The sequence below is a fragment of the Ochotona princeps genome, chromosome 32 (assembly GCF_030435755.1).
Source record: "Ochotona princeps isolate mOchPri1 chromosome 32, mOchPri1.hap1, whole genome shotgun sequence".
Lineage (NCBI taxonomy): Eukaryota > Metazoa > Chordata > Mammalia > Lagomorpha > Ochotonidae > Ochotona > Ochotona princeps.
Window position 1 is genome coordinate 4147337 of NC_080863.1, and position 60948 is coordinate 4208284.

Genomic DNA, 60948 nt, shown 5'->3' on the forward strand with positions numbered 1-60948 from the left:
TTACAGTCAAGTCAAAGGTTTCACGGTTCTACCAAGTTGAGTTTCACAAATTAAAAAAAAAAAAAAAAGAAAAGAAAAACTGATCCGAGCACAGCAGGAAAACAGGAACGGGCTAGAGAAAGCAAAACTTAAAAGAAGCTGAGCTTCACTCACGCAGTTTAAAATTGTCAACCAATCATTAAACTGTAAGAGTATAGCATTCCTATCACTTTGACAAAACAAAAGACGCTAACGTGAAATAATTCAACCCCGCCTCCCAGGGCCAGCGCTGTGGTCTGGTGTTGGAAGGGGCACTGTTCCACTAGGCTACCCTATGGGAGTTCTCATTGAGATCTCGCTGGTCCATTTTCCATCCAGCCTGGGAAGGAGAAGACCATGGGCCCCTGGCACCCGTATGGCAGCTCCAAACGGCCATCCATACCCGGGGCAATAGACTGGCTCAGCCTGACCACCACGGAGAGTTGAGGGGTGAATCGGCAGATGGAAGATGATCACTTTTTCTGTCTCTTTCTGTCACTCTTTAAAGTAAGTAAATAAATGTATCTTTTAAAAATTTTTATTGTCCAACATTGTAATATTTTTGCTGATGTGTTTCATATGTTCTCAGTTATTGAATAAATATTATATCTATAATATGAAAAATATTGCCCTAACGAGAGTGAAATAGTAGTTTATCAGTTATAGATAACCTCATACATCTAAGGTAAGAATTGTGAATATAAGACATGAATTTTTTTTTACAGAATTGGGTTAATTGGATATTTTGATTAATTGAGAATAAAGATAATACTTAGTAGTTACATTATCAAACTTAAAAGGATGTGAATATAATTAGATAGATTGACACCAAGATCCTACTGAACATAATTTAATAAGAATGAAACTTAAAATCATAGAGCTGTCCAGGATAGTAGCAATGAGTATTAATTATCTTTCATTAGTTTTGTACATGCATGAAATTACATGAAAATGAGCTCTGTATTTACAGCACATTTAGCATATTGATCCTTCAAAGATTCACAAGTATTTTCAGTGTTTGAATTTCTCTTTTCTAGGTTACTACAAATATGTAGAATATGACCCTTAAATTAAAAAAATCATTTTAAAACTGTATTTTAAAATTTCGCTCATTTGAAAGGCAAAGAGAGAGGAAGGAGACAGAGAGAGACAACGAGGGAAGATCTGTGTTCTGTTGACTCAACCTCTAAGTTCCTGAAATATCCAGGGCTGGGTGAGCCCAAAACCAGAAGCCAAAACTTCACCCAGGTCTTAGAAGGTGATGGGACCACGTGCTTTGCTGATGTATGTATAATAAGAGGCCAAATATTTAAAAAAACAACAACTGGGACTCAAATACAGGCACTCCAATATGGAATGCAGAAGTACGTAACAATTCTTAGCCACTGCGTCAAACATCTGCCTCCTGCCAATGAATGTTTAAATTTAAAAAAAAAAATCGTTACAATCATGAGGTTATGACTGTTCTTTATGTTTTAGACATGGGGAAACGGAGGCACATAGATGTTAAATAATTGCCCAGGATTCACCAAATGAGCTAATTCTTTCCAATTCCCTGCTTTCAACTGCCATGAAGGAAAGACTAGCACGCCGCCATTGATGGTTCTTAGCTCGCGTCTGTTCCTTTTGAGACACGGGATGAGAGGAGGATTCTTTGACAAGGTTTGGAGGATTGTGACGGACTGGGACAAGAACTCGGGTGTCACAGTCTGTGGTCATTGTCCTGCTTTCTTATGGAAACATAATCATGGCTTTTGTTTCTGTTTACATCTTTGGTTTACTTGCAAAGACAGTGTATGCTCACTGTCTGCACACATACTCTTGATTTCGACTTTTAAATTAATTCGTCTAAAAATGTGAGAGCATCTAACGATGTCTGTGCACTGATTGGAAACCAGTGATTTTGAATGAAAGAGCTTTTGAGCATGCTGCTGAATGAACCAGAGAAGTGCAGCTGTGTTGTAGAAAGAAGCTTTAGAATAGTTCAGGGTAGAATTTATTAGGTTCCATATAATATTCTCTCAGTTAATAAGTTCAAGGTCATCTTTGTAGTTGTCAAGTCTGCAGATCCTGACGGTCCCGGGCCGAGGGCTGGGGTTTGTTCCTGAAGCGAGCATCTGCTGTTGCTGCCACAGTCAGTGTGGGGCTTTAGTCCTTAAGGACAGGAGTCAGTTACTTATCACTGTTAAATGCCATTTTCCTCCCGTTACATTTGCAACTCTTTAACACTCAAAAGCACATTTCCTGGGAATATATGGTAAACTGAACTTGTCAAAAGTGAAAATCATTTGTGTGTGGATCTTGTTTACTGCACCCCCAAAAGGGGTTTCTGTTATGTGTCATCATTGGGAAGCGGAAAACAATATTGATTGACCAATAAAAGCTCTGTTTCATGAGATAATTGGTGAGCAGTTCCTGCTAAGTCATACCCGCCTCTCTGTCAAGGATATTAACTGAGCCTCAATTGCCTCAGGCTGCAGAATCTTTTTTTTTTAATTGGGAATTGTTTTAGGTTATAGGATTAATATCAAATGTGGGTTTTGGTTAAGAAACAAACATTAGACAAAATGTGTTACATCACCAACTAAGGAAATCCTGCTTTCCTGTTCATTAGTTCCTCCACCATGTTAACAAGCAATAAAATTCAAAGTGCATTTAAAACATTTTTTAATTGCAATGCTTCTGTTACCACTCATTTTTTCTTGTTTTAGTAAATGTCCACCTTCAAAAATCTATGGATTTTATCATCCTAGTATAAAATGGACTTTATTTCACCATCTTAAGGCAATTTCTAACTTATTCTTCCTAACGAGTCTTTTTTTTCTGTTGAAGAAGTGGCTTTGTTCTCTCTGATGCTGTTCGATCACACACAGTATTATTTTTTTTTACACTGAGTGCCTTGGATATTTAGCGTTTCTTCCTTTCTCACGCTATCACTTGCAGGTGGAGGCTGTGTTTCATTCATCTTTCCACTTTGTCTTTAATACACAGATTTAGCATATCTAAATATTCAATCAGCAATAATTTACAATTTCTTGTTTATAGGCTACTCTGAGAGGGTTTAGAAAGAACTGTGTGGGTATAATGTGTGAGATTCAAGAAATGTGAAAACATGTCGGGGTGTAAACTAGCATGAAGGTTTTGAGGTAAAGAAAATTGAACTCCTCAAATGAATTTTCTCAATGTTCTTGATGCCTAAGGAAATAATATACGTGGTCGTATATATATAGAGAAAATGCAAAATATACAAAGGAATAAAAGATCAGGGCTATGAATATACACAAATAAACGTTAAAAGGATGGCCAGACTTGAAGTCTGCTATGAATATCTCATGAAAGTCTTACAAAGTATTCTTCCCCCAGTCGTATGGTTGGTGCTTTGAAATGACTTTAACCTTGTAAAGTTTAAGAATAAATTATTGATAAATTGAATAAATAGATGCTGTTAATTTGAAGTCTATCTTGAACATGCCTATTAATCATAAAGTAAGGTAGCAATATTGTCTTAAGAAAACATTGATTAAAGGTTATAAAATTTTCTCATTTTTGGTTGGGTGCTTTAAGATTTCGCACCCAACTATTTAGATTAATTTAATTTTTTCAGGAATACTTGTCAAATCAGTTGCTTTGGTTATAAATCAATGTGGCTACTGCACAAGGAAGAATAGTTTATTTTCATTATTCAGTCATTAAATAGCACTTTGAATTATATATAAATCATGCATGAATATATATGTATTAATTAAGAGTATTGGAGGGCATTTAACAATAGTTAAATAATGAAGTACAAATAATAAAGGTAAGTTAACTCTAAAAGGAAAACGATGGTTTAAATTTAATACTGCAAAATGTGATATAAGTGGTCAAAGTCATAAAATAGCAGAGTATTACATGAGAAATGGATAAACAATTTTAGAGATAAATTTATATGGAAGCAGATTGTTTTATTTAGCAAACTGGGAAACACAAAGCCCTGAATATATCTGAACAGAATGCAGTGATCACGGATCTCTGTTCAAGTTGTGACTGACAAAACCTGATTCTGCATTGGGTCCTGAATAACCAGTACAAAAACAAAATCAATAAAATCCAGTGAAACAACTGTCCAATGTGAGTTAGGCTTCCAAATAACAGCGCTCTCTCCATGTTATTTGCTGATATTAATGCATATTGCTACTATTGTTAGGAAAAGAAATGTCCTTCTTTAAGGTTTTGTTGTTGTTATTGTGGTTATCATTTAAAAGTCAGGATGCCAAACAGCCAGCTAGACAAAGACGCAGAAAATGTGGTCTTCTGGTTCATTCTTTCTGCCCAGGCTTGAGCTGGGCTGAGCTGAAATCAGAGGTCAGTAAGTACCTGGGTCTCCCACATGTGCGGCTGGATGCCAATCATTGGATGAACCCCCTACTGCCTTCTTGGGTCTGTGCTGAAGCTGGGGCACACTGATAGGGGACAAAAACATCCCAGACACTGACTATACTTTTTAAATTATACACCTGCCCTAGAAACAGCTCTATGAGAGAAACAGAACCTGCATAGGTTAAAGGACATTGCATTTGTAACGTTAAAAAACTTCAGGGAGGCAGCACAGTGGTGTCGCACGTTAATCCTCCACTTGTGGTACCCAGCATCCCATACGAGCTCTGTTTTGTATCTGTGGCTTGCTACTCCCTGCTAACAGTCTGGGAAAGCAGTGGAGGATGGCCCGAGGCATTGGGCCCTGAACTCTCATGAGTGAATCAGAGGATTAAAGTCATCTCATTCTGACTCTCCCTCTCTTTGTAACGCCAACTTTCAAGTAAAACAAATAAATCTTAAAACATTTTTTTCCCAAAGAAAATGTCTCATGCACAGATAGTAAACGGGGAATAAGAGACAATACTGACATGTCAGGAATTTGGATTTAGTTTATCAAAAAATTCTTGGTAATATTTTTTTTCCAACTTTATTCAAAGTCTGAGACACTATCCAAAAAAAGCATTTGCTAAAAAAAGAAATGTGTCCACATCACAGAACAGAGGCAGAAAGGACTGGTATGAAGGCTTGGACTGTAACAATGAAATTTGTCATTACCAGCTATTGAAGGGAAATGTTGAAGAACCAACTAAAACTTGAAGTTTCAATCTTTACAAACTCCTTTTATGGTATCTTCCTCAAGGACCTTTGTGGGTGTTTCAAAATGTCCCTACAAAATGAAATTATCCATTTAGTGCAAACACGATGTTATTTATGCATACAACATGCTTTCAGAAGTTCATGAAGATGTGCATATTTTTCCACAAAAACACATTTTAAAATTATTTTTTGGAAGTTTTGATTTATTTGAAACACTGGGTGAAAAACACAGAGAGAAAGAGAGTGTGTGGCGGGGGAGATCTTTCATCTTCTGGATCATTTCCAATGCCCACCAGAGCCAGGCCTTAACCAGGCTGCAGTCAGAAGCCAGCAAGTCCATCCAGATCTCTCACCAAAGTTGGCAGGAGCCCAAGTCCTTGAGCCAACATCTGCTACTTTCCAGACACATTAAGACACAGAATCAAAAATACAGGTGGACTTGATCTCAACACCCTCTGATATGGAATTAGGAGCATCCCAACCGGTAGCTTAATTCACTCGACCACAATGGCCACCTCTAAGGACTGGCTTAAATTTGTATGCATTTTTGAGGTATTCTCTTACACACAAATGCGCCCAAAGGTATTTATTGAAATATAGCTTTGTGTTAGGAAAATAGCAACTTAAATTTCCACTTAAATTAAGAAGTTACATTAAGAAATTACAGTAGAAAGCAGAGAACAGGTGTTAGGTACATGAATATCTAACATCAAGAAAGAATTTCCCAAACATATTACATGAAAGACAAAAAGAAACTGTAACACTATACATGAAATAAAATCTATTTTGTGCTCGATTCCATTATGTTAATTTATCTTTTATGTTTAAAATTATATAGAATTTGGAAATTTGTGTAATAACCTCTGGATAGGCACAAAATATTAGGGACCTCTGGAGATGACAAATAGTTGCATAAAGAAGTCTACAGCTACTTTAAATCTGTATGCCTTAAGTGTGCCCTAAATGCGTCATCATAATCAATGTGCAATTAAAAATGAAACTTACATTACCAATTAAAAATTACATAGAATTCTATTGGGTTGAGATTGTAAACTGCCGAAGTATTCTATGTAGATAGCACTAGTTGAGGTGGGCAGGAGACAGCAGGTGTGGGAGTGAGACTCTGCAGTTCTGGGTGTTTCAAAGAAGATAGTGTGAGAAAGGAATGTCTCCTATGGGTAAGTGGATTAATGATGGCATTAGAGAAATAGAAAAAAGAAACCCTGCTGAATTGTGAGCATTTTTATTTTGAAGAAACTGAATTTGAGGTATTAGCAATTCAGCCAGGTGGAGACAACACAGATTGTCCTAGACACATACAGTTTAAAGTACACAGATCAGAGTTACCTTGAAGTCGAGGGAATACACTTTTAAGAATAGAATTACAAAGCATCGGTTGACATCAGTTGTACTTCTTTCTTACAATGATTGCCTCGTGTTCCATTTGATGCTAAGTATAGTACTTAATTCTTATGTGGTTTTCATGTTGCCCTGGGTACCAAAACGACCTTGAGCCTATGCTATCTGATAGACTTCTATATGATGAGACTTGTTTACAACATGGTATGGTTTCCATTAAATGTATATCTAGATAAAACTGCTTAATCTGGATGAAATTTTCAAAAAGAAAGAAATGACGTGAGAAATGTAAGAAACCTATTTTCAAGGATTTAAATTTGACTTCAAGACAATTATTAGAGTTTGAAGTGTGTCAACAGGGTTACACAGGTAGTATTTCAAAATCAGGCACATGGTCATGCTTTTGCAACTAGAGGGAGCTGAAGAACCACAGAGGACTGCACTGTAACCCGTTTAAAAATGTGATTAGGAAGAATCTTAAAAATTAAAGTCTCCAATAGCCTGAACAGCACTGAACTATTGCATGGAAATTTGCATTAAAATGTTACAGTTTATGATTTAATTGCACATACAAACTCTTAGCTATCACAAAACTCTTTGAATAATGTAGGTATATTCCTTTGGCTTTATGTTTACGTCAAGACCATGATGATGGTTCTAACGTCAGCTGCGGCTGGAATTAAAACAAGAGTGCCTTGAATGTGATATAATTAGAAAATGGGGATCTCGTAAAATGAAATTCAATGTTTTCAGTTTTGGGCAAGATAAACTCTCAGTTGACTAGTGCTTTAAGAAGAACGAAAATGCAAATGAAAATGAAGGCTAACACATGCAGTTATTATTGACTTCGCTGCTAAATAACCCAAAGATATTCAAATAAATAAAAGGTAATCAATTAATTCAGGCAACATTTTTAATTATACTGAAGTAGGTAAGTTTTTTTTTTAACAAAATAAAGAAGCTAATATCATTTCATGATTATTTGCCATTTCAAATTACAATTAAGAATAAGGGATTTCCAACAAATCCTTTTCCAATTCAAGTTACATCTATTAACAAGATATTTCATTTTGATTTGTGAAAAAGGAGATCAAATCATATGTCTATTACTGAATTTAATTTGAAATATATATATAACTCTTTAAGGCACAATACTTTGTTTACTTTGTATCAACAAACGATATCCATGAAAATATATTTATGTTTTTATTGTGGATTAAATAAATTTCTCTTTTCCTAAGCAGTTAATGTCTCTATCCTTTATTTATCTTTAATTTATCAGAATCCAGAGTTCAGTGCATTTATGCAACCCTTTGTTCCAAAAATTCTTATTTTTAATTATCTGGCATTTTAACAACACAGGCACACTTTAGAATGAGCCAATTTTCAAAAAAATAATTCATAATTTTTTGAACTTCATTTCTTCACAGAGCCTGCATAATGATAACTGATATATTTCTACTTATGAAGTTTAAATGAAAAGTGACACACCTTTGCTTAATTGGGGACATGAACTCCTAACATTATACAAGAAGACAGCTGTCTTTGAACATGACAAGGGGAAAGACATCTGAAAGACTACATACACTAGGATGGTGGCCACAGCAGGATTGGGCGTGCACGTCATTTCATTACTGGAATTATTTAGAGTATGGCAGTTTACACTAACTGACAAGGACTGCTTGGACTTATAGGACATAGAATGCTAATCCTCCTTTTACTCCTAAAGCAACATATTTGCTGTACATTGATGCACTGCTATTGGAGAACAAACGTAACAGGATCATGCTGCCATCCCATTAAGATGCCACATGTTTATTACAATCAAATGGCATCCAAAATGCAATAGATTGCTATGGAAACGCAAGTGTTTTCATAGGCTGGCATTTATGACAGGAGCTGGTCACAAGGAAGCGGGATTTCATTTCACACAAGTGACAGTATTCATCATAAATATATAGACCAATAGATAACATTGAAGAACAAGAAGCAGAAAGGAAACAAGGCTCTCGCATACAGATCGATTCGCTTTGCTGCTGTGGGAATGACAGGCTTGGCTGGAGGAGGCTTCTTGTTGTTCTTGGCCTGAGATTTTCCCAGTCCGTTGTTGACTTCAATGGGTTTTCCATAGCAGTCATAATTGGATAGTTCAAAATCTCTTGGTAAGCTTCCAACAATGCTGAAGTCATTAGATCGCAGATCAGACTTTGAAGTACAAACCTTTTTGCATCTGGTCTCACCAACCTGAGGATAAAAAATAAAATTAAATGGAATTCAGCATACAACTCAAGGATGTTTTAAAAACAGCTTCAACATGAAGTTATTTGCAAACATTATGAAATACCAACAGAAACAACACCTGTTTATTATCAGACCGCCTAAATTTTTATGGATCTAAATTATTGCTTAATTAACAATGTCTTTATCATGAAGAAGTTGTTGGTTGATGATTTTATGCCAAGGAATCAGACTTTCAGGCTGATCAAAAGTTTGCTAGTGACAGGTGTTCCCAACTTCTTGATTAATGCTGAATTAACCAATCACACTCAGAGAATACAAACACATTATCTATACTTCAGCAAGTCTGCATCCTACATAGATGGTTCAGTTAATTTCTGAATTACTAAATTCGAGTCAATTCCTTTTCCTAGACAAAATAATTAGTTCACGTTGAATTATTGTGAGCAACGTGCCAAGCTCTTACAAAGATTATATTGTAGGCTAACTCCCAGGGTACTGGTGTAGTGCTAATATTATGGAAGGTGTCAAAGAAGTGAATTCTTGAACACATTGTCTAAGTCCTCCATGGTTTTTAACACTGTATTACGATCCACCTCTGGAATCTTCACATCTAAGTGAGCTTTAACTGTGAAGGGAAGCCTCTTTATTGTATATCGCCATTCCAGTTCCTTTTTTGCTTTTTTAGTATAATGTATGCACTGAGTAGCTCTGCCGATTGCTAATATTGACTAGGTTATTGCTAAGTTACATATGCACGTGTGTCTGCAGACTATAATGAATGACATTCCTCAGGAGTATTTTTCTTCTGTTTGAACAATGTTGGCTATTTCTTGGGCAGGAGTTGGAGGGAATGTTCACAGACGCAGAGCAAAAATACCTAAGACACACTGAACGGAACACCCATTTAAAGTGCAAATGCAAAAAATAAATAAATAAAAATAAATAAAACAAAAAAGAAGAAAATGCAATTGCATACCTTTCTGCAATTACACACTTAGCTTACTTCTATTTATCCCTAAATATGTACACATATTGGTATTATATTTCTAATGCTAGCACACAACTATTGGTTTTATAATTGCATGTTTTTTTCAATTTAATTGCATGATTTTTTTAATGTGCAGTTACATTTCACCAAATGTGAGAGCTCAGCTGAGCCTAAAAACTTATACCATCATATGGATGGCATGAACGTAAGTTTCAGATTCTAGTCTGTATCAATTTGTACAATGTGTCTAGCAAAATGTCTAGCAAATAAAATCACAAGCACACACACAGGGACTGTTCTGTATAGTGAGAGAGAGAACCAAAGTAGAAACTAAAAACTAAATTCTTTAAATCTGGTGTCAGAAAACACACACACACACACACACACACACACACACACACACACACACACACATATCCTTCCTCCATGATGCCCAATAGCAAATGGTTCTAAAAGGTGGAATTTCTTAGGACTGTTCACTGAACAATGTGTCAGTGAAGTTTTGTAAACTGTAACTGATTTGATTGCAGAAATTAAAACACACACACACACACACCCCAATATCACAGACTTCTGGAACATTACAGAAATCCTAGAAATAAATCACACGTGTATATTCAATAGATCTTTAGCAAAGTTACAAAGAACATGAACTGAAAAAACTTTTTTTTCAACACATGAGGTTGGGAAATCTGTTATGTACATGCAGAAGAATAAAGCTTGATTATACTTCTTCATCTCCCAGTTCAAAAGAAAATCAACACAAAATAGATTAAAGATTGAAGTGCTTATTCCTGAGACTGAGACTATCCCAGGAAAATGTATGGGAAACACATTAGGAACGGGCAAAGCTACTGGATCAGACTCCAAAAGCACAGCAATAACAAGCAAAACTCGAGAAACGTGGGTTCATCCAACTGCAAAAGCTTCTGTTTTTCTGCAAAGTAATGGTCAACCGTGATTATAAGATGCTGCCTGTGTTACTATCAGCCATTGCCCTCCTACTCTAAGGTGAAAACAGACTTTTTGCCAGTCCTTAGGTTGTGGGAGGCTTCCCCACTTTTCATAGACCAATACTCTGCATCAACTGTAAGGATACGGTTTTCCCTAACACGGAGTTACCACGATTTCAACAAAGTCAATGGTGTAAATCTATCTCTTACCAACCCATCAGTCTTAGCTCAATGGACAGTCTTCTGATTGACTGCTCCTCCCTGCCAGGGGACACCAGTCAGAGACTCTCGGGAGCAAGTGAACAGCCAAGCTTGACCCACGACTGGAAGCCTTGCTCACTGTTACATTAATGGTCCTGTTTGAAGATGAAGGCCTGAACTCTCCAGCTAGAAGTACTCAATACATTTTAATATGGCATTTTTTCCTTAAGTAACATTAGATCCGGGCATTTTAAATGTTACCGCTTAAAAATGTTCTGTGCTGGGTTTATTTTCATCTGTGACATGAAAAACAGCTGAATGCAATTCTAAGGATGCTTCAGACAGTAAATTATCTCTCTCAGTGGTGCCAAGATGGGGGAAGCCACTCCTTGGATAACTCCACTCTCACCTGCAACGTGCTGATATGAACGGGAGTCCCAGTGCCATTCACAGTGTTCTTTTTAGCAGCATTTCCACCTTTCCCATCTGCTTGCTCAGCCTTAGCAATCCTTGCTTTTTCTGCTTCCACTCTTTTGGGGTTATTCAGCATCACCTGGACGACAGCATACTCCACCAGGGAAGCGAACCCGAACAGGAGACACGCGATGAGCCAAACATCAAGAGCTTTCACATAGGACACTTTGGGGAGCTCAGCGGCAAGGGTTGTGCACTCAGAGGCCAAACTGAGCACTGAGAAGATACCTACAGGGACAGAAAGAGGAATTCAAGACATTCTACCGTCCTTACTCTTCAACTAAATTCCTCCCCTGTAACTTTCAATGGACCACGAACAATTCACACACAATGCTAAAAGACAAGAAAAAATAACAGATACACTCGGTTTATGTGAGGGCTAGTGATTATTTCCTGGCTTGTTTTAGACAGCCTTCACTTACATGTTGAATGTAAACCCAGGAACAACGATATAACATGGAAAAAACTATGAAACACAATCCACAATAGCAAAGACATGGCAACAACCCAGATGCCCATCAAAAGAATGGAAAAAGAAACTGGGACATCTACTCCATGGGATACTACTCAACCATTAAAAAGAATGAAATTCTCAATTTTCCTCAGTACTAGTTATTTTCCTGTCAAAATAAACACATCATAATTTGCCCTACAAACAAAACCAAATACCTTCTCAAGCACTATTCCCGTCCTATTTTCCAATGCTTTCTCTTTTAACAACTGATCATAGGCAGTGAGAGGCTCATGATGCTGTAGTATGTTAGCCTTTTCTTCTCTCTTGAAACCATTCCAAAAAATTGTTCCCCTTTTTTTTCACTTCAAAGAAACTGCCCTTGTTGAGCACATAATGCCTCTTGTGGCTTGCTTAATCCAACGGCAATCATTACTCCTGAACTCCCATCCTGACTTTTACAAAGCCACATCATTCCGGGGGTTACTCATTACCCCAGATTCGCCCAGAAGTGTATTTATTCTCCACATACAATGATTCCCCTGTGATTTCTCTCTCTTTCCCTATCTTCACAGCCATCTACTTTCTGGAAAATGTTAAACTTTTACTCCTATTCTGAGAGTTTAAAACCAGCTATCCCATTTCTGCACCTAACAGACATCTCAAAATTCAATGATCTACAACAAAGTTCCTGGTTCCCCCACATTCTCATATATACCTCAACTGCAGCCTTGCCTCTCCCACTTAATGTCAATTTCATCTTCAGAGTTCGAACAAAAGAAAAACAAATTACAAATACCTTTCGTCTCTACTTTCACTACCAACTGCCACCTCATGTTTACCGGCCCCTATACAATTACCCCTCGTTCATACCACGATTAGTTGCCTAAGTTATTGCAATAACCTCATAACTGCTCTCCTCGCATCCATTCTGCCTCGTGTCTGTCTCTTCCTTTATCAAGTTGGCAGTAAAATCTGTTGCAAAATAGAGTCAGATCATGTTCCAAAGCTTTCGGTATCTTCATGTTACATTCTAAACAAAAGCCAAATCATCAGCTCCCCTGGGAGGTGTCACAAGATTCAACCCTTATGACTGCTATCTTTCTGATACACCTTATACTATTCTTTCAACTAGATGTCCTCCAGCCATCCTGCCCTCCTGCTATCCTGTGGGTAGCAGTCTTTCTTAAGATCCAGCTCTTGAAGATCACTATCCAGGGCCTCACTCTTTAGAGCCCTAAGACTCTTCACTCTATCATTTCATTACCCAATATCACCTGTCTTTGAGATCTTACCTAACAAGCAAGGTGCCTCCCCAACTATGTTATCCCTGTGTCAGGATCTTAATGTTACATAGTATCTTCACTCAAGGGCTGTTAGATACATTGTTCCTGCTTACTAGAGGGTAAGTCCCTAAGTTCACAAAATGCTATCAGGCTCTCATTGTGGCCCCATGCTGATTTAAGCCACCGGTCTCAGAAGTCCCTGGTTGCATCAGCAGTGACCACTCCAGCACTGGACCATTGGGAGATGTTTCATGGGAACCACAAGCCTGGATCAAACAGCAACACCCATCCTACCCACCAAAGCCAGAAAGAACAGAGCAGCCGTGCCATCAAGGCAACTGTGCCGGACCAATCACAAAGGAACCACGAGCACTTTGAACTACCCATAGATCTGCACAGGAGCTGTTACACACTGCTCTGTCCGGCTCTAATGTTACCTCCCTTCATTCCCCAGGGAGTTTGGGAATTGAGCAATAGCTCCCCGCCTCCCTGTGCTGGGCACTGCAACATGAATACCTTGTTTCTTCCACCACTTTGATGTCACTGAGTGGCTGGCTCTGGGTTGAGCAAGAAATAGGTTTTGGAATTCCACAACACCTTAAGGAAATGTCAGAGTAAGAAGTGCCTGAAATACCCTTGGAAACAATGTGCAAGCTTAATTATCATACTTTAAATAAACAAAAAATGAACTTAGGTCTAGTTACACTTCTTAGTTCAATGCACAGCTAATTTTCATTTCCTAAAGAAATCAGTGTGTCATTTTATGTTTTTTTAACATACATACACCATTATTATGGAATTTTTCACATTTTTTGTTATAGATTTTGTCTTTGTAATTTTTGTTAGCTATAAAACAGCAAATTCTGTACTCAGATAATCAATTTCATTCCTTCCTTGCTGGTTTTCTGTTTAAAATCTGTATTTTATTTAATTCCTTCCATAACTTAAGATGGGGACTTGTGTACAAGACCTGTTTAGTAGAAGGAAAAAAAAAAACTGCATGTAGCAATCCATCACTCTGCAAGAAGTTAGTAAAAGCACAGACTTGCCTGCGTGAATCCCAGGTCATTTGCAGAAAACACACACAGAGATTAACGTTCTTCTAATATCAAAGGAAGTAGTCTTGCTTACTTCTTGAACAAAGAATTTCTAATTCTTACTCAGATAGAGTTTTTAAAGACTGGCTTCCGGGCCCAGCATAGTAGCCTAGCGGCTAAAACTCCTCACCTTGCACGCACTGGGATCTCATATGGGTGACAGTTCTAATCCCGGCAGCACCACTTCCCATCCAGCTCCCTGCTTGTGGCCTGGGAAAGTAGTTGAGGACGACCCAAAACCTTGGGACGCTGCACCTATGTGGGAGACCCAGAAGAGGCTCCTGGCTTTGATTGGCGCAGTTCAGGCTGTCTCGGCCGCTTGGGGAATGATTTAATGAGCCTAAGATCTTCCTCTCTGTCTCTCCTCCTCTCTATACATCTGACTTTCCAATAAAAATAAAATAAATCTTCAAATCAACCCGCCCAAAGAGAGGGAGAGAGAGAGAGAAAGAGAGAGAGAGAGAGAGAAAGAGAGAGAGAGAGAGAGACTGCCTGTGTTTTGTATCTTGGAGTGTTAACGACACGTGATCAGAGGACTTGAGCACCAAGGGGAAGGCAGCTGGACCTCTCTCCTCTGAGGACAGCAGAAGGCACAGCACACAATGATTTGTGCTTAGGAAAACGATGAAAGGGCATTTTCATTGCTCACATTTTTAAAATTTTCTTCTAAAAAGATTATTAGTTGGAAGGCAGAGTTATAGGGAGGTAGGGAAAGCCTGAGGGAGAGAGAAAAAAGATCCTTTATGCCCTGGTTCACCCACCACAAAGATGCACTGGTTGAGGCAGGGTCAAGTCAGGAGCTTCTCCCAGGAACCCCAGGCGAGTGGTGGGGAGCCTAGCATCCAGGCCATCTGCTGCTGCTTTTCTCAGGCCGTTCACAGGGAGCTGGGTGGTCCATGGAGCAGCTGAGACATGAACCATCTGCCATATAGGATGCCAGCATGGCAGGCAGCAGCTTGACTCACTATACCACAACACAGGTGCCACGATTTTTTTTTTAATTCATTTGATCACTGCTCCATACAATATGGGACAGTACACAATGTTGTTCAGAAAGATGTCCACTGAAATAGCTATTTGTTTTAAACTTTGGAACTTCAAGAATATGATTTTAGCTATCTGTGAATATCACTTCTTGATCATTACATTAAAATAGAAAAAGAATCAATTAAAATATCCCAAAAACGCAGAAGGGAAAACCCAGTTTGATTATAGAACACATACACATTAAAAAAAAAAACTAGTTTGGTAGCAAGTTTTGAAGAAAACCTAAAAATGAAATAAAATTGATTACAAAACTTTCGTTTCAAAGACATTGACTCTGTGGTTAGTGATAGGAACATTTAACGAGTCCCTGACATAAGAGAGAAGCAAGGAACACCTTACCCAGGGGAACCCTGGCAGCACTTGCGTCTGGGTTGATCCAGAAAGACAGCCAGGAGAGAACCACAATCAGCAAGGTTGGGGCGTAGACCCCCATCATGTAGAAGCCGACCTGTCTCCGCAGGGTGAAGATCACCTCCACACATGTGTAGTAGCCTTTCAGAAAGAAACCCACACAACACATGAGGTTCTTAACTCTCACACAAACACCAAGACCACCCCTCACCCCACACAGGGAAAGTCCCTTCCATCTGACGTAGCTTCACGCAGAAAACCGCATCAAAAAAAAAGTTTTCCTTTTAGCTATAAGTAGTTTATGTGATCTGAAAAAGTGACGTTCGAAAACCTATTTTACTCGACCTTTCTCAACTGCACTGTGACATTGAGAAATCTATCCCACATGCTCCTCCACTATGCAATGTCTGGGCTTTGAAGTCTCTCTGCACAGAATTTTCAATGGAGTCTAACTTTTGCATACCTACAGATGCAGTCGGAAAAGAGAGAGAGAAAAGATCTGAAGGGATCCCAGAAGGCACAGCAAATCAAGGTAGGACAGACCTATAAAGAAACACTGCTGAACGTTGGCAAGGTGGTTTTCCACCACACACACACACACACACACACACACACACCACTTCTTACAGAAAAGAGGCAGCCTTCCTGCATAGAGTTAAACCTTAAAAAGCTAAGAATTGGATGTTAATATGAGCACAAATAATGAATCCCTATTTTTGGCATATATACATATGTGTATGTATGTATATTTTTTTCTGAACACATATGTATATATATATATATATGTGTGTATATATATATAACACATTTAATGATTCTCTCAACTTTCTTAACCCCTACAGTCAAGACCTCGAAATGTTCTCCACTTAAGGCGAAGGACTTCCATGTTCCCATTCTGAGGAGCACACAGACACTGCTTCAACATAATTCTAGGACTGCCCTGACGTCACTCACAGCCCTCCAATCAGCACAAATCACAGAGAGAGTTCAAAACAGCCCGTGTTGCCTTGAGACAGAAAATGAGCGGTGGAAAAGCCCTCAGCACACCGCACTCAAGCGGAAGAGACATTCGCATATGTGGAAATCATTTTTAAACATTTTAGCCCTTTCAAATATGAAATTAAATATAACAGTTGATCCACATTAGACTACTTTACAGTAGAATGTCATTTATCATTTGCCACAAGAGGATGAATGAATATCAAAGATACTTGTTTTCAGTTTAAACTGAACATAATTATTTTGAAAATTAGTTTTACACATTTGGGTCATTAATATATGCTGAACTTAAAATTGGCTGTTTACATCCTATTAACAAATAGTTTACATTGGAAAGCTATTCTTCACGATGTGAATTATAATCGCTACTGCCTCTGAGAGATTGGAAAAGTGGCAGATCCATAGGTAACAAAATAACTATTAATTAATAAACTGTTTATTTGATTAGTAAAATTGAAGTAAATTCTAATTATTCCAGATGCCTTCACATTACCTCAAGAAATATAGAACATTTTTTAAAGTTTCTCAGAAACCAGGAAATAATTAAAATGTTCACAGTTTAAAAAAATCTAAGAGATAAAGCTACAAAACATTTCTTCCCATTTTCTGTTCATTACCACTCATCTTAACTTCCTACCTATGCTTTTAACTCAAAATTACATTCAATATTTAAAACTGCAAGTTTTACTGCAATCAGGAAGGTTTATGATTTTTCCTAAAAGTGATTCTGAAGTGCATTGCGTTGTGAGAGCCTCTCAGAGTAGGTTTCTCTGCATCCAGGCGATAGGAAATGAAGAACGACAAGTGTACCAATTCCCCAGAGTGCACTTTAAAGGGGAAATTTGCATTCCTCCCCACCGTGCCTAAATGGCATCCTAAATGCATATGTCCTGCAAGTTGAAGCCAGTCCCTGCTCTGCTCCTTTTAAGAGCAGTCTCCTAGGGAAGGGAGGAGAGATGTGGCTGCACTTGGTGGTAAAATGCGTGCCTGGGTATGACTGTGATTGACTCCATCAGCTTTTATGAGAAACATTTCTTGATCTTTTTTCATCTTTTCTTAGTACTGCTACATTTATGAGGGACAGGTGGGCAGTTAATTGATATAAATGTTCACTGAACAAATTCAATTTACTTTCTATTTCCTGTGAGGTTTTATTTCATTATTCACACAAACTTCCAATTTTATATACTTTTTTCTCAACATATTTCTTGAATTTTCATATTTCTACCAAAATTGAAAGGCATATTTTTTTAAGTTAAGCCTCAGTCATTATTTTTGGACAAACTCAAGACCATTCATTGCTATATATGACTCTCTTATGGCTTCCCACAATTCTACACTCAAGTATTCTATATATTTTGAATGTACTGTTCTCCTGAATGGTTTCTTGGTCACCCAACACAAAGTATGTTTTATTTATGTTACTATGATGTTTCAGGTAAATGTTAACAAAGCAAGTACCAAAAAGTACGTCAGTTATAAAGATTTGCTGTTTCTGTTTTTTTTTTGGTTTTTTGGTTTTTTTGGGGGGGGGGGTTGTAGCTACTGAGATTTCATGACTTACCTATATTAACTGAAAAAAAAATTATAAAAATGTATTTATCTCTTGTCTAAATTCTCATACTCTGTACCCTTTTAGGTAATGCTGAGTCTCCAAATGTCAATTTAAAGGTTAAAAAAAAAAAGGATTTCCCACAGTGTTACATAATTACTTTTAAGGTTTATTTGTTTGAAAACCAGAGTTACAAAGAAACAGAGAAAGAACTTCAGTCCACTAACTCACATCTCAGATGGCTACAGACAATGGTAAGGGTCCAAAGACTCGGGTCATTTTCCACTACTTTGTCCAGATAGGTTAGCAGGGAGCCAGATCACAGGCAGGGCAGCAGGGACACACACCAACAGCCACATGGGGTGCTTCTCTGTCAGCTCTGCTACAAAGCTGGGCCAGAATGTTGTAGCATAGCTTTGTGGAATGCTTAAAATCATGAAAAAGTGTTCATTATAGTTCCATCTCTGAATGAAGTTTAAACTTGTAAAAGTTTCTCTCAAATTTTATAAAACTAAGTAGACACTATCTATTTCAAATGCCAGGCATAAGCTCTGTATATGGTAATTTCAAAGAATAATAGGTCTCTCTGGGTAATTTAGCAATTTCAGATCCATTATTCGTGTGCGCCATTTAGTAAGTAGATACCCTTGTGGAAAATGTCATTGTCTTATTACCTGAGAGTATAAATTGGAGAAACTATAGTACTTAACATACAGGATGGTATGAAGATGAAATTACATGATTTTTTGCAGGATCTTAAAACAGATTAGTAGAGCAAAAACTCAGAGATATCTGCCAAGTATATGTTTCTATAGAACAGTCACAGAAAGGCTTTCCTTGGATTTCAAGATTTTTTTCATTCCTCCTCGAGACAGAAAAATACCCCTAAAACGGTAGTTCTCTCTTAATTTGAAGTACAAATAGAAGAAGGAATCCTATATTTGTCCCATGGCTGACATTTATTTGCATAGGGACATGCACTAAATCCTTCAGCCATCCTCCATGTCATTTATTTTATGTGGTAAACATAGAAACTGGTTTCATAATCATCAGTAAGATACCTTTATCATTTGTCTTGTTTCTTTGCCAATTGCTCATCAAAGCAATCACCAGGTCAAATTTTAAGAATTCTCCACACTGATGTCTATTTGTCAATGTATCTGATGATCTTCTCTCTGCCCCGAAGTACAACCCCTTTGTCCCAAAGGCTCTATGCGAGCCAGGACTACTGAGATACAAAAGTTACAGAGCTGCCAATGGATTTGAAATCAAATAACATTCCATGCAAATTTATCCTCCAGATTTCTATAGTTATATTTTTATAGTGTTGAAAATGCGCAACTGTTCGTTTCCCTCTTCTCTTGATGCCAACAATGGTTTCAATTGTATTTTGATTTTCATGAGGTCATGATGATAGCACCTGGCTTAGATAACTGTTCTCTCTAAATTACTATTTTTTTGAAAGATTTATTTTTTTTATTGGAAAGCCAGATATACACAGAGAGGAGGAGAGACAGAAAGGAAGATCTTCCATCCATCAATTTCACTCCCCAGTGGCCGCAACAGATGGAGCTGTGCCGATGTGAAGCCAGGAGCCAGGCGTCTTTTCCAGGTCTCCCACACAGATGCAGGGTCCCAAGGCTTTGGGCTGTCCTTGACTGCTTTCCCAGGCCATAAGCAGGGAGCTCGATGGGAGGCAGGGCTACTGGGATTAGAACCAGCACCTAAATGGGATCCTGGCGCATCAAGGCAAGGATTTTAGCCATTAGGCTACCGCGTTGGGCCCTTTCTCTAGATTCTATTCAACTGCACTCCACACATGTTCATTATTATACATCAACACAAATGTGGGGAATGGATTTAAATTTTAATTGTATCTATTCCTGAATATCTTTTGTAATGATTTATATCTCCAGAGGTAATTAGAATTGGACCATAAATTTTCAGCTCAACTAATTTCTACTACTAATGTAATAATCAAAATTCAATGATCTTTTTTTATATTGCTAAATGAAATAACATTAAGTTCATTATTTCAAATCCTCAATAACTTGTTTTGACACAAAGGGTCAATATTAATTAGATTCTGATACTATTGAATGATAAGCACTGTATTTTTTCCTAAAGGCTTGTTGTCACTTAATGAAAGAGGTTGGTTTGCTATGCTGCTCACAGTAACTATTCCAAGGTCCAGGCTAGAACACTATTGGTGAATGGTTTCAGACAACCAATTGTTCGAAACTCATCATGACTTGCTACACAGACGGAAGATAAGTGCCTTTTACACCTCACAACACGAGCCCGCCACCATCAAAAACAAAACAAAACAAAAACCGCAGCATGGCAATGGATGTGAATATACATGGACTCCACTGTTGATGCCCAGCATGTTCAGCATCAAACTGCATCTTGTCCACTGGGACTGTCCTGACAGCGCTCAAGGGAACTATCCTCAGGCTGAGGGCTCCCACCGTTAAAAAGCGGGGTGGGGGGAACGTTTTAGTTCCAGAATTCTATAAAGAGAAGCATTTCTATGTAGGAGTAAATAGGTTAAAAATAAAACCTTGGGCCCAGCGTCATGGCTAAAGTCCTCGCCTTGAAAGCCCCGGGATCCCATATGGGTGCCGGTTCTAGTCCCGGCAGCTCCACTTCCCATCCAGCTCCCTGCTTGTGGCCTGGGAAAGCAGTCGAGGATGGCCCAATGCATTGGGACACTGCACCCGCATGGGAGACCTGGAGGAAACTCTTGGCTCCTGGCTTCGGATCGGTTCAGCTCTGGCCATTGTGGCCACTTGCAGAGTGAATCATTGCACGGATGATCTTCCTCTCTGTCTCTCCTCCTCTCTGTATATTGGTTTTGCAATAAAAATTAAATAAATCTTTAAAAAAATGAAAAAAAACCTTGGTGAATGTAATTGAGCAAAAGGTTTTAACATGCAAATGCTAAGACGAACTTCTTATATTGAACTTATTTTCTTCATCTAGCTCCCTGTAATGTCCACCAACACTGAAATGAATCTTTCAAATGGAACTTAGTTTCAATTTTTAAAAACAATCTGACTTACCAGTGCCTTTATAGTACTTTGTACAGTTTCCATATTCAATATCCTCCTTTTTAATGTCAAATTGAGGCAAGGCAATTTTTTCTAATTGAACAGGATCCCCTGATTGCCAGATGAATCGTAAATCATCAGTTGTGTAACCAACTATAAGGAAAAATAAGCAAATAAAAACATTTGTTTGAAATACAGTTCACTACCTATGCTCTCCTGATATTTCTAAATATTAAACATAGCTAAAATAAAAAGATAGGACCTTCTTATTGCAGTTAACAATGTAAAGAGATAATATTTAGGTCCATTAATAAAAAAAATGACAAATACACTTCTTAAGGTTAAAATCACCATGTCAGAATTAGTTCAACATGGCATCATGGACAGTGACTCACACATTTGTGCCAGAACTCGTAGCTCATCCAAAAAGTGCACAAGTGATTCAAACACTCAATGAGTAAGGCAACTAAGTGTCTGAAGCAATCGCTGTTGTATCATGACTAGATGCCACTCAACAGCTCTGAAACAGGTATCAATACAGCTTCACTTGAAACCCTAAAGAACAGGTGCTTGGCTTAGGCAGCATGGCTCTAGTCTAAGCAGGCAGTGGGCTGGCCCTGATTCCACACTGCACATTTTAAAGCAGTGTGTTCATGCACCCGTGGAAGAATTGAAATGCAAACACACAGATGGAATTTTGAATAAGTACAGGAGTCTTCAAAAATTCATGGAGAACATATTACAGAAAACAGGATGCATTTCAAAGATATGTTGCAGAAATTTGTAACTTCCCTATTCAAACAACTTTTTAAAAATCCCCATGTGTACACAGATATGCAACATATGCCCACCGATATATGTGTAAAATCTAATTTTAGAGTTAAAAATCTGTATTTTTCAAATTTAGGTTCCATGTTAGCACAATTTTATTGCAACAAGTAATAATTCATTATTATTTGTTAGGGAGGCTGGGTGTGGCTGCGCCCATTGTCTTTCCCCTTCCTCCCTCCAGATATAGGAAGGGAAAAGAGACTACGTGGAAACTGTGATCTCTCCCAAACGCCTCTGCACCTTGGGATGGAGGGCAGCCACCCGACACCTCACCTGGGTCCCCGGCGTGGGGCATGCTCTGAGGGTCCTGACCCTAACCACCCTAATCAACTGTGTAAAAATCATCAAACATACAAATAATTAATCATTTTTAAAAAGAGAGATGATGCATTGCATCTAATTTTCATGTTTTCAGTCTCTTTTAACAAAGAAGTGACCACACAGACAGACACACATGCAGAACTGCACTGAAATCAGATTTGTATGAGAGGGGTTTATCTTTCTTAATAGTAAAGGAATAACTCTATGCTTCTTAAACAAAGTCCTCAGAGAATGCATAATCAAAAGCATTAGCCTGGCCACTCTTAGGGAAGACACGACGTTTTAAACATGTTATTTCCGTAGTCACTGCTAATTCTCTTTACATACAGCTCTCCAGTTGCATCTTGCAACGCTGGGTATCCATGGGAAACAATGTCAAGTCCAAGGGGCAGGAGAGAGTAATAGATAACCTGGAAGCAAAAAAAAAAAAAAAAATGATCTTAGAAAGAATTCAAACATTTCTAGGTTACCGAGTGGTGTGTACCAAGGAAAATAAAATGTTGAAATATTCGATATAGATATACCTCATGCTAACAAGAACGTCTCCATCCCGAAAAATGAAAAGGAGGATGTTTTCTTGGGTTACATCATGAAAATTGGCACTTTTTTCATTTGCAAAAAACAAATCAGGTTTCCACAAACATTTGTACATCGTGGGATCCACGGTCAGTGCATCCGAGCCCCTGAAGTCGCTGGGCAGCTTCAGCCTGGGGTCATTCCATTTCTGTCTCAGGAAGATGTTAACTCTATAGTCCTGGAAAACAACACATCGTGCAGGTGTGTATGAGCTGCTGCTTTTCAGACCATGTCCAGCAGCAGCACAAAGATCCAGCGATTCGCCACACAAACATGTTGCTCTACCAACATCAATTAGGAACACAACAGCAAATGAAGGTACCATCGGTAGTATTAGACAACAACAGCAACAGCAACAACAAAACCTCTTGTGTCTTTTTAGTGACTCTCTAGAGATATTTCACAGCATTTGATGGGCCAAACATCCGAATACAACTTCATTAGTGGTAGCTACTCATGTATACAATTGCTCATTAATGCATTTGCTTAAATAACAGTACAGAGGCATGCTGGTAGACATTTGATACTACTGTTACTCTTATCCCAAAATTAAAACTACATTTAGTTAAGAAGAAATAAGAAGCAAAAAGAAACCATTCTGATTTGCCCGATGCTAAACACAAAGCTATAAATATCCCTTAGTGATATTCCATCTGCCTTGCAGAATATGCATAATAAAGCATATTACCCATTATTATCAACATTTTAAATTTCTTTAACAACATAAAGTATGTATCCTAACAAGAACCCCCTGTTCTGTGGCCCTAACCTCTCCACAGAAGCTATACTTCACACGTGTTTTCATTTAGCCCTGAAGAAGTTGTCTGTATGGGTATTGTGCTTTTATCCCAATCCTATCCATAAGGACTGTTCCCTGCTTGCTCCTTAGTTTTATGTAATGCTACTTTTAAAATAAAATCTGCTTGACAGGCACAATCTCAGGCTTTCTCTCATGGACATTAGCAGGTACACCCACACAGGCACACACACACACACACAGAGTGAGCGAGAGAGAGAGCCAGAGACATACATAGTTTGATCTTCCACCAGTAGTTCAGTTCTCCAATGCTTGACACATCCATGGCTCGAATAGGTTGAAGCCAGGAGTTCAGAACTCTGTCTGAGCCTCTCACACGGACAGCAGTGGCTCAAGCCCTTGAGCCATCACCAGCTTCCTCCAGCATGAGTTAGCAGAAACCTGAATAGAGAGTGGAGCACCTGGACATGCACTGATGCTCCAGCTGAGATGCAACAGCCTAAGTGGTGGCTTGACCCACAGTGCCACAATGTAACCAAGGCTGTCCTGCTTTTCATATGCCTCCTTATCAAAAATGCTTTTTTTCTGATTTTTTTTCAGGGGGCTTTCTCATTTGTTTTAAGTGTTCTGTTTCATTTTGCTGGCTCTGTGAGTCTCGCGGCTGATGATCCAAAGATTTGCGAAATGGTATTTTGGTGAAATAGTATTTTCAAGAACATTTTCATTTATCTTGGATATTTAGCACACTCTTTTAATAGTTACCTTCCTCAGCTTTTAGAAAAATTTGAATATATACAAAGTGAACAGATGTATACAAAGTGAAGCAAATCTATGACTCTTTTAGGAGCATAGCAATACTTTTCACTTCACCCTCCCTCCTGCCCACCTCCCTCACCATCCCTCCTCCTAGAGTTCTCTCTGATTTTTCTAAGTTTTACCATGAAATATTTTCATTTCACTTGGCAACCACAGGCATTACGTTACATTACAATATCAGAGCTATCAACCCAGAAAACAGGAAAACTGCTCCTTAGGAGTGTGTGCAATGGCCATAAACAAGGCAATCCTACGTTGTCAATCTCATTTATACAGGCTATATTCTTTGGACTCTATGAGTGAGTTATGACAGATCAGTGAAATCATGGTGTGTGGTGCTTGTCTCGGGGACTGGCTTACTCCAGTAAACATGATGGTCTCCTGTTCTATCGGTTTTGTGTTGGCTGCCACAGGGGGTTGGAGGAGGGCTGAGTTTGCTTCCAACCAAACCCAGAACAGGTGGCGGAATTAGCCACAGGTGCAGCCGTTCTGAGGCTGCTTACCCCTTCCTCTAACTTCCTCCTTTAAAAAGGCCCTTCCCAGCTTCTTCCGCGCCATTCTTCCTCTGCAGCCCGTTGCTTCACGTCTGTCTGCCTGCTGCACGCAGAAGGTAAGCCCCTGACGGGCTAACTTTTTTTCCCATATTCGGCTGAGTTATTTTTTCCCTGGTGGTTGGCGAATGTAACATTTTGTTTGAGAAGTTGATTTTATTCTTTTTATGGCTGAGAAGTATATCATAGTATACGTATATACACCATATTTTCTTTATTGGGTCATCCGGTGTGTTGCTTCTGGGTGGATTCCGTCGCTGGGTGAATCGAGTTGCTACAGGCATGGTGATTTCACTTCCTTTAGATAAATTCCCAGGAGTGGGATGTCTGAGTCATTGGCGGATCTGTTTTCAAATTTGTGAGTTACCTGCATGCTGTCTTACAACGACTGCGCTGGTTTACGTTCCCGCCGACAGTGGATACTTTGCGCCGTGTCTTCCTCGCCAGCGCTTACCGTGTTTTAATTTCTGTATGATCGCCGTTCTAACCGGGGTGAAGTGAAATCCGTCAGTTTCATTTGCATTTCTCTGACGGCTATGTTGAAACAGCACTTCTTTTTTTTCAAATGTATGTTGGATATTCTAAATTCTTCCTTTGAAAAATGCCTGTTCTTTGTTGCTTTACTGGATGTTTTGTTGTGTTTGTGCTTTCTGAGCTCCTTACACATCTGGGTATTCAACTTCTAGCAGTTGCAGAGTTTGAACATACTTTTTCCCATTCCCTACTTTTGTTGACAATTTTCTTGGTGGTTCAGACTTATTGAAGCTCAATACAATCCCATCTGTCTGTTTTTGCTTGAATTACCTCTGCTTTGGGGATATTTTCCAAGAAGTCTTTACTCGCAGTGTTGTCTCCTGTTTGTTTCATGATATCACGTCGTAGATTTAAATCTCTGATTCCTTCGGAGTCGACTTTCATAGAAAATGTAAGGTAGGGCGTCTTAAGTAGATGCAATTTTCCCAACACCGTGTGCTGAAGAGATGGTCCTTGCTCCAGGAAGGTATCTCGGTGGACTTGTCAAAAAATAGTTAGCTATGGATGCGTGGGTTCCTTCCTTGGATTGCTATTCTGCTTCCCTCTATCTTGATTACAGTCACCCTGCAGTGGGTATTGAAATCCGGCGTTGTGGTGCCTCCAGCTTTGTTTTGCTTATTTAAAACTGTTTCAGTTAATCTGAGTCTCTGTGTTTCCTTATACATTTTAGCAACTTTTTCTAGATCTGAGAGGAATATCGCAGGTATTACAGTTGAGGTCCCATTGAATCTTCAGCTTGTTAACATAGTATATCACATTTATTGATTTGCTTCAGTTGAACTTCTATGCCAGGCATAATACCACCTGATAGGGCTGAATGAACTTTCTGATGTGTTCTTGGTCCATATTTCTCTTTATTTGCTTTATCATTTTCTGGTTTGGGAAGTAAGGGATTTTTGGTCCCATAGCTGGGTTTCGAACTCTGCCAGAATTACCTTACAAGGATTCCCCCACAAAACTGGAAATTGTCTCATTCAACGCATGATCCTTGGATTTTCTTGCTCACTGTTTTTAGGGCTTCAAAGACGCCTTTGTGTTAGGCATACAGCTATGTACCTGGGATTCAAGGCAAGCTGTAATAAACTCATACATACTTAAATATGCCTTCACATTTTACAATCTAAATGAATAACCGGTGTTAAGCATTCATTAAAGGATACAATCTCATTAGCTAGCATGCTTTGGTTAATAATTTATGACAGGTTCCAAATAATTGTCTAATTACTGGCTTTTAAAATGTTCTATATTACAACAACTACCTTGAAAGCCTATTTTTCACTTTTAATTATTCAATCTCAGTAATTATAGTTTTACCAATTATTTGGAAATGAACAAGTTTCCATCAGAAATAGACTTCTTTTGCTAGTGGTGCACTACTTAATTGCTTTGAAAGTACTTGGTGACAAAAATACTAGTCGTTGTACATTACAAACAGCACATGTTCCCCCAAAATTTCAGAATAAAGTAATACCAAAATTAAACCATTTCTAGCCAATAAGACATTTCCCAACAAAATATTATAACCAGTTAAGTTTCACTAATTATATTTTAATAACAACTGTTCTTTCTCTGTTTTATAACATTGTTATAACTCTTGTTGCCACTTTTTTAAAAATGTCACATATACAATATTTAACCCATTTGTTTCTTCACATTGTGATAAAATTTTACAGCAGACCAATTCTCACAGCATCAGGCAGCGCTACACTCAAGAATCTGTAACAGGGGCCTGGTGCAGTAGCCTAGAGGCTAAATCCCTCACATTGCACATACTGGAAACCCAGATGGGCACTGGTTCTAATCCCGGCAGCCCTGCTTCCCAGCCAGCTCCCTGCTTGTGGCCTGGGAAAGAAACTGAAGATGGCCCAAAGCCTTGGGACCCTGCACAGGCATGGGAGACCCGGAAGAGACTCTTGGCTCCTGGCTTTGTATCCGTGCAGCTCTGGCCATTGTGGTCTCTTGGGGAGTGAATCAATGGGTAAGTTAATGTATAATATAAAAATGAGTATGTATCCAATGCACATCTTATGATTTGATTGTTGCTTTTAGTTCTTGTTCATTCTCCCATGGCACTGCAGTCTTTCTATCTTGTTGAATTTTAGGGTTAGTAGTACTTCAAGCCTGTGATTATCAAGTGAACAGAAATTATGTTTTTGCAAAAATTTAAAAAAAAAGAGAGGAAGGAAGGGGGTATTGAGGAAAAAGAGAAGGGACAGGGAGTCTGGTTATCTTCTTGAAACAGCGTCTATGAAAAACATGACACCTGGGTTCGGCAGCATGGCCTAGTGGCTAAGGTCCTCGCCTTGATCCCATATGGCTGCTAGTTCTAATCCCGGCAGCGCCACTTCCTCTCTGTCTCTCCTCCTCTCTGTATATCTGACTTTGTAATAAAAATAAAAATAAATCTTTAAAAAAAAAAGAAAAACATGACACCTGCTATATTACAGAAATTTTAAAGTTTATGAAAAAGAACTGTCTTAAATGTGACTTAAAAGTTAATCTTTGAGAAGTTTTGAGTGAAGAGTTTTAAATTAACAAAAGGGCCACGGAAAGTAATTAAATTATACTTTAATTATTTTCAAAATGCCTCCTTGTTAGAAAAAAAAGGTTTTAAATTAAGGCTAAAATATGGAAAGCTACATTAAAACAGCAAAGGTCATGAGTATTTCCATTTTTCTGCTCCAGTGGGAAGGATCTTTTTTTTTTTTTTCTAAACAAAGAGGGCCTGCTTAGATTGTAAACCCCAAGAGCTGTCACCACCGAGTGTAACTGAGTCACAGGAACTTTAAGGACACAGTTCTGGGGGCTGAATTCCAGGACCAGAATATTCAACTTCTGAGAGATACCTCTGAAAGAGTGTCCTCAGTGTGAAGTGCTCACACTGCCCAAGGCGGCTTCCGTAGGGACATTGGTCACCACCTGCTCATTCCAACAGGCCGCATCTTTGAATACAGCACTATCGCGATGATTGGATTTCCACAAAGGAATTCTGGTTGGACAACTGACACTCAGACAGTAACAAGGACCAATCTGCTACTCCTGGGTGTGTGTAGCATGACCGCACATACACCTATGCTAAATACAGGTTGGTACATTTGTCCGTCACTTTTCACGCCATTGATTAAATGTTTGCTATATCAATTGATATAAATGACCAAATCACTAGAAAACGAACTCCAAACTTGGGCACTTCAAATCCTACTCTCCTGGCTAAAATAATACGTTTACTTGTGAAATTTAATCACCACATTCTTTTGAATAGCATAGACTGCAGAAAGAGATAAAGAATGTCCATAGTGACACAGAGATGGAAAAACAGCAAATTTTAAATGCTAAAAACATAGATTTTCTTTAAACCTCATATGCATGGTAATCAGTGTGAGTTTTTAGTAATTAATGATAAACAAGTGTGTTTTGTGGCATTCCCTATGTGGAAAAATTCTGACATAATGAGATACCTCTGCGGAAGAACGTGGGAGCACAAAAATTATTCACAAATGTTTAACACCAAGTGTATCAGTGTCCTGTTGCTGTAAAAATCACACAATCCTAATTCAACACCAGAAGCAGGAAGGCATTGCAATGCAGAGGGGAAGACATGTGTTGGGACACTCAGATGCCAATTCAGGCTCCTCTGCTTCCAGTCCACTTCCCTACTGGAGAGACTGGGAGCAGTGGATGAGGGCCCAAGCACTTGAGCCCCTAGCACTCACAGGACAGACCTGGACGGAGTGTCAGGCTCCTGGCTTCAGGTTGGCCAACCCCAGCTGTGATGGCCATTGGTGGCCAGTAGATCGTCCACTATTAGGAAGCTCTCAATCCCTTCTCTTCTTTCTCTCTTTCCCTGTCTCTTCCCTCTGCCTCTGTCTGTCACTCTGCCTTTCACATAAACAAATCTTTAAAATAAAACTTAAAAGTGAAAAACCCCTAGAAATCTCTAATCTTGCAACTAGTGATTCAGAAGATTAAAGTCAATCTCACTGGACTTGAAATGTCTCTACTACAGAGACCCTGTGATTATAACAAATCCACCTGGATAAAATGGGGTAATACTCCCAGCACAGGGTGGTTCATTTAATCACTCCTGTCTGTCATTTGGAACATGCCCGTAGATTCTGCAGACTAGAACAGAGAAAAGCTCTAGAGGCATGTCTACCATAGGATGCAAAGCCTGACGATGAATAACATTAAAACATTGAATACAAAATCATTTTACATCTAAGATGTATAACGACATTGTCTAAGATTGTAAAGTAGAAACAACTGGGACAGGTATGTATTACATTACACCATATTAAATGAAACTTGTACCACAACATTCATTTCCAAAGCAACAAATTATCAGCAACAAACTAAGCAACATTAAGGAAAGGATTTGAAATCTATTTACAGAAGAAAACATAAATCTGTTTTGAAACAACAAAGGGCAATTGTCAAGGACTGGAATTAAGGTCTTTTAGCTGATTCAAAATATATTTTCCTTTTCTTCTTGACAGGCACAGCTGTGTTGCCCAAAAGGAGACGAAGTCTATTATTAAAACAAACAAAACATCATGCAGCAGAAAGTCAGAGAAAGTCTGACAGGATCATGAATCGTAGTACAATAATAACCCAAGATAATTACAAAGCATGCCTAAACTAAAGAGAGAAAACGGATTGTACAATCAGGCTTTTATGTACATGAAAGAACTCTTATGTATTTCTAGAGACCAAGTGCCTGTATATGGATTATTTCTATAAACCATAATACCCAATGTTCCTGTATGAGTACAATGGTTCCCGTTTTCAATTATGAAAACCCTACTGATTAAGCCTAAGGTAGAAATTGAATGCGGAAAGAAAAAACAAATCCTGTAGGCCAGACTGTAGAGCAGATGTTACCTAGCCTCTACCAAATAGTCCTCACCATTTCGATTATCCGCTTTTCAGCTGTCCCTAACAATTGCATATAAGCTGATAAAAATCAGAAGTGACTTTTCTAGCAAGTTCAAATGCAACAGTAACATTTCTTTGCCAGTGTTAGGCATGCTACTATTAATGTTGGTGACTGTTCCTTACAGTAGCTTTAATGATATTTTACAAAGGTGGAAGTATATGAATGCGTGCACCAAGAGGAAAAAAATGGGAATTCAGAGGCTGCAGTATCGCACGACCACAGGATGTGGGAGAACTTAAGGAATATTAATATGGCCATATTCTCTCCTACTACCCAACTGAGCATTGTCAGTTATGCGAGATTACTTTTAGTGTAGCCAGTACTATTTAGCATTCAAAGGAAAAAACAGAAGTAAACGAGGAAGATTTTTTTCTCAGATATAATTGGGTAACAACCTTGCATGTTTTCTATGTCTGATAAACAACTTTTGGTGCTAGAGGAATGGGTTAACCCATGTAGAAATTGCCCCATGTCTGTCTGCCCCCAGACTTGGCACTGTTACTGCTGTATCCACTCCTATGTCTCTGTTCTGCATTGCATTTCCTTGAATAAGTAACTGCCAGTGGAAGTGGGAGGGTCCAGACTGGCAGGAAACGCTTTCAGACTGTCAGGCCTTTATTAGCAGAACCCTGCTGAGCCTGCTAGTTGGCTCTTAATGATCAAACAGATACATTGTGGGACTAACTATATATGTATTTAATATTTCAGTGCTTCAGCATTTTCTTTACGATGAAAGTCTAGTGTAGACTTACACATGAGTTGACAAATGCATGACCTCTAAAGAACGCCCTCCCCGTTACTGAGTAGACACTATGTCAGGCAAAATCTGGTGGTTTTAAATTTGTGCTTTTTCTCCACTCGTCAGGATGTAGCAGAGCTAGCACAGGAGAAGGTCAGAAGACTGTCTGATGACATTTCTGCCATTGCCTACCTACCGTCAGACAAAACTGGTGGCGCTGCTTCCCCAACGCCTTATTTAGATAGTTTTTCCAGGAAGTGTTGTCGCTTGTTTTTAAGAAGCAGGCTTTTAAAATTCCTGTTCATAGAGTCCCTTTTGTGTTATTGTCCTGAGACACTCCAATCATTTCTCACTTAGGTTTCCAACTAGTAATAAAGAATGTGTTTGGGGCAGATCCAAAGTTCTGCTGTCGGCCCAGAAAAACAGCTGGGTACGGCCCAAAACCTTGGACCCTGTACCTGCGTGGGAAACCGGGAGGAAGATCCAGGCTCCTGGCTTCAGACCAGCTCAACTCCAGCCATTGCCGCTGTTTGGTGAGTGAACCAGCAGATGAAAGATCTTTCTGTTTCTCCTCTCTGTAAGTATGCCTTTCAATACAACTAACTAAATCTTAAAAAAAAAAAAGAAGTGCACTCACAAATCTAAAGTAAGGGCACCTCACAAAGCTCATGAAAAATGCTTAATATGAAAAACTGTTCATAGACTGCAAACTTTTGGGAATAAAAATGAACTTCACGATTCCATCCCATGTATCTATGAATGTGCTCTTCTGTTTTGTTGAAGTGGCTCGTAGTCTAAAAGCTTGAAAAGCAAATAGATTTACTGAACGTCTTCAAAGTAGATCAGGCAGTAGGTAGACTGTACACCACTCTGGAAATGTACATTTGCATGTCTTTGTCACTAAAACTTGACTCGTCACAGGCAGCAGGAAGTCCTGGTCGCTTTCCTGTTTGCTTTCCTTTCGACGTGAGTTTGCCTCCTTCCCAGGCTTAGCCTGTCTCTTCTGCCCTTCCTGACTGGACACTGTCTTTTGAGGGACCTCTATTGCAAACATGGGTTTCTCCGTTTGCTCTGTACAACTCCCTGCTCCACACAGAACAAAATAAGCAGGACAGAGAGCATAAAGACTGTCCCAAGTAAACAAGAGAAGCGGAAGACTGTGAACGCATGAACGTTTCTCAATGGTCACGCATTTAAGTACACTAGACCACCACCAACAGCAACAACTGTGCCGTGAGAGTTTACGTTATGTAAATCTTTTCCTAGAGTGGCATCTAAGCCGTTTTTCATGAAGAATATATAATTCTTCTGAACGCTTTACATTAAGGGTAGTTTTCATTTTTATTTGAGAGGCAGAGAGAGAAAGAGAAGGGATAGATAAACAAGCATAGCTCTCAGCGATCATTCTTCCCAGTGCAGGCAATGGCAACCAGTTGGAGCAAGCACAAACACAATGACAGGAGCTAAATCACTGACTCCATAAATCTCAGGAAACCGGGCATTTCGTATTATAGCAGAGCATGCATTCTTCCTAATTCCCCTTATGTTTTCAGTTTCAATGCTAATTTCACTATCCTAAGTGAAACTTTTGACCATTGAAAATATCAAGTGAATGCTAATCTTACCATTGTTGTCTCTTGAATAGATCCAAAACTGTTGATAAAAATGTTGACCACGACATCAACAGGAATGCCTACAAATTAAAATTAATGATAAATGTAATGCTTGCAAAAAATGTGATCAGATTCTTCATATTTCACAGTTTAAGTATTTGCTTATTTTATTTTAGGTTTTCCAGCTGAGATTGGATGATTTGAAGGTGGTATGGTGGTAGACTACTTCATGTTTTCTAATCCAATAGTGAGACAAAATCTATAGTCTCAGTAGTCTTAAAGTAAGTAAACTTGAGTTTAGCCATATCTGTGCTTTTTATTTAGAAATACTTATCTCTTAAGTTGAAGACACTCTGCAAAATGTTTACCTTCGGGTCATGTATAAATTGACCAAGCACAGTTACTTAAGCTGTACAGTAAGAAAATCATCTTAAAGTAGGATTTAATCCTTCTTTTTGCATTTTGTTCTAATCTCTTCAAATTCTTAAACTGGCCAAATGGTGCTCAATCAATTTTACTTTCATTGACTCCATTTTAAATTTAAATTTATAAAAATGCAAAGAAAAATATGAAATTAGAAGTTTTTGTGTTAGCCATTATAAGAATTTTAGCCTGACCTCTTGGAAAATAATTTGAAAGTTCATGGAGTGGGAACTAAAAGTATAAAGTTGCAAATTTCTTTCTTTCTTTTTGAGTTTACTGTGGCTGCTGGTTGGGTCATCAAAGCGAAAATATGACTTCAGCCTTTTAGCCACATAACCACTGACTGATGAAAACCAGGTGCTGAACCAATACACAGTAGGCATATGACAGACCATGGCTCTTGCTGAAAGTAACTGAATAGGTTCTAGTAATGAGCAAAACTCCTGTTTTTACAACATAGCTGTACAACTCCAGTTGACTAGAAGCAGCTGCGGATCTTTTATTTACTGTAAGAGAGGAGAAAAAAAAAATCTCAAACCTGATCATGTTAATCTGATCTACTTTAATACCTTCCCCTATCCGAAAGGATTGTAGTGTTCCAGAGATCTTTTCATATAGCCTTTACTCATTCATCAAGAAAACAAAACAAAAAATTCATACAGCTGTGTAATTTGCTGGACTTTTTATTTAATAAAACTTCAGCTCTTCAAAGCTGTAAAAACATGGAAATATTTGTCAGAATAAAAGTAACCTGCTTTGTGGAACAGTCACTTTGTTTTTCACTAAGCTGTTTTATTTTCTAATACATACAGTCAGCATCTTTTGGAAAACTAGACGCAATTTTTTTCATCAATGTGCAATTTTAATACAAATAATTGTTCACTTTCCTTAAGTGAGTAAAGCTGATTGATAAATTATAATGTTGGCCTCTGAGTGAAAGTTAGATTTGTATCTACAGCCTATACATTTTAAAACCTTAAGGTTTAGTGTACTCACTGCTTAGAAAATCTGTCACAGAACTGTGCTTATTAACTTACAGCAATGCATTTCTGTGCTTTTTTTTTAAATACCTGGTAATCTATAAAACTATTCAAATTCATATTTTTCTTAACTTCGAATATTACTGTATCAAATTATCTTGAGGATAGCCCAGAACATTATAAAACAGCATATATCAAACTGAAATCTTATTGTCTTTAATATCACAAGGAAAAACTTAATGCTTTACTATAAGTTAAAAAAGGAAGAGTCTTGGAAGAAGGTAACAAACCTTTGAAATTTGGTCTGATCCTGGGGTCATAACTGACTAGCAGCCGGTTCAAGATGTTGCTCGTCGAGTTAGCAGGTACTCGGGCCAGGTCCTCTGCAGACTGCTGACTGGGGAGGAGAAAGCAAACTCCAGTGAGTATTTAGAAGTCGCAAACAACAGGGATAGACTGATTCATTGGTAGAACAGGAAAGATTGTTTTGAGAATCCACAGCCACCACAAGTCTTTCCTGGAGAGAAGCAAAGGAAAAGTGCTAGTGTTTGTCAGTCGCCAAAACAATACTTTTAATATAAAATTTATGACAAATAGAAGACTATTTCAGCATTAATTTTGCCAGATCCATGGAACATTGTCCTAAATATTGCACGTTACTTTGTTACGTTAGATGAAGCAGCCATCCCACTCATCTGGAAGGAACCTGTTTGAAATCTAGACAAACACAAGAGGAGTGGAGATGAGATGGAGATTGCAAGGTACGTTTCTTGAGCCATACATGAGAAACTCCTGCCTACAGGAGCATGGGAAGGCTAGCACTTGTCAAGAGATGATCTGAAAATTCATAAATGAATCATATTTAGATGTATATAATGGTGGTTTCCAAGAGACACAATGGCTGTTCTCTTTAATGAGTTAGATACAGCATCTAAGTAAGTTGGGTTAGGTATTTTGCAGTACTGTGACACGAGGGCACCACTAAAAGTGGAATCAACAGATGTTTTGGAGAGCTGGTATTAATAAACTGTGGGTTAAGTTGCTACCCGTGACATGGACATCATCTTAGAGTACAAAAGTTAAAGTTTCGGCATCAGCCTGATCCAGCTCTGGTTGTTGCAACCATTTGGGGAGTGAGCCAGTGTGTGTGTGTGTGTGTGTGTGTGTGTGTGTGTGTGTAACTCTACCTTTCATGTAAATAAACTGATCTTTAAAAACAGTAAGAGTGCCTGACTGTCCCATCTCTGCCCCAGATCCCTGCTAGTGGACTGGGGAAAGCAGTAGAATGGTGCCAAGTGCTGGGTTCCTGACATCGACATGGGAGACCAAGATATAAAAGATCACATATTTATTATGGTGCAATCAATTCTGAAAAACATATGTAGTTTCCTTTTAAAACAAGCTAACTCAGTATCATATATTTCTAAGAAATATTTATTTAAAGGGAGAAGTGACAGAGAGACAGAGATCTTCCAGCTGTTGGTTCCCTCCCCAAAGACACACGGCAATAACAAGTAGGTCAGGCCAGCCTAAAGTCAGAAGCCAGAAATTCCAGTATAATCATTCTCAGCAAAACAAAAACAAACAAAAGAAAAACGCATGACAATCGCAAGTAAAATAAAACCATGGTTGGCATATTCTCCTTCTCATGTTCTGTATAGAAAAGGTTAAAAGGGGGCCCAGTGCTATGGCCTAGTGGCTAAAGTCCTCACCTTGAACACGCCAGGATCCCTTATGGGCACGAGTTTGTATCCCGACAGCCCCACTTCCCATACAGCTCTCTGCTTGTGGCCTGGGAAAGCAGTGGAGGATGGCCCAAAGCCTTAAGACCCTGCATCCGCATGGGAGACCAAGAAGAGCTCCTGGCTCCTGGCTTTGGATCAGCGCAGCACCAGCCGTTGCACTCACTCGGGGAGTGAATCATCAGATGGAACATATTTCGCTCTGTCTCCCCTCCTCTCTCTTTATGTATCTGAATTTGCAATAAAAATAAATAAATCTTCAAAAAAAGAAATGGTAAAAAGGCTTGATTCACGAACTGTATTAATTTATATACAGCAAACTTAGATGTGAGAGACTTGGTCTCATGCTGGAATCGAAACTCTTCCCTGTAAGGTTACTGTGTCCTACTGATAAGGAGAAAGTGACACAGAAGAGACAGCTAGCAAGAAGTTCATGAAAATCTAAAAACACTATGAATTGACACAATCATTTCAAACAGAAATCCTTCAGAGAAATCAATTAGTTAAACCTCCCAAAGGTGCAGGCCATCATATCGATTTTTTAAATTGCCCCTCAAGGCCTCATCAGCTCTAATACCATGGCTTTAAGAACTTGGGGAGTTATAATGAAATGCCCTCTTTCAATGCAGGCAAAACAGTAACCTATCTAGAGACAATTGGTATCCTTTATCAAAACACGGAAAACTATCTATAGAGAATGAGTTTATGTCAGAAAAACTGATACGGCGATGCCAGTTAGTGTTCAAATCCACTTGCCAGTTGTCTCATTCAAGCGATGCAAATAGAATTGACTATGAAACCTGTTGATTCTGTAAGAGACTGCTATTACTGTGCCACTTGAAATAAACTCCTCTACATGTACATTCCTTCTATTCAATGAAACCATAAAATGACAAATAGTCATTTTGTGGTTTAGAATCTTCTAGCCTGAATTCTCCCCAGCTACAAGTTATGTTCATCAAGTAATAGTCTAGCCCTCCAACCCACTAGCATTATTATATTTCTTTTTTAATCCCAATATTCCTCCTCCTTGCATTCTTATTTTTCTTCTAATTTTTACAATGAAATGTTTTTTAACTTATAATCAGAAGTTTATAATTCAAGCAGTAAGTAGAAAAGCCACTGTTTCTCCAGAGTGTAGACAAGGATTGCAAACAATAAACATGTTTGCAAAGGTCAGTGTCACTTATACACATTACAGATTTTGTACATCGTATATCAGCTACTAAAAAACAGGAAAAACATACATCCATCTCCAGTACCTAGTAAGCTTTGTCCTTGTACTCACAGCAGCAGAATTAGTCCCCATACTCACCCCCTTTTCTGGATTACTGTAACTTTTTTTTAAATGATACAATTCTCTGGATTGGCTCAGGGATTTTCCTTGGCCCCTCCCCATACTCCCTCCTCCCTACTGATTTCTCCCATATTTTAACAATAGTATAATCCTTCATAAGCAGTCATAAGTCCATCGGTCTGCTATCTAAATGTATCCCAGCATTGTGGGTACAGACAATGACAGACAGTCCAGCATTGTCAAGATATATTTAACAGTTTCATTGGGAGTCCATCTGTGACCTGGAAGTAGAAATGCATACTGCATTGTATCTTCATATCTGGATATGATAGTCTCTATTACACAGTTACTATACATTGCCTTAAATCAAAATCTACAACAAAATCAACAACAGGAATAAAGTTTAAAAATTTACAACACTATGAAGTTAAATAACCTACATCTAACCTGCCCCTTAAATTGCCTTAGATTTCATTTCCTTTCTATTTTTTTAAATTTATTTTTATTGGAAGGCAAAGAGGAAGATCTTCTTTCCCAAAGCCAGGAGCCAGAAGCTTCTTCTGGGTCTCCCACAGGGGTGCAAAATCCCAAGCTTTGGGCCATCCTCCACTGCTTTCCCAAGCCACAAACAGGGAGCTGGATGGGAAACAGGGTTGCTGGGATAAGAACTGGTGCCCATATGGGACCCCAGCGCATGCTAGGTGAGGACTTTAGTTGCTAGGCTACCATGCCAGACTCATTTCCTTTCTAAAACCTTATCTCAATCATGCCACCCTACTCAAATGAACATACACGAGTACACATATGAGTTGACAATTACTTTTTAGCATTATTTTTTTTTAATTTCCATGTGTGTTACAAGATAGACACAAGACTGACAGTAATATTGAGGTGCTAAGGGCTTCTAGGTTGTTTTACTATATGTACCCCTATAATTAGGAAAGTAGGCCAGTATTATTTATACAAAAGGAGCAGGAAGAAGAATGGAATGATTTAATTATATCACTCAATAAATGCCTGCTTCAAAATTAAAGTCTCAAAATTTTGAATCTTGATCGAATGTGTTGTCCATTTAACTTGTTATTTTTGTTTGATTAAAGGAATGTACCAATAATTTCTATGTATTACAAAGCAGGTCTTATTTCTTAAAAATGATATTAATAAAAGAAAATCACTTGTTCTAAAAAGCCACCCATTGACTAGAGAAAAATATGTTTCATATCAAAAGTGTTTTTAACCAGTCTTCTTTTGTTCACTTGCCCAAACTTAAACCAATGTCATTACTAATATGTAAAACTATGCAAGGAATGTGTCAGGTAATATAGTTGTATGATGTAATCTTTTCCAGAAGTAAAGGAAAGATCCAGCAATTTCTCTTCAAAGTGGAAAGTTCAGTTTTCCATTAGCTGTACAAAAGTTTTATTTTTCCATGACCCTTTACTGACCACAGCATGTAGTTCCATTTTAAAAGCAGGGTATAGGAGCATATTGCCTGAATGTTTTGAATCCAAAGGGATTGCACTATTTTTCCACAAAGTTATAAATTCAACAGTGGCCAAAGCGCTTCTCAGATCTGAATCGGGTATGGCACATGCCAAGGGGAGAAACCCGGGTGTGGAAACTTCAAACATTCAGCACAGACATAAGGGAAGGATGAAGTATGAAACACGTGCAGCTATGCTATTTCTCTTGTTTAAAGCATTGATTCCTTACTTTCTTGTTGGGTGGCAAAGCCTCTATGAATCTGATAGAAAGCTTTGTAGCCCCCTGAACAACTGACACTGGATCTGCAATTCTGAGGGCCTCCTGACCTGAAGATGATTGGTTTAGAAATGCTCCTTTGTAGAGACACCTGCAACAATCATCCTCTCTGTCCCAGCAGCAGAAACTGCCTCTCGGATGCTCTGATTACCTCTTATTCCCCTCCTGGTACAACAGCAAGGTACAAACCAGGAGCTATTACCGGTAAAGGCTAACTAATTTAAAAATATATGTTTTTATTTTATTTGAAAAAGGCATAGAAGGAGAGAGAGAGATCCCATCCACTTTTTGCTCCCTAAATGCCCACAGAGGCAGGACCAAGTCAGGCCATACTCAGGAGTTGAAAACTCAGCCCAAAGCACACCTGTGGGCAAGAGGGACCCAAGAGCTTACAGGCTTCCTGCGGTCTGCAGAGGTTACTTAGCAGCAAGCAGCTCAAGCACTTAACTTACTATCCGCCCGACCAGCATCTTAACCACTGTGCCACAGGTCTCCTCTAGCTCCTATTAGAACACAGTGTTTGATTTTGTTCCTCCTTACAATTTTCAAACAGACAGTAAAGACCAATTACCTTGCAGGACTGCCAAATATCAAGAGTTCTTACACCTAAAAGGTTAAAAAATGAATATGCCTCATTGTATGTGACTGCTTCTGAAATATGTGTTTTAAAAATATTATGACATAGAGATAGTACTCAGTAAGACATATAATACTCAGTACTGTTACCAAATGATTAATAACATGATTCATATTATGTAGCACCTGTAACTTTCTGTACTTGGTTAACATTGTTTTTGGCAAATAAATGCTCCTTAAATAAATATTTCCAAGCACTGAGACTATCCAGCCCTCAAAGGTCCCATACTTAAGTAGATTACACATTCGGAATACTGCCATGTGTAAATTCATCCAGTCATTCAACAAATATTTAGTAAGTAGTTACCATAGCCAGACATTTGCCTAGGCCTTGGAAAATTATCGGCAAATACAACAAGCAGAAACATCTGCCTTCTTGAATCCCACTTCCTGGTTTGCAGGGCAGAAATCTTAAAGTCCCAAGTTCTCATTGCCTCAAGTGTAGAGTTAGGGCTAGTAGTTGATTATGTTTCAATGAACTACTGTCACAGGCCTTAGCCTGTTCCAGTGTCAAGGCAAATGTCTTCATTCCCGATTGACTTATATTGGCTTTGCCTTTCTTCTTATGTGTTATGTTCTAATTTTCTTTTTAGTTCAGTGCTTCAGTGCATATTAGAAGGAATGGGTGAACATACTTGCAAAATGTGCAAATTAGTTTAAAGGGTCAATATCTTAAAAGTATAATCGTCATGGGAAATTTGAACATCATACTTTCACCGACGTGCAAAATCAACTATGGAAAAAATTAATTACAAAGCTAATCGACACCATCAAACAAAAGGATATAGTTGATATCTACAGAATATTTCATCCCAAAGCCACAGACTATATGTTATTTTCATCAATGCTTGGAATAATCTCTAGGACAGATCATAAGCTAGGCCATGAAACAAGTTAAACAATAAATTAAAATAAAATTGAAATCATATCGTGTATGTTTTCTGACCATCATGGAATAAAGCTGGAAATTACTAGCTGATAAAACTCTAGAAAATATACAAACACATGGATAATGAACAGTATGTTCCTGCATGAACAGTGATTGATGGACAACATCAAAAGGGAAAATTTAAAAAGATTACTTGGAACAAATTAAAATGACAGCACAAAAAATTTATGGGATACAGGAAAAGAAGTGTTAAGAGGAAAGTTCAAGCCTTTAATGCCTACATCAAGAAACTGACAAATGATTTAGTGATGTATCTCAAGTACCCAGAAAAACAAGAACAAACCAAGCTTAAAGTCAGTAGGAGGAAAGAAATAATTAAAAAAAAAAATAGACAAAACATCACATTGAAACTAAAATACATAAAGAAAAGATTAACAGAATAAAGATTTGGGTTTTTGAAAAAAAAAATTAACACACCATTGGCCCAACTAATCAAAAAAAAAAAAAAAAAAAGGAGGGGGGAAGACTAAAGTTAAAAAAAAATAGAGATGAAAAAGTAGTTGTTAAACAGATACCACTAAATAAAAAGAATCATTAGGAATTAACACAAACAGCTTTATGCCAACAAATTTGAACATCCAGAAGAAACAGATTTCTGGAAACACAATTTGCCAAAATTGAGTCGTGAATACATTCATGGAAAGCCTAAACAATTACCAAGACATAAGGACCCTACCAACAAAGACAACTCTGGGCCCAGAGACTTCACTGCTGAATTTTACCAAGCTTAAAGAAGAACTAAGCCCAACTTTTCTTGAACCATTCAAAACAATCGAAACGCAAAATCCTTTAAACTCTTTCTGTAAGATCAGCATCACCATAACTCCAAAACCTGAAAAAAAATACAAAAAGAAAGGAACTCTAGCCTGACATCCCTGACGTACATTGACACAAAGCTCTTCAGTATGAACCTAACTAAATGAATCCAACAACTCCTCTCATTGATGTACATCAATGAACATGATGTGTCACATTTACAAACTGGACAAATAAAAGCCACCTGTTTATCTCAATAGATGCAGAGAAAGCGTCTGAAAAAAAACTAACATTGGTTCATGATAAAAACCTTAAGTAAACTGAGTATAGCTGGAACATGTCCCAACACAATCAAGACAGTATATGACAGCCCATAACCAGCACCATACTGAATTGAGAAAAACTGGAAGCATTTTAGCTAAGGCCCACGGGTAGACAAGGAAGCCCACTTACACCATTGCTATTCAATGTACTTCTAAAAGTTTTAACCAGAGACATTAGCCAAGAACAGCTAATCAAATGATACAAATTGGAAAGGAGGAAATCAAACTACCCTGTTTGCAGGTACTTAATCCTATATATAAGGAAACTAAAAGACTCTCCTGAATTCATTAGAGAGTTTAGTAACGTTGCAAGTAATAATACCCAAAAATCAATAGCCTTTATATACACAAAACAATACCACGGCTGAGATAACATATTTTGAATTTACACTGTAGTCCAAGACTTAATTGCGGACTTTGATGGAGAGGAATTCTTGGCATCTGGTGTTTTATTTTGGCCTCTGTGGCATCAGACAAAATTTAACAAAGAATCCCACTTCAACGTTCTTCACATTCTGAGGTAACATTTCAATGCCCTTAATAGTAGTTTTCAACAAAAAATACAGGTAATTATAGATTATTTGTATGAATAACGTATATTACTGCTTACTTGACAAATGAGGAGAGACAGGCAGAATTCTTGTTCTCTGTAGACTAGGAGAGTCCTGGTGGACTCATATCTGACTTACATTGGAGGAGGGGAAAGCAGCCTGGGACAGTAGGTCAGAGGTAATGGACCAGAAAAAAGAAGGCTATGATGGGATGGCTGTGTTTAATATTCATTAAGGAAATGTGTGGGTGTTTACCGTGGGTCACCTTAGGGGCAGTAAGAGAAAGAGAAAGCAAGCAAGCCAGGGAGCCTGGAATTCAAAACAAAGGAGCCTTCCATGCCAGGGCCTTGGAGGATGATGGAATTCCACATGTAAACCTGACTGGTGTAGACTGTGGACTGTCCGGGGCTGAAGCTGGGAACCTGGAATTGCCCACTGGAGGAGGGTCAGAGTCCTCTCTTGATAAATGAAATGACAGGTTCTTTACGCAAGGATCTCCATTAAAGTACACAATACTGTTAATCACAGGCAGGGATGGAGAATTGACGGCCGCTGTAAAGTAAGTCCCCATCGCAGCTTCCCCGTCTCCTGGAGGCCTGAGCGCCAAAGGATGGGCTTTCCTATGGAATCAAGCTCAGGAGTTAGATGATTACCTGGAACAGGACATCTTACTTATGGAAGTGACGATCACAATGAGACTGAGTACTGCCAGAGTGTCTGAAAGTGGTATGAGATTTGCTGGAAATTTCATCCAAGTATAGTGGAAAAAATTTGTAGCTCCCAGAGAAGATGGGGGTGGGTGGGCTTGGAGGGGAAGAGAATCTTTTTTTTCTTTTTAGTAATTTATCCCTGTATTTTCTGGTTCACTCAATAAAATGTAAGGTCATTTCTTTTTTTAAAATATTTATTTATTTTATTGGAAAGGCAGATGTACAGAGAGGAGGAGAGACAGAGAGGAAGATCTTTTGTCCAATGATTCACTCCCCAAATGGCCGCAATGGCTGGTGGTATGCCGATCCGAAGCCAGGAACCAGGAACTTCTTTCCAGGTCTCCCACACAGGTGCAGGGAGTTTGCTTGTCTGTGTATCATAAGCAATTTTATATGTAAGAAATAGTACAATGAGAAGCCGCAAAAAGCAAGAGCTGGGTCTTTTTAGAATGCCTATAGGATTTCTTTTCTTTTTATTTAAAAAGAGGCAGGTTACTAAAGCTAATCCTTCACTATGCAGTTGACTTCATACACCAAGAGTCTGAAGATCTTCTAGAAAATCAGGACCTTATCTAACAAGCAGAGTAAGGTGCCAGAAACCAACCACCTGAGAATTTAAATTTCCAAAGACATGGATGAAGATTTTAAAATGAGAAGTTTAAAGAAAACAAAGAGTTTCAAGAGGACAACAAAGAAATGACTGTGTTTTCTAACATAAAGATTTGATAAAACAATGGAATTAATTTTTAAAACTCAAGCTGAAATTCTTCAAGAGAAAATTACACTAATTAACATGAAAAATACAATAGAAGGCATCAATAGCAGAATAAATTAAACAGAAGAAAAAAATCAATGAGCTCAAACTGAAACTATTTGAAAATACACAGTTGGAAGAGAAAAAAAGTCAAGACAAATGGAGAGAATAGTAAGAAGTATACGATAGCATGAAAATAGACAGTATTTCAGCTACTGGAATCAGAATGTCAAAGGTTAAAAACCATATTCAAAGTGATAATGACAGAAAATGTCTAAAACTTAGAGGAAGATACAACTGTTCAAGTAGAAGAAAGTCCAAGGTCACCAGTCAGAATCAGCGCAAGAAAGTTCATCCCAAGACAGATGATGACCCGGCTCTACAAGTTAACAGAGAAGAGAATTCTTAGAGCTGCAAGAGAAAAGAAGCAAATAACACAAAAAAGCAGGTCCCAATTTGCTGGACTATAAACTTCTCGGCCAAAACATTATACAGTCCCAGGAGGGAACAAAAAGAAGCTTTTATGATACTGAAAGAAAGTACTGCCAGCCAGTAAAGCTACTTCTCACATACGAGGGAGAAATAAAGATATTCCAAAACAAGAGTTGAGAGTATTTATAACCACCAGACATTTGTTCAGAGAAATGCTAAACAAAGTTCATCTAATTGAAAGAAAGCGATGATAACAAGAAGAAAATATCTCAAGGTAGAGAAGTCACAATAACAACTATACAATCACTAATATTCTAGACATTAAGAGCAAAGCAAGCCGCCTATCCTCGCTGTGAACGATACTGTAATTCCTATACTAAAATACTAAGAAATAATATGAGGTCGGTAGTAATATGAAAAATCCAAAAATGTATGGAGTAACACAACACAAATGTCTAATGCCTTATTAGCATTTCTTAGTTTCCTTGTTTTGTGTTTTCTCTTTTCCTATCATTATAATCAATGCTGCAAAGCTCACGGTAACCCCAAAATAAAAATCTGTATTATACTTACCACATACAGTAACTAAGGAATCAGGGTATATCACTAGAGAAAACTTCATTAACTACAAAGGAAGATTCTGAGAGAAAAACAGGAAAAAGAAAGGAGCCACAACAAAACATAAAAAGCATCAAAAGTCAGTAGTAAGATCATACATGTAAGCAGTTATCTTAAAGCCCAATGGACTAAATTCCCAATCACAATACACAGGATGGTGTTGGCATTGTGGCATCGTGCTTAAGTCACAGCTCGTGTTGCCACCATCCGATATGGGAGTGAAGAGTCAAGTCTTCACAACTCCACTTCAATCCAGTTTCCTTCTAACACATCTGGAAAGACAGCAAAAGATGGACCTAGCCCTTGACATTCATGCGGGTAACAAGGAATGAACTGGCTTCAGCCTGATTCCTACTTGGTCATTGCAACCACTTGAGAGTCAACCAGCAGATGGAATAGATGAAAAAAAGCTGGTGGTCTATGATCTATCAGAAGATGTTGACCCCTATAACCCGTTCATAAAAGTTTTGCTTCAGATCTGAGTACTAATTGAATAGCAAGGTTAGAACGTGCTGACACACTGATATCAGATGAAAGTCTTCATTTCCCAACTTAACATTGGCTTTAACAGAAACAAATCCTCATCACTTTCCTTTATTATTGTGAACCTCATAGATCAGCGGGCAAACAGAGATCAAAGTTCTCCACAAGGTCACATTTTCCATTTGTCTACGAGTCTCTGCCACGGGGAAGCACTCCAGCGATTGTCTCTCCTTCCTGCATCGTAAATTCTCCCTCTCTGCTGACGGGAACCCTTTCATCGTCTTACAAATATGCTTTGTTGTCTCCCATTTGTGAAAATGTTTCCACTCACCCAATCCAAATGCACTTCATTTTGTGCTTTCTTCCATGTTAAAATTCCCCAATTTTTGATATTCACAGCCCTAACATCTTCCTTCTCATATCTTCATTCTAATATCTTTTTGGAATCCAGTCTAGTAATACTTTTGTAAATAACCATCCACAAAAACAAGGATTATGACTCAAGACAATACAGTTCCCATTATTTCAACTCCAATATAAGCTTTTTTCCATCAAGTACCCTGAGAATGTTATCAAATTATACTGTTTTAGTCTTTATGGGATGGATTAAGGCACAGGCCCAAACAGAATTATCTGAGGACGTACAATCAATCAGTCACAGAGGAAAATGAACTCAGTTCTGATAAATTTCAATCCAATACTTTCTCCTCTGTATTGATTCACCCAACTTCATCTTGTGTTTATCATTTTCAATTTTATTCTAATTAATAGTTGATTTTGCATTGGATTCAATGGGAGGTAGTTTAATAGGAGATGCTTAGCAGGAACTAAAATATAAACAGGCATTAACGGGTTAAGGGGAATGGGTCTGCCTGAGTCTTGGAAGGAATGACAACATATGAATAACAGGACATGGGCACAAAGAGCACAGGTTGTCCAAGGATCACAGGAACTACTTTATAGTCAGATGCAGCAGACACAGTGCGGAGTTGGACCCAGAGAAGGGATGTACGTTTATGAATCACAAATTGACTAACATAAAGAATAACAATTCTCAAAGTGTAATTATTCTCAGCCCCCCTTAATGTACTCAAGACCCTGTCAGGACACTCTTAGAAACAGGTCCATTTTCACAACAATAATAATAAACAACTATTTGCTGTTTTCATGCCATGTTGACATTTGTAGTAATGGTGGGTAAAACCACTGGCGTATTATCACAATGACGTGGTACTTATACATACAAATACCATTGTATTCTCCATCAGCATACACCAACAGTGGAAAAGAAAAATTAAGACAGTGTTCCTGATTCCTAAGCAATATTTCTAAATAAGAAATAACTTTTAACTCTATGAAATTTTTTGACACTTAACATCATTTTCAATAGTCTGTATGATAAAATAAGGATTAGCTACATGGCATTTCTACTAATGCCAAACTATTTTACTTGAATATCACAAAATCACTTGAGTGTCTGAGGTTACAGCATTAGATAATTTTCAGGGGAGATCATTCTTGTGGAACGCAATAAAAACAGTGCAGTGATTCAGATATGGATATTTGGAAAACTTTTTTTTTCAAAAGTAGATGGGGGGGTACATGCAACTTAGAGAAAAGCAATTGAGATTTTTTTTTTTTTACCAACAATAAAATGTGCATTTCCAAACATGAAATGGAGTTTTAAAAGAGGTAATTTTGGACACTGAGTTCGACAGTTTTTCAATCCCTATAGGCTTTCCAATGAGATAGGAAGCGCTAGTGATATCACATGATGAAATGTGTCAACAATTAGATCTGTATAACCCAGTACACCAATATTTTCCAAAACACCAAAGCAGGATGCTGTAAAATCATACTTTTAAGCAAAAAAAAGTTATTCAATGGGCAAGAAAAATCAGTGGATTTCAATGCAATAAAATGTTCATGATATGATTTCAGATTTCACATTGCAATTATCTTTTTAGGAATGAGTACTTGTTATGTTTTGGCATGATATTAAAGGAGACTATTTCCAATTATAAAAAGCCTATTAAAATGCTTTTCTTTTTTCCTAATTATGTGTCTGCATGAGGTCATACTTTGTTCACATACTTCAATCAAAACAATATGACAAACAATGCAGAAACAGATACGAGATTCCTGCTTTCTTCCATTAAGACAGTCATTAAAATTATACACAGCAATGTAAACCAATGACCCTCTGCTTGTTAAATTTTTTAAAGCAGTTAAATTTCATAAAAAATAAGTTACTAATATTAGCGTGAGTACAGTATTTAAGTAACTAAATATTTTAAAAATATTTTTCAGTTTGAAATAAAAAATGTCAACTGAGATAGCTAATATAAAGTTCTTTGTATCCACACATTACAGATATGTGTGCCCTAATACAAGATAACACGATGCCAAATCTAAGGGTTTTTCCTGTGGATTCTATCTTATTGCACTTCCTAATTATCTGTACCTTTCTGATTAAGACCTTGTGATGTAATCCATTAAAAAAAAAGTACCAGTCAAAATTTTATGCTAAGACTAAAAGACGGAGATAGTGGACAGAAGTTCTAAGGGGGCAAGGAAAAAGATTCTGGGACCACAATGAAATTCCACCCCTAACTGCAACACACAGACAAAAATCAAGACTATAACTGACAACACCTACATCTGTGGGATTAAGCCAAAACAACTACAGATAAAACAGGCAGAGGACGCTAACAGGCGTATCAACAGACCCCTGGGTTATCAACTAGGAGTTAAACGCTGAGGCCAAGGTCATCAAACATGCACTCCTTAACAACTCAGTCTTTCTATTACACTATCACAGGAACTTGAGTAATACAGTTCCCTGAAAAATCATCAGTTCCTGCGATTGCTTTCTTACATGAGGAATAACGAAGGTCACAAGTTTCAAGGTTTTCAACAAACTCTATTAGTGATTTAATGAAGTTAGTTATTCCAATCAGAGCTAGAGAAATACAATTTTATATTTACATGTCTCAGAAGAGCTATTTGTATGTACATAAATTAGAATAATTTACTTCATGAATTTTAAGTATACATTTCCATAAAATGTCTGTGGTAAAGAAATTCAGTTTTGAAGCAATCTGAGCCCCATCTCCAGCAGAGCAAAGATGGGTTCATTGCAGGTAGTAACATGAGGGGACTAGAGAGGACTTTTGCAAACATCATCTATCCTTGGTGGATCACAGAAATGAATTACCTTTAAAAGAAAAGAGCATAGTTCTGCTAAGACAAAACTCTTAATTTGTGAAAATGCCATACAATGCAGAACCTGGAGGAGGTTCCTGGCTCCTGGCTTTGGATTGGCTCCGCTCCAGCCGTTGTGGCCACTTGGAGAGTGAACCATTGGATGGGAGGTCTTCCTCTCTGTATATCTGACTTTCCAATAAAAATAAATAAATCTTTCAAAAATAAGTAAAGCCTTAATGAGTCACATAATCATAACAAATAAAATAACAATGAAAATTTAAAGCCATGATTGAACATCTAAAGATAAAATATTAACTACTCTCTAAGATTATGGAATGAACTCATCAGCTAAGTGAACACTTCCATTTTCATCAAAAGATACCTGTAACTGGTCCACTTTTTGTCTACCAAATGTATCTTTATAAACCAACCTGAAGTACAGATACTAGAAATATAGAGTCAGTTGATATATACAGATAGTGAATAGCACAGTCTTGACATGAGATAGACTGCCTCTAAGACACACTAGCTAGACAACTTCAGAACAATGTGATGCTAACGGTTGAGGGGGACAGGAAAGGCTGTTAGCAGAGGGCACATGAAGAGCCTTGTCGGCTTCTTCACATATGGAGAATGATTGACTCGAGATGGCTTTACATCACGCACAGAACCATCGTGGACAATAGGTTGATATCATTATATCCACATGAATCCATTAGAGGTAGACTTTTGAAATATCCAAAGCACTAAGTGTGTCCTTTCACAAAAAGAAAGTCTGGCATAGTTCAATTTGCTGAAATTTTCATCTCACTGTTCTACAAAATTGCAACCGAGATAGAGTACTGAGGCTGGCATGTCCACAGTCAATACCCGACTGAGCAGAAAGTCCAGGAGGGACACACAAATACACACCCAGTAAATCAGCCGCGACCCCCACAATGTGAAGCATTACAAGAAATTGGTTATCCCAGGCAGAAATCAGGAGCGCTCCCTTACTATGGAACTTAATTTAATGCTAGAGGTTGTGTGATCATGGGACTGTCTTCCAACTTTCAATTTGGCACAAGCATACAAACAGTCATTGAAAATACTCATTCTAAGGTCCTTACTTCCTTACAGAACATATTTCCCCAAATGTCCCTTCATACCTCCTATAAAAACAGCTATAAAACTGTAGTAACCTACCTTTAAATAATGATGATGATGATAATGATGATGATGATGACGATGGTGATGGGTTAGAATGTTATCTATAATCAATATGACACTTAAGAACTCATAATTTAAAAATGACCTGCAATAAAAAATTAGTTTTAATTCCCAATCACTGCATATTTTCCATTATTGTCTATTTGATACTATATTTTATGAAAGTTGTTTGTCATCTACATATACGTGCCATCTGATTGCATGATTTTCTGCACATATTATTGGTTTTTCTTTACCATGAATATTAATGTTTCGTTCAACAGAATCTAATTCACAAAACTTTGTCATTTGAGGCGTGTGCTTGGCTTTAGATTACATTTTTTATTTAATCACACCCTTTTTGAAAAATGTCCTAATCTCCTAATATAGTCATTTACAAATAAATACTGAAATAGAAAATTGATTTTCTTCCGTCATGCATCAATAATTTCTTTAAACTAAATAAGATTATAACTCAGCCACCTAATTTTTACTGAGTATTCATTTGGGTATTTGAATTAATATTTGAACTGCCTTATATTCAAAACCTGAAATCCAAGTACCCAGTAAAAATTGCACCTTTCATGGAAACATAAGATAACTTTTTTTCTTCCTTTGTAAAGCTGTATAAAAGTTACAAAAACAAGGCAGGGGTGGCGATGCAATGGGCTAAGTTGCCCCAGGAAAAACCCACACGTTAGAGATCATGGTTGCAGTCCCAGATACTCTGGTTACAATCCACGTTTCTGCCATTGTACCTGGCCAGCAACCCACCACGAGAGATGAAGGTGCAGTTCCTGGCTCATGGCTATGGCCTGGCCTAATTCTAGATGACGTGGGCTTCGGGGAGTGAACCAGCTGATGGAAAAGTTTTCTATTTTTTAAAATGACGTCAATCCCTAGCATGCCTTTCCCATTCACGCTGAGAATGAACCATCACAATAAGAAGCTCTCCTGGATCTACTGTTTCAGTAAAAACGGGTACATGTTCTGATGTGAATGTGTGCTCAGACTCACTTCAATAAAGTACTTCCCTTTCATGAAAGTAAAACATTTCTGAATAAAAGAATATATAAGACGTGAAGGACATACGATGGGCACAGGTACTGCTTCTTTTTCCCCTTTCCTTTCTTTGAAGACTTTTCCTTGGAATAGGCCTCCTCGACACACAAGGAAATTAAAACAAAAAAAGGGATCACCAATAACAACTTCATCTTGAAAAGTTAGTGTCCAGGAGATGAACCTGCAAGAGAGAACAAGACGTTGTTACATTTAAGCGGCAAATGATGCCAACATGACAGGACTATGATCGTCACTACCGAAGAGCTGGTGCATTTGTAAATCGAGTGAGGTTGCACTTCCCTCAGATCATATTTATGTTCCTTTCATATTCTAGAAGCTATTTCTGTGGTAGCCAAAGCTGACATTACAGTGGTACTCAGAAAATAAGACCACAATGAAGTATAACAGGTTACCATGTAAGCTTTCTGATTCAACAATTTCATAAAATTGGAAATTGATATTAAATGTGCCAGTGTAGCAAGGTATGCTTAGAAAGATGCTGAAGTGCCTGGTGCAGTGACCTGGTGGCTAAAGTCCTCGCCTTGTAGGCACTGAGATGCCTTAGGGGTGCCAGTTCATGTCCTAGCTGCTCCGCTTCTCATCCAGCTCCCTTCTTGTGGCCTGGGAAAGCAGTTGAGGATCATCCAAAGCCTAGGGACCCTGCACCTGCATGGGAGACCTGCAAGAATCTTCTGACTCCTGGCTTTGGACTGACTCATCTCAGCCATTGAGGACACTTGGGGAATGAACCAGGGGACGGAAGATCTTTCTGTATCTCTCTGTATACCTGCCTTTCCAATAAAAATAAATAAATCTTTTTTTAAAAAAAAAAAAAAAAGAGAGAGTGGGGAGGACGTTTAACACAGTGTTGAAATGATTATCTTTTAAATAACTTGTTTTACATTTCTATGTTCTAGTTGTTCAAAAACAGTAACCATAGTTTTTTCTAAAATATTTGAGAGGCAGAGTGACACAAATGACAAGGACACAGACAGGGAGATTCCCGGGCTTGTTCACTTCACGCCCTTAATGCCGGCCATAACCCCACCCAGGTCTCCAATGAGGGTGGCAGGGACCCAAACAGACAGACCAAGGCTGTTGCCCTCTCAGTGTGTGCCACAGCGGGAATCTAGATCTGAAATCCAGGCAGGATTCAATTCCAGAGATAGGAGTCCCAAACAGCGATTTACCCCGCTGTGCCAAACCCCTCTTCCTGGGAGTATGCTAAACACCTTGATGCTATGCTAACGTTTCTCATCCAAAGGATTACAGCAGAAGTTCTAGGTAATAGTCCATGAATAACACAGCCGAGGTCACACTCTTAAACAACCTCTGGGACATGCCAATAACATGGTTTATGCTTAAAGGGGAATTACATTCTTGCCACAGAGTTTGATGTACTTAAAATGCCTTCCGGCATCTGTCATAATTGAAACGTGAGGCTCTTCTGTATCCTTCATTTCCAAAATTAAAAAAAAAAAAATTTCCCCTTGTGCTCTGCAAAGTAAAAGACCTGCCAACTCCATGTTAACTGAATTGTCATCTCACCCTGCCAACTCGGCCCCTGCTCTGTAGAGGTTTTCATCTCACCTTCCCCCCCAGGATTCTTCTTTCCTCACCCCGCAGCCCATGGTGGTCCTTAACAAACCCACCCTCGACATCAAGGCCAGCCGAAAGGGCTTCTCCAATTTTTACACTAAAGGCAGCAAGAAGGGCTCACGCGAGCCCCTGCCAACTGGCATCCTTGGCCAAGCTCGCTTACCCCTCAGCCGCAGAGGCACCTGCTGCCAGACACCTTTGCCCCCCAGCAAGCATCAGGTACTTGTTCCACCTCCACCTCCTTCCCCAAGAACATTGGCAGGGCCGTAACAAAGGTCCCAAGGGGCAGACAAGGAGAAAATGCCACACTCTGTTTCCCATCTTCATTCAGCTTTCCCACGTCCTGCCTGGGGGGGACAGCTGCACTGACTGGGACATCTTTCCAAGCCACGCCAGGAGGGTTCCCTGCGTCCACCCGCCGACCCCGGCCCTGCGCCCGCCCGCCGCGCACAGCCAGCTCGCCTGGGCCAGGCCCGCAGCAGTCCCGCTCCGCCGCGCGCCCTCCTCCGCGCAGCGCTGCCCTGGCCTCCTGGCCCCGCATCCCGCAGTACTCCCCGCCACACGGGCTTGACCCGCTCCTTGCGCAGAGGCGTCCCTGCCCGACCCCCAAGCGCGCCACCGCCCCGGCCACCGCGACCCTCCGTCCCCTCGGGGCGCCCCAGCGCTTACCCGGAGGCGTGCCACCTGCAGCCGCCAGCCCGGATGGCCGCGACTCCGGGGCGAGGTGGCTGCGGTTGGGGGGTGTGCGGCGGCTGCAGAGCTGGGACAGCCGCGTCCCCGCAGCCCGCGCCACCACCGGGGCTGACGCGCCTGCTCGGGCCGCGGAGCCTGCGCCGTGGCGCGCCGCGCTCGGGGCCGCCGCGGGGACCGCGCGGGGGGACAGGGGTGGGCAGAGGTGTCCCAAGCCAGAGAGGGAGGGTGGCAGGGCCGACACCGTCCCCCAGGGGCCCTGGACGGAGCTGAGAGCAGAGCAGACGCTCTAAGGCATAGAAGGGTTGAGGAAGAAAGGGCCCAGGAGGTCGGTGCTGGTACCAAAAGGGGATACAGTCATTCAAGGAGCCAGCGGAATTATCACCAGCCAAAACAATCACCCCTCCCAAGACCACAGCCAATGACCTTCTAAGGCCACGGCGGAGAAAAGACTCCTGCAATGTTTGTAACTTCAGCATTTGCCTAGAATCCTAGCCACTGAGGAGCTTGGAAGCTGGTTTCCAACCTCCAAAGGGATTGACCAGAGACTTGAACTCCAATTTGTGCAACGGAGCCAGCTGTCAACTATGCCCTCCCACAGTAAATCCATGGTGTCTTCGTTCTTGTTGCAGATGGAGCCCTTTGCTTGGATAAGTGGCTCTAGGTGAACAGGTTTTCCCATCACCCCTTGATGTAGGCTGTTTGATTTTTGTTTGTGAGAGATTTGCTCCGCGGAGCGCTACTTAGCAATGCAGGACAGACTTACACATGTATCTGCCAGCACGTTGTTTGATTCACACACATCAGGACGGAGAGAGGAACAGTTTTTAATGGATGAACATCCAATTACTTAAGCTCCACAAAATACTGCCCACATTATTTATTATTTATTGATTTATCTGTTTATTCATGTATGGAGATTTTCTGTTTGGAGCCCCTACGTTGAATCAGGATAAATATTTGGACTTGAAATGCTTATAAAGGAGAACTATACTGATAATCTATGTTATAAAACAAAAAAGACATAACTTTTGGAAAGCAGGTCAAATATCAAAGAACAAAAATGGTTGGTTTTCACTGGTGTTTAGAAGTTAAAGAAAACCAGGGCCCGGCGCCATGGCCTAGCGGCTAAAGTCCTCGCCCTGAACACTCCAGGATCCCATATGGGCGCCGGTTCTAATCCCGGCAGCCCCACTTCCCATCCAGCTCCCTGGTTATGGCCAGGGAAAGCAGTCGAGAATGGCCCAAGGACTTGGGAGCCTGCACCTACATGGGAGACCTAGAAGAGGCTCCTTTAAGAGGCGTGATGAACAAAACACTGTCAATTTAGAATTGTTTCCAAATACTAAAGAATTCATTAAAATAGATAAAGCATGCAATATAATGAATTCGCACTGACAATCTCAAAGTACATTGTGATTCTAACATAGCACACTATTATTATCCAAGTTTCATGCTGTATTAACTTCCCTTGGACGCTGTGATTAAAATAACTGTATAACTAATTTACGAAATTACTTGAGGAATGAAAAAAAAAAGCCTAATTTCTAAATTGGAGTACCAATGAATCTGCCCCCTCAACTGACAGCTGGTTCTAATCCAATGGTGTTTGCAGTCAAAAAATAAAAATAAAAATTGCACTGACAAGAAAGGCTACTCTAACATGACGCAACATTTCCAAGGGGCGTGTCCTTCCTCCTGCTGTGTCTGCACCCTGAGAGCCCTGAGTTATTAGCAGCTGGATGCCAGAACAGGAAGCAGGCACTGGAAGGATGAAACTCATCAACGTACTCGCATACGACAGTTAGGTTTGTGTTGACAGTGTTTTCTGAAGATACATTTATATCACTGGATTAAAGAACCGGAGATGACATCACCCACCTAATTTTTAAAAAAGTGAAGTGCATAGAATTTTGGAAAATTTCCAAATGAATTAAATATTGAAATGTCCTAAGGACAACATGTTTACTCTCTTGCTTCTAATATAAAAAATGGTGGGGACCAACCTTGTGGCTCACGTGGGTTAAGCACCAACTGCAATGCCAGCATCGTCTCTCTGCAACGGTTGCATTCCTGCGGCTTCACTTTCTGTCCAGCTCGCTGCTAATGCAACCAGGACAGCAATGGAGGATGGGCCACAATGTGGACACCAGTCACCTATGTGGAGACCTGGATGAAATTCTTGGCTCTTGAATTTGGCTTCATCCAGCCCTAGCTGTTACGGCCATTTGGAAAATGAATCAATAGAGGAAAATTCTGTCAATCTTTTCTCTCTGACTCTGCCTTTCAAATAAATAAACTGGTTTGATTTACACACACACACACACACACACACTCACACACATATATATATGAAGAGAGACAGAGCGGAGGAAAACGTTAAAAAGAGCCTTGAATCTACATCCTCTAGAAAGTTAGTTTTTAATCTGTCTGTTATAACAGTATCTACATAAAAGCATAAAAATTCCTGGAAATAATTCTTTACCCATCACCATTATATCTTTATCAATATATGCCATTGGATGTATACCATTGGTTTTAATTGTTTTCATCTGAAAACCCAGATCAGATGTTCAAGCAAATGCCAAAGCAGGAGTAGTGTTACTGAGAAAAAAAGCAAAAAGCAAAAGTGGCTTTATTACTCTAGTCAAAGAATGCTTTAAACATTATACTACATGACATTTAGTGCAGTTTTATTAATTCCACTGTAGACATTTGATTGCTGCTTTTAACACATGTGTGGTTCCACATGAGCATTGATCTAGAAAAAGATGAAAAAAGAGAAGAAAGTGTAAGTAGGCCAGAATTTAGGGTCAAAAGCAAATGGATGGTAGCAGCTTACCAAAACTCAGCAAATTTAGATTCATTTGCATTTTTGTCAAGTAGACAAAAACATGCTTCAAAAAGTAGGTCTCTTCATCTTCACAATTCATTAGAACAATGTTGCGAGTAAATAGAGCAGGATTGATTTGAGAGTTTTTCAGCATGATCAGACACACGACAATAATTGAGAATTCTTCTAGTACAACTGGTGTGGATGTTCCTCTTAGAACTAGTTTCTGAGTGAGCATCTTGTTTATTTGTAAAAATGTATAAAATTCTTCAGTCATGTTTTAGCACATATTGCTGTACTTTAAGCGATTTCAACACAAAAGAGCCATGTTGAAAGATTTTTTTTTATTCAAGAGTATGAATAAAATTTAAAAATAGCCTACAGATTTCAGAAAAATGACTTCTTACATCACTATTGAATGATGCTTTAAAAAAAATCGAACATTGGAAAAACAGAGAGATCTTCTATCTACTCATTCACTTCCCAGATGGCTGCAACAGCCTTGGTTGGGCCAAAGTCAGGGGCCAGGCGCTTTTTCTGGGTTCCCACACGGACGTCAGGGCCTCAAGCACTTGGGCGGTCCTCTGCTGCTTTCCCAGGCACATTGGCAAGAAGATGGATTGGAAGTGGAAGAGTCAGACTATCAACCAGTGCCCACAGGGGAGGCTGCTGTCGCAAGCATCAGCTTTACAGCGATATCACTACCCTAGCTCCGGAATCTTGCTTTTAAGAATCACTTCTATGGCAATTACTCCGTGTGTGTGTGTGTGTGTGCGTGTGTGTCTGGGTGTGTTATGGAGGTGGTTGGAAACTAAAGGGTAGAGTTTAGGGAGACCTCATTCATTTGTTTCCAATGGACTTTTATGAGAATAAAGTGTGGAAACTTTAAGGAAGGGACAACTTTCATTGTGCTAGATCCAGCCATCTGATGAAGAGGCCGCATGTCAAAGTTGGAAGATCATATGCCATGTCATGACATTCATGAGGAATATTTCCTATTTGTTCCATGACCACATAACTGTGCTCTTTCTGTTATGTCCCTATAAAGGGGACATTGCCAGCAGAAGGGGGAGCCAAGAGGGAAACAGAACTCGCTGGTCTAGTCCGGAAGGAGCTTAGAAACCTGGCCACTTGAATCTTGGGACATGGCCTGCCACATTATTGTCTACCAGCCAACTTACGACAAATATGTTTTTCCCCATCTGGGTGGGACATTCCCCAGAAATGAATAAAGAAATAAAAATGAATCCTAGCAATACAACAAGAAGACACATCAAGGATTTACCAAAGAATGATGAATTTTTTAATATAAAAGTAACAACAACATTTTATATAGAATAAAGGCTTACCAAAGAAAGTAGAAACAACAGATGTTAAACCACTATTTGGAAAACCAAGTGTCAGTTTTTTGTTTTGTTTTGTTTACTACAAAGAAAAGATAACAAGTGAAACTTCAGCCAGTACCGGGCAGCAATGGGACAGCTCTACCCGGGTGCCTTCTACAAGGACAATACAAACTCATATTGAAGAATGAAAAGAGATGACTGCAGATTTTTGTTTCAAACACTGGCATTTAAAAAAATCAGTTAAAATATAATTCTAAAATTATTAGATAAAGTTCTCTCAAGAGTGTATTCCTAATGTTAAAGACTGGATAAGGGACCTCTGATTCACTCCAATACCTCAAGGTCTTAGAAACTGTCATTCCTGTCCTTACAAGGAAAAGTTGGACAAAATGAAAATCGATGTTTTTCAGACCCACAGAGAACTAAGTTTGCAGGGCAAACCTCCACTCAGCAATCCGGACAGGCAGGAAAACCCAGATTCCAACCGCTGAAGGCAGCCAGCCTGGAGTAGAAGCCCTGGGGTTATAAACTGGCAAATGATGGTTTGCCAGTAGATTTGACTAATACTATGGAGCAAGTCTGCACTAACCTGAGAGTGTGACAGCCCAGAGGGCTCTGTCCTCCACGGCCTGTCTGTCCATCCTTAATCCCAACAGGTTATCAGAGTGCAGAATGGACAAAGATCCTCAGGTTCCTGACAAGATGAGGGGGTGAGAAATCCTGGTGAACGCACCGAGCATTCTCCTGGGGGGAAAAAAAAAGATTTGTCCAAGCTTGTTCAGAGGTGGGGAGAAAGGACATATACCTGACTTCAGCCTTGGTCAAGCTTTCTGTGCAACCTGAAAGGAGAAGCTCCCCAAGGAGAAGCACTCTTGGGGGGGGGGTCACAGATCAGAGGCACCCCCACTGAAAATGTTAGCTTTTCCCCACAAATCCCAAGAGGCCAAACACAGCAAGTGAGCCTTGGTGGTAGCCTGAGGCAGAGAGCAAGTGAGAGCACTCTGGGTGGTAGCCTGAGGCAGGCAGCAAGTGAGAGCACACAGAGAGAAGGAGAATAAAGGGGAGAGACATCTTTTATGGCCTCTTGGTAGGGGCATAGGGAGTGTGAGGGCCGGGATTGACAGGTGTGGCTGTAAGGAATACAAGCCTCAGGGGATTGGTGGAGGGCACACTTTCAAACCTGAAGGTCACTAAGCTTACTTAGGTAGATCTTCAGGGGGCTGAGAGCTAGGTTTATGGTAGTGCTGGGTAACCAGGTATTCAGGGGGAATGAGACCTAGGGGATTTAAGGCAGTACTGGGTAAGCAGGCATTCCAGACACTCAAGGTGACCTTGAGTCCAAAGATGGTGAGTTCAGTCCTTGCAGTCCCTTCCTTACAAACAGTCAGAGATTCAACTGAAAGACTCAGGCTCCTCTTTCTCAACCCTTAACCACCACACTCAGAGAGCGCCTATATGATAACAGTGAGTTACAGCTGAGAGACACACATTCTCTCTGAGGAACATTTAAAGTTAACAGGGAAGGTAAAAGTAGAAAATGCAGGAGATTTTGAAATCTTTGGTTCTTATAGTTACAGAAATTATTCAAGCCAACTCCTAACCAAGTTAACATAAAGCTTTCCTTTAAAAGCACTACTTTCTTTTCTTGCCATTACCCAGGGAGATAGGTCCGCCTTTCAAGAGAGTGTTGGGATATCAAATACAAGTGTTGGAATTGCCAAATGGAATTTAAGCTCATTACAACTAATGTGACAACGATTTTAATGGAAAAAGTAATAAGACGTAATAAACACATAAGTAATGTAGATAGAGGAGTTGAAATTTAATGAAAAGGAAATGTTAGAAATCCCAAACCACATTAACACAAATGAACAATGCCTCTGATGAGTTTATTAGTAGATTGGTCAAATAGATTACGTAAAGAGCTCAGAAAATTCAAGATTTCTTGCATCACGCACTACTGATATGAATAGCAAAAAAAATCTATGAGCAAAAACAAAGACACACTTCTACAAATATCGTACAAGATTATAACAGATTTATCAGGCCAGGTATTCAGTAGAAGGTAAAAGATACAGAATTTGAATGACACAGACAACTGGGCCAATGATGGGAAAAATCTTATAACTAAATTCAAAATTATTTAAAAGCTTACCAAAAACTCCACCGAAAATATTATCAAATATCCAAACCTATTGCTAGCCAAGTAGAAAAAAACAGTAATTTTTATCTTTATAAAATAAACTAACATCATAAAAATGAATCTATAAAGCCCCAGTTTGATGCCATAGGGTAATAGACTGAAGTGCAATTGGAATTAACTGCAAATGTACTCAAGAACATCAATGCCTCCACTTACGACATTTAAATATTCTTCTAAATAAAATCAACTTAGAACCATGAATAAATGGTCAGTATTGCTGAAGCATCAGATAGAAGATCTCTCTCTCTTTCTTCTCCTTCTCTCTCTCACTCCCTGCTTGTCAAAAAAAAAAAAAAATAGGCTTCAAAATACTTAAAACACAAACTTTACAAATTTGTCAGGAACAGCTCCATTTCAAAAGTAATGAAAAGGTTTCAGAAGGAAAATGGACAAGTGTAAATGCAGTTTTTGAAAAAAAAAAAAGGCTGTTATAAACAAATTAAGTATTCAACCCAATTCATTCCAAACAAGGAATAAAAAAATATTTTTACATATGAGGAAAATACAAAACTCTCGTGGAAAAAAACAGATAATGTGAATTTTACTGGTCAGCATTAGCTAAAGAAACACTAAATTCAGGATAATGTTTAATGTAATGACATCCACCATTTATTTCATCCCTAAATTACTGAAGGTCCTTAGATGTTCACCATCTCTATGTAAACTTTTTTAGGTTATTAACTGAAGAGAAATGAGTGTGTTTTAAAGAATTTTTTTTTTTAAATTGAAGTGGAGCTGCCGGGATTAGAACCAGTGTCCATATGGGATCCCGGCACGCTCAAGGAGAGGACTTTAGCCGCTAGGCCACGCTGCTGGGCCCAAACACTCTCCTAAGAAGAAGATATTTTTATATCTTTAGAAATATCTTTATATCTTCAGAAAATCAGTAGACAACAAGATGGATTATCACAAAAATATTATTGTCATGATCTTTGCTCATTACTGTTCTATATTTGCTTGGGCCAGACCACTTCTGCCTTTTGTGAGCTATGAATTTGACTGTGCCTTCTCTTCAGGATTTTACCGGGGGTGTCATATTTCATGTTCCATTAAAATTCTTTGAAGTGATTCTTTATAAACTGGATCACAGATGTTGAAATTTTCCATCGCAAGCTCTGTTCTTTGCCACTGGGCACAATTTTGGCACGCACTAAATGGAAGATTTGTTTACTTTCACTCATTTTTGTTTAAAGACTTATTTATTTTTATTGGAAAGGCAGATTTACAGAGAGATGGAGAGACAGAGAGAAAGATCTTCGATCCACTGTTTCACTCCTCAAATGACCACAATGGCTGAAACTAAGCTAATCCACACCATATAAATGGTTTCTATTGTTAAATATTGATTCTCTGCAATTAGGGAATGTTCAAGATTAATATTTTCTTCTAAAGTTGAGGTAGATGGTTCATGGCTATGCACTTCATCTTCAATGTCAACGTGTCTCTTCTTAAAATAATTTATTCATTTATAAAGTGCTGAGGCTTTTCAAGAACAAAAATTTTAGAAACAGGTTCTTATTCATAGCAAAAGCAAACAAGAGTAAGA

General features: G+C 38.9%; 1 protein-coding gene across 1 annotated transcript; it reads right to left on the minus strand.

The window, feature by feature from the left end:
* Positions 1-7855: 7855 nt before the first annotated feature.
* On the minus strand, positions 7856-53113 carry GLRB (glycine receptor beta). Its single transcript, XM_058657477.1, has 10 exons — positions 53000-53113; positions 50762-50912; positions 34553-34659; positions 32872-32939; positions 22862-23091; positions 22665-22747; positions 21198-21338; positions 15570-15722; positions 11285-11577; positions 7856-8736 (listed from the first exon to the last, which is right to left on the minus strand). Exons 2-10 carry the CDS (start codon positions 50881-50883, stop codon positions 8440-8442), a joined length of 1494 nt encoding a protein of 497 aa, XP_058513460.1. The 5' UTR covers positions 50884-50912; positions 53000-53113; the 3' UTR covers positions 7856-8439.
* Between the last annotated feature and the right edge of the window lie 7835 nt (positions 53114-60948).

Bases quoted from the DNA above. Each gene is read 5' to 3' on its own strand.
- GLRB (XM_058657477.1), bottom strand. From the start codon at position 50,883: ATGAAGTTGTTATTGGTGATCCCTTTTTTTGTTTTAATTTCCTTGTGT. The intron at 22,748-22,861 runs GTATATCTATAT...TTTTGCTTCCAG, and splicing joins GACGTTCTTGTTAGCATGAG to GTTATCTATTACTCTCTCCT. The intron at 11,578-15,569 runs GTAAGGTGTTCC...CTGTCCCTGTAG, and splicing joins TGCTGCCAGGGTTCCCCTGG to GTATCTTCTCAGTGCTCAGT.